Here is a 67577-nt window from a genome sequence, read left to right on the forward strand (position 1 = left end):
TTTATTTTAATTAAATTTGTATTATGTCTTTGTTGTGCCCTGCACACGACCCTTGTGGGTTTATAAGACACCATCACATAATACATTACGTTCAAAATACAGATTATACAGCTCGATCCTCTCAAAAATATTCCTTCTTCTTTACCAAGAAAATTTGCTACAATAAAGGTTCCCTTTTTAAAGCACAACTCCAGTTTTTCATATTCGTCTAACCACAAGAAATTAGCAGTGATGGAAGACATTTTAATAAAAAAAATACATTCCTCAAATCCTCAAACTGTGTACATATGGATGGATTTCTACGTGTCGAAGCACTATGCTATTGGTTATTATTATTATAACTGTTCCATCCTCTCAAGGACAAAGTGATATTTCAGTGTGGCATTTATAATAATATTAATATTAACAATAATAACTTGTTGTAGAGCGCTTTTCATACAGGAAATGTAGCTCAAAGTAGCCTGGAGACAGTAGATGTAATGGAGGTGGTAGCATCATGTTATTCAAATCTGCAACAGACTATGGCCCTGTAGCCCGGTTTTAGCCTTTGGTCACCTTTTCACCTGCTTATCTGTAAACATGCCTTTTGTCTGATTTATTCTTTTAATAAGTCTAAACTACCTCTCCTTTTTGCCCTGTCAGGACCGTCTGACCCGATGCACGATGCACTGCAACGATAAGGCGAAGGATCTTTTCGACTCCGGCGCTAAGGAGCCAGCTGTGCGAGCTCTGATGGACAGCTGTGTGGGCAGTTGTGTGGACGACCATGTGAACCTGATTCCCAGCATGACCAGAAGACTAAAAGATAATCTGGACTCTATACAGCAGTAAAGAGCGGAACGGATGACTGAGGTCATTACACATCCAGAAGCGTGGGGTCAGTCAACTCAGCCGGTTCGGCCAGTAACAGCTGAAGAAAGAGGGCTTGAACACCGTGAAAGGGCGGAGAGGGAAGTTCAAAATAGATCATATGACAAGAAAATAGTTTTGACAGGTTTCAGAGGCTGCGACTCCAGATGTTGGTGTTGTGGAGATTTAAAACTGCACACTGTGATATTTGTTATTGTATTATGTGTAATCTACAAACGGTAACCTCAGTGGAGAGACGGGGAGCTGAAAGTTTAGTTGGATCTTGGTTAATCTGCAACAAGAAAGAAATCCAGTGAAGCGTCTGGTGCCTCGTCATTGTATGTGAACGAGATGTCGACTCAAACATGCAGGAAAATCTCACTCCACATGTGCATCTATTCCCGAATTAAGGTTAAATGTCATCATGTGACTCTTCTCAGCCATATTTAACATCTGAAGTTTCTCTCCAGTTATGAGCCCTCTCATCCATTTTCTTTTGAGTGGGTCATTTTAATGTTGTGTCGTCTTTGATTGTCTGATTGTGAGATATGTTTGTCTGAATTAAAAGTTTATGGACCTGTTTTTGGACTACATTACTCCATTAAATCAGCAACAGGAGTTCTGCTCACAAGTATTGAGACAAGGCAATGATGAATGCCAGCGATGTTTTTCTCATGTATCTTATTGTCTCCTATAATGCTACAAGAAAGGTAACATTGTAAAGAGGCAGTCTAAGTAACTGCACATGAACAAATACAAAGTGCTGTAAACACTTCAGATCTGGTGTAAACCCCACAGCCCATTTAACTGGCCCAAATCTAATATTTCCTCTATATTCATTTAGAAAATGTTTGTAATATTGTCAAAGTTTCTGGTAATTTAAGGTCCCATATTGTATAAATATATTTATATATATATTTTTTTTATTATAAAAGAGGTTGAGGTGCTATAGAAATACTTTGAAAGTATTAAAACACTCAATCCACAGAGAAATGCACACAACTGCATTCAGAAACTGTGCCTTTAAAAGCCTTTAGGACGTCTGTACCATTGTGACGTCACAACTATACTGTATACAAGTAGAAAGTGCTGCTACAGTCATTCCCCGGCTGCAATGGGAGAAGATCAAGGAGTGTGGAAAGGGTCACAAAGCCATAATTGCGTCATATCATTGTGGTACAGCACACAATCAGTAAAATCTGGTCTGTAATTGCCGAAAGCTGCAGGGTGATTTATGTATTTCTGTAAGGCCAAGCGCACCTGAGCGGAAAGCATCTCCGAATAGAAGCTTTGGTAGCCTGAATTTCTTTTTCTTTATTTTACGCAAAACATTTGAGTAACATTTAGCAAGGGGTATATTTATATTTTAACTTCATTTCAGAGAAAAGAACAGACTGCAGAGGAGCCAACTGAAAACAAAAGTTGTGCCACCCTGACAGAAAACCAACTTTAGTTAATACCTTATAGAGAGCTGGCTTAATTGTCTTTATGTTGGTGACTGCAAGACATGATTTCTAAATAGTGCTGAGCCTAAAGTCTGCTAGTTTTCATCCAACATTTTTCATTTCTGATAAAAGATCTGCTGTTGCTCCTACTGAACAAAGATCAACCTGAATCTGGACCATTTGGCAGAGAATATGTGTGGGACCCATTGTCGATGTATTATAGTGATCATCTGATAAACCAAAAATGATACATGTATGCAATGAAGGATCGGCCACCACATCAAGTGATAAATAAATCTGACATGATCAGACAGCTCTGTCAAATATGTTGCTGTAAGAACGTCCCAAGGTAGGAAATCAAGCTTCAGCAAAGAGGGAAGAACTTTTGTAATAAATACAGAAGCATCAAATCATTCATTGGAGAAAAGAGATGGGATAGCACCACAGCCCATGTAAATGGGCAGATTTATTGGCTGTTGACAATTGTATTTTCTTTTGCAAAAAATAAATCCATAAAAATACAAATTAAGTAAATAAAATAAATAAAAAACAAAACACCTTAAACTTCATGAGAGTTACAGTTGCAGCTATACAGGCGAGTCGTACGGACTAGAATGAGTTATAGATTTTCAGAGCAGCATGAGGTCACAGATTACCGAAGGTGCCAAACAAATAGTGACCTAATCATGAATACAAAAGTGTAGAACAACATAACTGCACAAGGTATTTCATGTGGTGATGGGAGCTGTCTAAATAGCCTGGGACATCAGAACGCTGGTGTCAATGAACAGAGATCCAAGTGTAAACTGTGTTAATGAGGAAAACCTCATGTCTCATGAAAATATTATTGGATTAATATGGGTTTTTGACTTTACAATGCAGGCTTACATAGAGGTATGCAACATCAAAATGGTTATTTGGGCTTCATGACTTTACTTTTATCACTTGAATGTTGTTTTATAAGGTGAATATTGCAGTAGATGGTATTTACAAAGTACAAAGGATACTTGATACTGGGAGTCGCGATGTTTTCTCTTGTTTACTGAAGAGGTGGTGGAATTTCCAATTAGAAGCTGCTCTGGTGTAGAATAGCAGAGACACGTCCAACTTAAGACTGAGACCGACCTCCAGGGGTTACAGAGCGATAAAACACAGATGCAGTTAAAGCAGGGGTTTCAGTTAGTTTTTTCACAGTTCAAAATGGTTTTCCTTTGAGCGGAGTCAAATGCTGCACTCCATTTGTCCATTGAGCTTTTCAGAGGGGCGGATTAAAATAGAGTGCAGCGGACTGTGAATCTATCAGCTGGTAATCAAACAACTGCAGATGTTAGAAAAGCTGTGTTTAAATTATTCCTTTTACAGCTTTTACATGTTACAGATTGTCCGGTATCTTTTTTTCTGTTTGGATTCAGCCACAACAATTCGTGTGAAATATGTGTCTAGACTGTTGTTGTTGGTATGTGTGGTATTTTTTGCATGCTGCACTGAGACTTCTATTCAAGTCAGTCAAACAACAGGTGAGTTTTTGAGCTCACCCATTGACGGAGCAAAGGCTCCACACCTCTGTGCACAGTCATTTTCAAAGAAGCAACAGCTTGAAACGTCCCAGACAAGTCAGATGACGAGTGGCTCCGTTAATAAAAGTAACATGGGGGTTTTCCATCTTAAGAAATGGTCCAGCATCCCAGTGCACAGTTAATGGCAGAGGTCCTGTCTCTGTAACATTGTAAACCTCATGTATGCGTGGCTAACTCTCAAAACACTGAATACACAGATACAAAACATTCTCCCTAACCACCTCACTGTGTTACATAGCATGCAGATGGTATGTCCAACGTCAAAGTGATGTTAAATGTGGTGGTGGATTGTATGTACACGCTTGTGTCAGTGTCTCAGCAATCCCAGAGGAATAGCAGCAGTTGATTGCTGAAGAATAGGCATCAAGATATGGTGCGAGTAGTGCTTTCCTGTTCTGACGAATCTGAACGCTGGTCCGAGTGAGGCGAGGTATACAGAAAGTTACAGCAAACGTAGAGGGGGAATGTTAACAACCGGCTGTCCAGGTTCATCACCACATACTCCTGAGCCATTGAAAGAAGGAATATGAAGCAAGTCAAAAACAACATCTTCTACAAGGTAATGAATGACATCATGACAATTAAGACATCAACAGCTACAGGCTCCTAGTGTGCACTGACCTGATCTTTCTCAAGGGTGAGAAGCTGGTAACCTGTTGAGCGACTGCAGACAAGCTTTCCGCGGCTATCGAAGGAGGCGAGACGTAACCTGAATGAATGAAAATGGTCAAAGGTAGGTCAAAAGCTCTCCAACATCAAAGCTGCTCACACAGACACATTGTTTTAAAGAATGATTTGACTGATGGGAAAAAACGGATTTGTTTTCTTGTCCAGAGTTAAATGAGACGATCAATACCACTCGCATGTTTGTGAGGTAAATATAAAGCTACCACCAATAGCTAGCTAATGTAGATTAGCATAACAACTGCAAACAAGGGAAACAGTTAGCCTGGTTCTGTCCAGGGATAACATCTAACTCTCAGTGAATGTATTTCCCAAAATGTTTAACCAATAGCCAACACTAGAGTGTCAATACATGGCTATTATTACAATTGAACAAATGTGAATGTGGTCTAAAATGTATAGCATGCTTTCTCTCACACTTTCAGTAAATACTAGAATCAGAATACTAGAAATAATTAGAATACTGATCGCAGTCAATGATTACTGCTTAGTTGTTATAGAAGTATAACAACTACTCACAGTTTTAAATTCAGATGAAATGTGTACACAGTAAATCAGTTAAAGGTTCCTAATTCTTTTGTAGTTAAACTCAAACTTACGTCAGTTTTCCGTTTTTGGACTGCACGTCTGTGAATGTAAAGCAACTTAAACATCTGCTATTTCACTAAATATTTGTCTCGTTTAATACTTCTTCTTGCTCAGTAGTTACTATTTTCCCCTGGATTATAGATGTAGTTTTGATCTTCTTTACAATATTCTCATCATAGTTATCTTGTTTTAAAGTCCATGATACAGGCACAGCTGTAGGCATCATTTAGATAAATACTCAAAGGTTGGCTGCCCCACACACCTGAATGCCAGATGCCTCCGAGGTTGCAGACTCACAGCGCCACCGCACGGCTGACTCAGAGTATTTCTTTTGAAGACTATGAAACGGTTTGTGTAGGTCACCAGCAAATCAAAACCAAAGTTAAAGCCTGTCCACCGCCAGCAGTACTAAGGAGAGGGAGAGGAAAAAAAAGAGTTTTTACCTGTAAAAATTAAATAACACATTGAGCATGAGAAAAAGTTACTGTCGCAGTTAGATTGTCTGACTCACATCTCCATCTTTGGTTAGTTTCCTGCCGCATCTCATACTGCTCAGCTCAAACTCGTCTTTGTTAGCTTCCTGGGGACTAATGACAGACAGGTGACTTTGTCATCTCAACACCACTGAAATTACATTCTGTGCATACAGTTTTTGCGGTTGTATAAAGATGCCGCAGCAGCTGAAAAATACAGGTGACATAACAATTGTTCAGTGTCAGGTTCTCACCCATTATCATTGTCAAATTCTGTCCGGAGCATAGCGAACCACTGGTTTTTGTACACCGACGTTAACCAATCTGGAATAAGTTTGAGAAAGAAATATTACCATCAACTCAATTTAAATCAGATCCTTCAGCCTACTTGAAACAAGATAATGAGATTAAAGATGGATTTTTCCAGAGCATAGAAGAATCCCATTTATGATGGATGTCTGACAGAGCCACATATTACCGGGGGGTAAAATATTATCTCTCTCCAGGATGCGTGCAGATGCCAGATCGTTGATGATATACTGGAGTCGAACGTATTTAAACACGTAACGAAAAGGTTCACCCTCCTCTGTGTTCAAGAAGGGCTCTTTCTCACACAGGTCTGCGGAACAAAGTCCATAAAAAAACTGAGTCAAACATCTGTGTGTGACTACCAAGGAAATAGATTGCACATGGAGGTCAGTCATTTATAAGACGTGGCCTTAACTGTACCTGTCCTGCGTTTGCAAAGCCAGGCATCAGCGTCAGCCAAAAGCTGCTTGATTGGGCCATCCCATGACGGATTGAGCTGCAAAAACATCCACTGCAGAGAGAAAAAAAAATGAAAGAGAGCTCTTAGAAATAGATCGGATGAAACAGTGAGTCTATTGAGAGTTATAAAGTTTATACATTTTCATATACCTTTTTCAGAGCAGTGTATACATCCATCTCCACCTGCATGACAAACAGGTCCGAGGACTGGATGAGTAGCTCCATCATATCAGCCCTGTAAATGCATGGCACAGACAAATGCTGAATGTGATCATAGAGGATATTTTGACATGAAACATAATTACTCAACACAGTCATTTGATAATCCTCATTAAAAAAAGGCACAGTACTAAAACTATTTGAGACTATTTTAATTTAAGGTTGAATATTATGCTAATTTTCAGGTTCATACTTGTATTTTGGGATAACACTAGAACACGTTCACATGCTTTAATGTTCAATTACATTACAGTCAGTCGGGGAATGTAGTTGCATTTTCTACATATATATAGTAGAGTTGTGACATCACAACCACTCAGAAGACCTGACGGTGCGTTTAAAGTTTTTGAATACGGATTAAGCATTTTAATATTCTCACAATATCTATATATAGCACTTCGACCTGCATTATAATCAAAAAGGCTATTCACAATATGGGAACTTTAAGAAGCACATTGCCCTAAAGAAAATATTGATCCTAAAAAAGGATATCGCCTAGAAGATGATGTAAAAAGTACAAACCGTGAGCTGAGCACACTTACCCAAGTTCTTTCATCAGGTCGACATTTTGGTGAGTCATCAGATTGTTCAGAAGCCACTCAAGACACCTGCAGAAAGGGATGCACAAACGCATACGCAGTGTGGTGTGAGGGCACAGCTAAGAATATTGTTTGACCCTCTAATGACTATGATTTGAAAGAATTAAAATCTGACTTTTTCATGACCAAATCCAAGCCATAAATGCTGGCACAAGCATAGTAGCCACACACGGTCTTCGCGGTGATGTTTTCCTTCATGGTCTCTCCACACTGCTGGATCAAGCCATCCTGTAGAAAAAAAACAACCAAAGAGACTTGATTAGATTCTGTATCATATGGCAAAATAAAGTCAAGACGGTAATTTTACATTGGAGACAATAGTTGACTTATTTCAATATACTGACCAGCTGTAGCATACATGCAGCTGCAAGAATACTGACAACTCTGCTGGGCTTGATCAGAACATCATCCCGGTACAGGGATCCAAACACGACTTGTAGAGCTACACACACACACACACACACATAACAGTAAAGGTCTATCAGTAAAACAAAAAATTTGGTTAAAAGCTGCTTTCCTTGACTGACTCACCTTCAGTGTCGATGTTCTGGTCAGGGATTTCCAAGTTGATTTCCATCATGTTGGACTCTTTCCACGAGCCGCTGAACATGCTGGAGAAATATCCTGACTGAAAAATGCAAGAAGGAAGAAGGAAACCAGAATAAATAAACAGTGTTGAAGGACAGATAATTATAACCAATCTGAAAGAATGCATCACTGATTGTCCTTGTGGTGTTTTTTGTACTGATGTTTCACCTGGCACAGGTACACTTTGTGGAGGTTCCAGTCCTGTCCCAGAGCACAAATGCGAATGTCGCTGTTTTCCCCATTCAGGAACAAAGTCTGATAAATGTATCGTGATGTGCTTTTCAATTTCTTCCTGCTCAAGTTCGGAAAACACAAACAAACAACAGAGCAGGGACAAAAACAAATGTAAAACAAATTACTGATGATTTAAAGATATTTGACACTGAATTGATTTTATTTTATTATTTTTTAAACAGCCTTGCCTGCGAGGGGTATCTAATATGGCATCGTCCTCCTCCTGCTCACTGTCACAGTCGCACTGGGCATTTCGTTTCCTCTTCTTACACTCACATCCATGCTTGTGGCTGGTACTTGTGCCCTCTGCAGACTCCTCTGGTCCTTGAGAGGGGGATTGGAATCTACTGCCCAGGCTTCCCATCTCTACACTTCCAAAGAGACATAACACAAACAAAACAATCATTGAAAAAAAGACTAATCAATTGTACTGTATCTTCACATTGCAACAGAGCTGCATGGATTAAGAAACCATCAGCTTGTGTTGAAGGCTTTTGTTACTTTTCTTAAGGGGTTTCAACAAACAATGAATGTAATACTTGACTAATCTGTTAATTCATTATTTGATTCATTGATTATTTAGTCTATGAAATGTCAGAAGACAATGAAAATGAATGTCCATACAAATTCACAGACCCGAGGTGATGTCTTTAAATTTCTTTTGTCCAACCAACAGCTAAAAAATCCTGCAGATGCACACATGTGTGAAGCTGACACAAGCACATGATTTTTGCTTGATAATTAACTCAACATAATTATGAAAATTGTTGTCAATTAAGATCTGTCCTTAGATGAATTGACACTTAATTATTAGCTCATTCACTTTTACTAAAGGCTACATTACAATTCCACGATGCAACTGCATTTACTTATGAAATGAAGTCACATTTTGACAACTTTTCACAGTCATTGGTGGTATTTTTGAAAGCACCACTAATCATCTCCAACATATGATCACATAACACAGTGTATTATGTACTTTGTGAAATAAACATTGAGAAAAACAGACATAGTATCCACCTTCATCAAAATTGGCATATCTAATTAAAGGTTAAAGGATAAAGGAAATAACATTCAAAACATGTGTGTCAGGTAATGTGGGGCTGTTATCAGATTCAGAATCTGAAGTTGGATAAAGTGTTTGGTCTACAACCATTTGCAATGTCAAAAACACATCACCATTTACACGTAGTTCTACAGACAATTGAGATTCAGGAGAGGCATCCTTCCAAACTCCTTCTGCCACAAGAAAGTATCAATTTAAAAGGGTTCTGTACTATAAATCAGCGTCCATAACCTTTATTTAGTAAATACTTATCTGAATGGCTTTGTCAAAGTCAGATCAGACTACATAAACAATGATTTATGTGACAGGGACAATGTGAGGGGTTACAGTAGTCTAGTAATTATGATGAACAACATCTTTCTTAGGTATCATCTTGGGTTATCAGATTCAGAATTAGCTTTAATAGCCAAGTAAGTGTGAACACATGCAAGGAATTTGACTCTTGCTTTTTGTCTCTCTCAGTTTACATACCCAGAAATAGGCATACAGCTAGAAGAACAACATAAACAAATTATGAACATGATAATAGCGCAATGGTGCAGAGTGCAAAGGGTGCTGTAATATATATTTGAATATTTATGTAACAGGTTTAATCATAGTGACATAGGGAGTGTAAAAGAAAACCTAAGAAAATGCCGTTTGATTAGCTACACTTGTCCATAACAGAGTCAGATGCCACATAAGCAAACCAGATGTAAAACCAGATGTGACGTTACAGCAACTGAGTGACTGAGCGAACTTACCTGCTGATAAGCACCGTGCAGGCTGAGGGAGAGGTGTCAGGTTAATTTAGCTGATTATCAGGTCAGACAGTCTGTCAGACGTTGTCGAGTCAGTTGAAGTGAAGCTAACCTCAGAGCTAGCTTTAACGTTAGCTGCCGAATGCACCAACGGAAACCGGTCTGACAAACAATAACAGCGTTTCTTCCGGCAGGTTTCTCCTCCACACAAGCCTCTACACCGCGAAACTCTCGTCGGTTCCTCTTACATGTTTCTTAATCAGAGTAAATGTAAAGGGGCAGGAGATGGTGTGTTGCTGGTTCAGCCCAAAAGCTGTGGCTGCTTTGTTGTTGTTCTTCTTCGCGTACTTATTTAGAAGTCCCTCTGCTCAACAGCATCACCCAACGGCGAGACGCACGCATTACACAAACCTGGGAAATCAGTCAAATCTGCTTGTTTCTATTGTATGTCTTATTTTTTATTAATTTAATAATTCCTTCTCACTCGGCCCATGCCTTAAATACATTATTAACGGTTAGCATAACATTATAGTGTCATAATGAAAAAACTGAAAACCTGATGACCCCTTCTCTACTTTAGACCAGAACCCTGCTGCCCAGCCTAGTTTCTTTTGAGTCCAAAGGGCACTGCCAAATCATTAGTGTTTAGTCTCATATGTTTACTCTGATGCTTTTGCCTTCATACATACTATCATTAAGACTTTTTGAGAGGAATAATTATTTCTGGCCAGAAAAATCGTCCAGATTATTTGGGCTGTTAATGGGTCATTTTCTTTGTTGTTGTTGTTGTTGTTGTTGTTGTTATTGTTGTGGTGGTTGTTGTTTTTATTCATTTGATAAGCTATCTTTAGGATATGTTTGAGTCAGTACTTAAAGTAGGAAGGGTGGAGCAGCCACCATTTATTTCTGTGTGGAAAGATGAAATATAATCAAGCATGCTCAATATCATGTTAACAGTGTCAATTTAGGCCTTTTGTTGGCTGGATTAAGACGGTAAAAACATCAAAATGCAGCTTTCATTCAATTATACATCCCATAGCCTATAACTAATACAGTAAAATTTAAGGAGGGAATAGCTATGTATCTTAATTTATCACCATTTATAGGTAAAATACTATATAACCTTTATTTATCTCACTGCAGAATCTCCTGTATAATGGTTACCTGATACAAGACCTGAGTAAAGACAAAGAACAGAAACGTGCCAATAACCAATGCTTAATGTGTGGTTATTTGCAAACACAACTACTAAATCCTAACTAAACTCAGAGCTTTGTCTCTATTTTCCCTATAATTAGTGCCAAATTACACCGTCTTTTATATCTACTATTACAAACACTCTGAAATGCCTGAAACAACAAGAATCCTTGTGATGTTGAAAGGTTTTATTATGTCTGTATTGTACTGAGGTTGTCTTCGTGTTAATGCATCCGAGGAAACCAGTGCATTAAGGTCTTTCTTGTTTTGCCCATTGAGACCACATCAAAACCTCTCCCACCCTTTCCCACTCACATCTGAATAACCCACCCAGGTAGACTAAAAGACCGCACTGAATAACGAAGGCTAAGCTAATACCTGAGTTGGATAAAGTGTTTAGTCTACAGACGTTTGCAATGGCCAACACATACCACCAGTTACACGTAGTTCTACAGACAATTGAGATTCAGCAGAGGCATCCTTCCAAAATTCCTCTGCCACAAGAAAGTATTAATTTAAAGGCTTCTGCACTATAAATCAGCCTCCAAAACCTTTATTCAGTAAAGACTTATCCAAATGGCTTTGTCAAAGTCAGATCCAACTATATAAACAATGATTTATGTGACAGGGACTTTGTGAAGGGTTATAGTATTCCAGTAATGACAATGCACAACATTTTCCTTGGGCATTACTCTGGGAAAAAATCAAGTAAATAATTATTTCTTCTGCGACGATAGACACACCTTGTTTTACAAATTGGTATAAAATCTATGTAAAATAGGAAATAAGGCATTAAACAGTTGTGCCTTTACTTCATTCTCTGTTTTAACTGCAGAGTAAATAGCATTTAACATCAACAACTCTGACATTGGCACCTGTCTTTAATGATGTGACCGGTCGCTTCCTAAAATCCTAAGACTAAATCCCTCACAGCACTATCTTTACTCCAAAACCCTGAGCCTGCCCTTGCTGCCATACTCTGGCAAAATTCTGGCAAAAGTATATGTATATACTACACATGACTGCCCTCCAGTGGTATCCTGAGGCAGGTATAGAGTTTTAGGGTTGCTTAGCACACAAAACAAAAAATCATTCTCACTACTTTTCTTCCTGCTCTTGCACTCTCCTCCTCCATCCTTCTCTGGGGGCGACTGTGCTCAGTTGGTCGTCTTCCAATTGAGAGATTGGCGGTTCGATCCCCATCTACCCCGGTCCACATATCAAAGTGTCCTTAAGTAAGACACTGAACCCCGAAATGCCCCCCGTGCTGCGCATGGGTGTGTGAAGGGTTAGAGTAGATGTCCACTGTCATCAGTGTGAATGTCTGTGTGAATGGGTGAATGTGACAAACACTGTGAAAGCGCCTTGAGTAGTCAGAAGACTAGAAAGGCGCTATATAAGTCCATTTACCATTCTCTCTTTTGCACTGACAACTTGGTTTTGTTTGAATATTGGGGTTGACACTCAATTGTGATGTTAATTGAGTAAGGGTCTGGGGGTCTTACTGAGAAAATTCTGAGCATCAAACACTTCATTTCCTGCATTCTGGTGAATTTTTATGCAACAATTTGTGCCTTCCCTGCATCAATTTATGGTGCAAATGTCTACGTAAATTATTTATTTCATTATTATTGTTATGATTATTATTGTTATTATTTTCCTCTGTTATTAAAAACTTTCTGCATATTGAAAACACCACACGTGTTTGGGGATGTTTTTTTAAGGAATCATGCACTTCTCAACAACAAATCTTGACCTTGACCCCAAAAAATGATGCTGTGACTTGATGATGCTTGAGATCCCCTTAAAAATGGGCTTGACACGCCACAGTCCTGAGGATGATGTCATGACTAAAATATAGTCATGACAATAGCTTGAAATACTCCAGTAAAGAGAGTCACAAGATGTAAATTATAATCGTGAAAACACAGTGTAGCAAACAGCATATGTTTACCAACGTTACTTGCTGAATTTTAATTGCCATTTGAATACCAATTATTATTATTATAATGTTTTCTAGTGTAAGCCTACAAATTAACTTTATTATACTTTTTTTTTCAAAGCAGGATCAAAAGGGAGGGAAAATGTGGCACAACGTACCTGACTCCTGCATAAATTATACATTCATGCAAAATCTATATATTAATCTAAAAAAAACTTTTCAGCTTTGAACATAGTAAACGTAAATATTTGTTAATGAAATTATTTTGTTGTGTATTTTTTTATGTAGGCTATAGCTCATTTTTTTACGTTTCATATTTTTAGGATCTTATTTCCATTGTTCATATTTATTTGTTTGACTACTGTTGCTTTGAATGCTCCTCCATATAACTTCCACACGCAGATGCATAAACATTTAGTGGTTGTTATAAACTGTGTAAAAGGTGTTTGTTGATGAAAGGAAAAATAGTTATGATAGCCGGATATGACGTATGTGGTATTATCTCGGTGGGCGTGACCGTTGGAAGAATCAACCAATAAACGACGAGCATCTGTTTCACAACATTCCAATCCCTCCCAAACATCCACCTCCTCTCTCTGCCCTGACTAGCCCGTGTGTGTGTGTGTGTGGGACCGTGACACGTAACGCTTGTCCCTTTCATAGACGTGACCAGCTCCACCTGGGGCAGGGAGAGCAGAGACGAGACTTTTCTGACCCCCTGTCCCCAACAGAAACCCATTTTATCCCTGATATTTTCTAGCATGGAGGCGCGAGACGCAACAGCAGGTGAGCTTGTTGTTAGCATTGACAGCCAGTGTTGCTGTTTAGCCAATGTGACAACCAGGTAGAGCAGCATTTAACCAAGGATACGCCGTATTCCTAACCATAGTCATGTTTGTTGTAAAGTTAAAAGCTGAATGCTTTGTAATATAAGACGTAGTGTTTAATATCTTGTTCTAAGTCATAAAATAAGATTACAATCAATCCCATTGATGGTGCTGTTAAACCTCTAGGTGCTCTTGTGAGCAGTGATGGAGAGGAACCAACTGCAAAGAAGAATGCAGCTCCTAAAAAAGATACACCGCAGACTCAAAGCAAGATGGAGAAGATCTTTGGGTTCAGGAAGGAGGATCTGACCTCCTGGCCAAGCCTGGTGACCCTCCTGAACCGACCCACTGACCCTGCATCTCTGGGCATCTTCCGCTGCTTGTTTGGTAAGCTAGGTGCCATTTGCTCTAGTGATAAACTGATACATCAGCCAGTCGATATTATCAGCCGATGCGGGCTGCTGTGTTCGCCGATAGTTTTTTCCCAGCATTATTTACAGACAGGAGTCCACAGGCAGCTCTGTGTTGCTGGAGACGCTTTTTTAAAGTTCAATAATTGTTCCTTTTTAAAAGAAATTGAGACTAGTAACATTTGTTGTCATCATTGTGTAATTTTTATGATGTTAATTGAGGGAGCAAAAATCCTAATATCGGCTCAAGAAAATCGGCAGTCCGTATCGGCCATTGGCTAAGGCTGATGAAAAAAAACCCGGTAACGGCCCCAAAAAAAATCCATATCCGCCAATCCCTAGTTTGCTGCGTTTTAAGTGATTTCGATATCGATCCTAGGAGCTAATCAAAACACTTGTTCACATCCAACTTCATCCTGTGTCTTTCGTGCAGGTCTGCTGATGGTTATCGACATCACACAGGAACGTGGCCTCAGTCACCTGGACTATAAGTACCTGGATGGTGCCCCTGTGTGCCGCTTTCCCCTCTTTAATTTCTTACAGCCACTGCCGCTGGATTGGATGTATCTGGTGTACGTTGTGATGTTCTTCGGTGGGTCACACTCCTTTTTTATTTTGAAAAGCTCATGTCTAAAAGTTTAAAGGCTCACACCTTCGTGCTGACTGTGGCTTGGTGAGGGAAGGGGTCCCCTTCTTTTTGAATCTAAGCAGATGCAAGTGTTTTATAGGAGACTTTATAGGTCTCTGTGGGGTTGCTGTCTACGGTGAAGATGGAAGCACAAATACCAGACAGGCAATTTTCCACTTTATTTTTCCCGCCAAGCCTCATGCAAGATTTAGTTTGAGTTCTTCCAAGATTTTGACACCTAATGCAAATCACTGTAGCAAGAATGCAAACATAAATCCGAACACAATGACAGTCAAAGTAAATAAAACTGATTAATAAATCATAGGACAACAAACCTAGTACTTTTCTGAGTGAGTTACCATCTTCTACTCATTCCAAACATTTCCAGTACTGTGTAACCCCCCCAATTACTAACAAGTGGAAAAATTGTTCTCATTTTCAATTATTGTATTTTGGGTTTTCTACTAGAACCTGTTTATATGCTTTAATGTTTAAAAAAAACATTATTTTTTGTCTTTCTGAATGTACCTGCATTCGCCCTCTGCCTGAAACGCACCATTTTAGCATCTATCTCTTTAAGCCCCCCCCCCCCCCCCCCATCTCTTTCTTCTTCCGCATCTGCACTCCCAGCATCTCTGTTCCATCGTTGCACTCAGGGAATGACTGTAACGGCAAATGTTGCCAACTCTTTTCCAATAAAAGTAGCTAGCACTAGCTCCAAAAGTGTTGCCAGATGATGTTTTACGCTCATTTGCATGTTGGCGGTGTCATTACATAAACATTTATATAAAGCTTAGTTGTTGTGTCCGATGCAGCGAGGGACAGATCTAGAGATCAAGGTAGATAGAGATATAGAAATATTTTGTGAATACAGGATTTAAAGTGGTGCTTTTGCTCAGTTTTACAGATCTGTCAATTAAATCAACGAATCATTAGTCGACTAAAATGCCTTTAATTGAAGACAAACCTAATACTTTCACAGTATTTATAAAGCAACTCAACCTCCTTTTTATAATAAGAATACATTTTTTAAAATCATTAACTGAAGTTGTGTGTTTCTGTTTCTCAATGAAGGCGCCTTGGGAATCATGCTTGGTTGTTTCTACCGTCTCTCGTGCCTCATGTTCATCTCGACGTACTGGTACATCTTTTTTCTGGACAAAACGGCCTGGAACAATCACTCGTACCTCTACGGCCTCATTGGGTTTCAGCTCACACTCATGGACGGCAACAGATACTGGTGAGGGGATGTTTATACGTTCGTCTGTGCATTTCTGTGTGAGAACAGCAGAGGAAGACCTTAATGCCCGGGTCTCTTTTGAAGGTCAATCGATGGATTGCGGCGGCCATCTATAAGAAATGCTCACGTACCTTTATGGAATTACACCTTGTTGAGGACACAGGTTTGTGCACTAGTGACTTTTAACAGCTGGTACTGCATGTTTTCCTTGAATTATTCACGAACATGGCTCGAGTTCAGGTCTTCCAATGGTCAATGTTTCTTCTTGCTCAAAGATATTTATTGTATACTTCATCGCTGGAATCAAAAAGTTGGATGCTGATTGGGTGGAGGGATACTCAATGTCATACCTGGCTCACCATTGGCTGTTTGACCCTTTCAAGTAGGTTTTATTAAGCATCTAGGCCCAAATATATTAATTCACTGACTGCTGTGTCTCAGTACTCCCGCTCTGATCTTTCTGTACATTACATTATGTTTCAGAGTGATTCTCCCGGTGGAGTTAGTAAATCTGCTGGTGGTGCACGGTGGCGGCCTTGCTCTTGATCTGACCGCAGGCTACCTGCTGTTTTTTGATGTCACACGACCTTATGGAATTTTCTTCGTCAGCTACTTCCACTGTATGAACTCTCAGCTCTTCAGCATTGGTGAGTCTTCATTAGCATTTTTTTGTTGTTGCCATGGACATTTTCTTTTATCCTGCCTTTAATATGTTGAGTGTCATTTTACCTCCATCTCTCACAGGGATGTTTTCCTACACAATGCTGGCCACCAGTCCCATTTTCTGCTACGCCGACTGGCCGAGGAGATTCTTTGCCCGTTTCCCAGCCTTCCTCAGAAGAGTCCTGCCGCTCACCTCGGCTGACCCTCAGCCCAGTACTTCCTGTGTTTACAATGAGATCCAAAGCACCAGCAGTGAACCCCAGGAGACCCCACCTGTTGCCAAAGCTTCCAAACTGAGACTAAAGCACAAACTAACAGCCATTTTTACTCTTCTCTACATAACTGAGCAGTTCTTCTTGCCTTACTCCCACTTCATCACGCAGGTCCGTCTGTCTATCCTTTCTTTTTCAACATTGAATATCTTAAAAGACTTTTACAGCTGAAATTATAAAAAATACCCCAATAATTCAGTTGTTGCATAATGTTGTTCCGGCACTTTATCTACACAGAGACATTTGCTTTAGTAAGATTGTACTTTGTAAGATTGTACTCAACAAAAGCCTGTTAAATCCTACTTGGGTCAACAGACTGATAGTTGCTCAATCACAGTCAACAGTCATTGATCCACAGCAAACAACAGCTCAGACTAAGCAGATAGGTGAAAACCTCAAAGAAGTAGATACTCATCATCCAGTCTCTGGCATGGACACTTTTTTTCTCTTGGTTCTTTATAAATTTAAAGGTCCCATATTACGCTCATGTTCAGGTTCCATATTGGGTTTCTACTAGAACATGTTTACTTGCTTTAGGCCTAGTCCATACGAACATGGATTTTTTTAAAACCAAACTTTTATGGCCCCCATCCCGCCGTTGGTGTGATTAAAAAAATCTCCATCCACATGAAACCGCAAAATCCGCCTCCGTCAGCTGGTCACGTCTAGAGTGCTCCACAAGTCTACATGGATACAACTTACTATTTACCGTCAAACAGTGCGACATCAAACAATGAAATTGCGGTTTTCCTGTCCACACATGAACATAAACTGGACTTTTGGATGAAAGGCCAAACTGTTCAGAGAACCACACGGTTTCCAAAATAACCGCGTTTATGTGGGCGGCCCCTTAATGTTAAAAGAAACCCATTTATTTTATCTCATTCGATCTGTTTGAATAAACCTGTATTTACCCTCTGCCTGAACGGCATTGAATTAGCGCCTGTCTCTTTAAGACCCCCTCCTGCCCGTGCACTAGACATCTCAGCACAGTCATTGCAGCCGGGGAATGACTGTAACGGTACTGAAGCAACACTTTCTACCTGTATATTGTATAGTAATGACATCACAACTGTGCAGAAGTCCTGACGGCTCGTTTAAAGGCACAACTCCTGAAAACTTTTTTTCTCTGTGGGTTGGGCGTTGTAGGATTTTCACAGTATTTCTATAGCACCATGGCTTTCTTTATAATCAAAAAGATGTGGAAATGTTTGGTGTACATAAAGTTTTGGTAAAACTGGTGAAAGGATGAGACATCTTTTATAGTATGAACTTTATTGGCATGGAATTATCCTAATATTCTGTTTTATTTCTGTAGGGTTACAACAACTGGACCAATGGATTGTACGGCTACTCATGGGACATGATGGTTCACTCCCGCAGCCATCAGCATGTTAAGATCACCTACAAAAATGGAGAAAATGGGGAAATTGGATATCTGAACCCAGGGGTGAGTTCCAAGGGAAACACTGTCAGACATTATGTGAGCAGTACAGTTTGTCTTCACGATATATCAGTGCCGTATAGAAAATTCATCATGTAGGTTTTTTTTGTTTCCCTACTTTTTTTAAATCACAAACCACCAAGACCCAAGACATAATAAGCGTGACCTGAAAATTATGAGAAGAGCGGATTTGTGCATAAATGTGTGCATTCCTGAACATTTTGTACCGCCTCTTCCTTATATTATCTTGGAAGAGTCATACATTTGATAAATCACAGCTTTGTTTCATATATACCGTACATGTTAAACACTATAAATGACAATGCATTTAGGCGGAGTTAATAACCTCATTTTTATGAAACAATATAGCGACACATAAATGAGACAAAATAAGTGCATTTTCCTCTCATCAGTTGAATAATAATATCAGGGATGTGACAATAAACATTTTTATTGCAGATGGTGATTTTAAAAAAACCACTAACAATAATTTAATCATGGTGAATTGCCATTATTATTCAGTGACTTGAGCCGTGAATTGACTGCAGTTTACTTCAGTTTTACCTCTAAGCTGTAACATTAATTTGGCCACAGCCCATAAATTGAAGTTCAAATCAAGTAGTGAAAGAGTTTATTGCATGTACAATTACCATCGCTGCATATTTCAACATCTGAAATTGAATTTCTACGAACTAATTTGGCAACCCAAATAAAATCTCCTGCGACTCACGTATGGGTCTCTGAGAATGACTCATGTAAAGGAGTCACATTGCAAAGCATGTAAGGTAGATTGGGCCCGTCAGTCATGTCCTGTTAAAAACACCTTTAAGGTTAGCTAGCAAATGAAGTTCTAATTTTTCCAAATTTCAGTTTAGCCCACTACTAATAAAGTATGAATGACACAGTATTAATGTCTGTGTACTGAAGGTTTTCACACAAAGCCGTCGCTGGAAAGATCACGGAGACATGCTGAAGCAGTACGCCACGTGCCTCAATCACTTCCTGCCACGCTATAATATCTCTGATCCTGAAATCTACTTTGACATCTGGGTTTCCATCAATGAACGCTTCCAGCAAAGGTAGGAGAGCCTTTCGCTTGAGAAGAAAAACATGCTATTAATGTCATTACTTCAGTTGTGTCAAATTAATGATCTTGTAAAAATAATTACGAACTTACAGTGTGTGTTTTTAAATTTGCTCTGGACTTTTGTCTAAGGATCTTTGATCCCCGTGTGGACATCGTGAAGGCTGATTGGTCACCTTTCCAACCAAACTCATGGCTGATGCCTTTACTGGTTGACCTCTCGCCATGGAGGAGCAAGTTCCAGGAGATTGAGGGCAGTTTGGACAATCAGACTGAAATCGTCTTTATCGCCGACTTCCCAGGTTACACATCTCTCATCATTTAGATGAAAAGATATAGTGATGTTTGTTAGTCTGTTGTTTTGTTTCCTTTTATTAATTCTTGGTGCTACACAGGCTGCCTTTGTTTTAATTGACAGTATGTAACCTTTTAGGTCTCCACTTAGAAAACTTTGTAAGTGAAGATCTGGGCAACACCAGCATCAATGTACTGCAGGGCAAAGTGAATGTTGAGATAGTGGAGGAGAAGAAGAACTACACTCTTCAGCCTGGTGATCAGTTAAAGGTACAGCCACACACTGTCTTCACTATTAACACTTGGACACACTCAAGCATTTACAATAATGTGTATGTTTGTACTGTAGGTACCTGCTGGGGCTTACCATAAGGTGTACACCGTGTCTGAAGTCCCGTCTTGCTACATGTACATCTACGTTAACACCACAGAGGCGGCACTACAGGAGAACTTCACCAAGCTGTATGAGCTTCAGGAACGTGTTCGTAATGGGACAGGTAAATAACAGCCAGTCAATACAGTCGTCTCTTGCCGTTATTAGAAATTTTCTGATGATTTTGAAATCTGAATCTTATCGTCTCTGCAGTTAGATATTTTCTTTGCCATCTTTGTGTAACTCACCCTTCATCCGGACAGTGACCTGCTCTGTTGACACATGGGCTCAATCAAAGATTACACGGCCTTTGCACTATAGAGGTGGCGGGGTAAAAATACATATAGATACAGCTCCTCCAGGTAATAGCTAGATAATTTCAGGTTTGCAGTGGCTCTGTAAAAGGAGCTTGGATTTTGCTCAAAAGCTCAACAAATAAATCAGAAGCCGAATGGACGATCTTTTCCCACAGAAACCGAGCCCCTGCCTCCTGAGCTGCAGCCCCTTATCGCTGCAGACGATGACGGGTCGGAGGTGAACGCCACTGACCCGATAGTGCAGCTGTTCCTGAAGAGGCAACGGCGTATGAAGGAGGTGAAGAAGCGCAGGGAGGCCGGTGCACTGGAGCGATTGGAGCGCTTCGCAGTGAAGAAGTACTATACGATTAGAAGGGGGTGAGTGGTGTCCTCTAACAGCACAACATTTGTACAAACAAAAACTAAATTAATCCGTGAAATGTATCTCACTTGCTAGATTCTTGATGACCGCCATCGCTATGAGAAACCTGGCAGTGGGTCTCCCTCCTCTCGAACAGCTGACAAGAGAAGTTGCCTTCGCCAACATGAAAGGACCGGAGGCAGAAGCCAACCAGGACGAACGACTGAAGGATGAAGTTGGTCACGGAGAACTTTAAAGCCGTCGCTGGGAGCAAAGATACAGTGTCGACTTGCTGGATCACACATTCCAAACAGATGTGTGCGTGTTGTTACTACTGGGGTGATACTGGGACATTGCTGCCCAGAAATCAAGAGATTTTTAATTTTTATATGCTTCTGAAATATTTTGCATTTCAGATTATTTACAAATGTAAAGCCAGTATTTTGTTATAGCATTTTTTTTTTTTACAAACCTGAATTTATGCAGTGGACATGTTTCAGTTATAGCTGCAGCCAAAGCAGCACGCTGAATACAGATACACACGGCTTTGCTGTGCAAGATTACATTTCCTGTTTGGTCAATTTTGCTTACGAATTTTATACTTCCAATTATGGCTGGATGAGATGAACAAAAATAATGAATTCATTAAAAATACTCTGACAGATGCGTTACATGATCTGCTGTAGGAAAATATTTTCAATACGGTAAACTATTAAACTTTAATGCTACTTTGCTTTGAATTAAAAGCATGTCACGGGACGGTTTTAAGGGGACATTAGGGTTGATAACTCCTCCTTTTGGTTTATTGCCCAGCTTTAATTTCAGTTATTCTGGTTGATTCCTAATGAGCACATTAGGTTTACTCTTGTTTTGAGGGAATTTACTTCTACTTTTATGCGAACCCTATAATGTGATGAAAAATGACTGAAATACAAAACTGTTGGCTTGTCAACAGCCTTTTCTAGCCACTTTTCTAATAAAGTGGTTTTGTCAAGACATTTGCTTCTTTTCTAATTAAAAATCAAATACACTATGAAGAACAAGGTTTGAGGAAATAATACATTTTATTGGTGTCAGTATTTTACATATTGCCCGTCTTAAAGTGCTACAGTAGAATTCCAGTGTTCACTGTAGGTTGACATTATGGCACATAAATGACACTTTTTACATAGAGCACAAACAGTACAATGTCACGCAATATAAATACATATAAATCTACAAGATGGACCTAGGAGATCATTCACTTTGTTAAAACATAAAATCATCAGTTTAGTTGAGGTGAATTGTTCTGGATTCATTCAGTCACTGTGCTGTAGTGGAGGTCCAGCCACATAAAGTGTCATTAATTACTGCCCAAAAAAGTGACAAGTGTTCACAACAGGTGATGCTTTGTACTTCACAAGGAACCATATAAAAACGATCTGTTTTTTATTTCATATTGCACAGTGTTTTACATGTTGCAAGTCTTTTAAAATGCCATCTCTCAGTTTAGAAATGCTCTGTAAAACAAAACACTTTGCATCCCTTTATATGACGGGTGACGTTACCTCTAATCACCACACGTGAAAAACTGTCCTTCTATATTATGTGTGAATTCAACGTTAAACTTAACAGTACTGGTATTAGTGTTAGATACTGGCCTTTCAATCAAATCAAAAAATCTACCGTGCAGAGTCTGTAGCTATGTTTTGTTTTTAGTACAATGTAACAGGACTATTTCATCATATATTTTTTTGCGTTAACATTATTTTGCACAAATTGCAATTATTTTCAAACACCGTACTTAGATTCTACATGTGCTGTGGGACTTAAACAGTTCAGTTACCCTGTTATTTGTTCACGCAGGCTCATTCTGCTATCAGCTCGTCATTTGCAACTTTCGTTAAACATCTTTCAAAATGCAAGTGAAGGAAGTAAGGAGGCATAAATAAGAATGCTCTAATCTTCTTATACGGGAACTCTTTACACTAAAGCCAGATCACAGGTCTTAGGGAGTACTCGCCTGTAAACCAAACGATCTGCAAAACTTAGGGTTCGTTTGTTCTGGTAGATAGGTCAGAAGCATTATTCTCTGCATTATTGATTAAAAAAGGTAATATTTCTGGTTCTGCTACATCAACTTTTTTAGTCCAACAATGCAAAAGGAGTGGAGTACTCTTTTAATTGCTCTGTCAATACCTGTTTTCTACAACTCTGAAGACGCCCACCTCAAGCTTAATGTACCATTCCCCACCCACAGGTTACGCCACATATTTCTATCTGTTGTGGTTACATTTAAAGACTTAGTGCCCAAAACCTCAAGCTCATCACGTCACCAAACTGAGTTCAGTAGCACCACTTTAAATACCACAGTACTCCTTCACAAACATCTGATGCTCTGTAAAAGAGGTCCACATCACAACTCGAATCCTTTTCTGCCCTAACATGTGGCACGTAGCTGTCATCTCCACCAGAATACACACACACACACACACACAAACACACACCACCAAAGGAGGGGGCACCTCCCTTTGCAGGCTGTGATCCAGCTCCACACTCCAGCCCAGTGTGTTGTCCTTACAGGCCTCCTCTTTGTCTGGTGAACTAACCTTCAGTCCAGCTGGCATCAGCATTTTCTTTCCATTTACTTACTAAAAGCTCTCAAAAAACACTTCAGTTCTCTACTTTGATCTGCTTCTCATCTCTGCTTCCAGTTCCAGAGCCTGTATGTTAAATCACTCATTATTTTCTTAAAATAGAAGGAAATCATAAGTTAATTAATTTGCTATAATCTGAAATTAATTGTTTTAGTATTCACTTCAACATTTTGATTATAATCCCTCAAAACATCCACGTTAACCCGCCAAGCAGTTTCACATATAGTTGCATTTTATAGCTCTCAAAAGTTGTTTGTTTAAATTATTTTCTTGGAATTCAAATCCATTGAAAATATTGGCCAATATTGCTTGTTTTAAAAACAACTGATGGTGGCAATAATTAATCAAGAAGAAAATAAATGTATAGATTTTTGTTTTTTTATGCTTTGTAAAATGTAAATGAGGCTCAGTGTTTTTAACATATCACGTCCGTCCTGATGCACACCTAAAATGGTGTGAAAAACACACAGCATGTATTTGTGGTGACGTGCCCTCAGGTTCGGCTCTGCGGCTCTACCTTGGTTGAAGATCGGGGTAGAAAACTCCATGCACCACACCATCAATCACAACATTTGAAAATGCATCTGAAAGGAAAATAGAAAAATTTAAAGAATGAATAAATATGAGGTTCATGTCTGTTTTTTTACTGAAAACGGTGTGTACAATTGTTAATTTACACTGTTACACTCATTAAGCACTGGAGATAACGGTATACGGTTTACGGTGTAAGTATCCTGAACTCACCTTGACCAGATGGCAGCAGGTAGGGGTCTCTCAGAAACAGCAAGACTGGCTGATGGGAAAGTTTACTGAAACAAGTCCAAAAAGGAGAAGTAAGAAGGTTTGTGGGCGGCTACAGGCTGCATTTAAATTAACAGGATGAAGAGACGTAGGTGGTGTCACTGACCGACATGCTGGGTAAAGTTCAAGTGCAGAGTAAATAGTGCTTCAAGTTTTAACCCGGTTATAATGACACAAACAAGAGTCTGACCTGCTGTTTCATACAATCGTTATTAAAGTATTCACTGAAACCAAACGGCTCACCTTGATTCCTCAGATTCTGTATCAAATGACCTTGGAGAAGAGAAATAAAAGTTAAGCCACATAGTCTTCCAGTAGTCGAGCAACAAACTCTCACACAGATATATTAAAAAAAATGCCACAGAATGTTTTTTTTATTTCAAAGACTTTGAACTCACCCACAGCTCTCTGTTTTTGGCACTGAAGGAAAATGGCGGATATTCAGGAAATCCAGAAATATCTTTGGAAGAACTCCATTTTCCATAATTATAGTCTGACAAAACAGACAAAACAAAAGCAAATTGCAATGTGCCCATGAAGCAGCTGAAGTGAACTGCAGGACCTTTGTGAATGCTTTGTTTAAAGGTATAATATTTAGTATTATCATAAAAAACAGTGTATAATCAAATACAAAAGTAACTCAATCATCACTTATCACCCACTAGAATTTTGTGCTGGCGTCTGTATCTGAGACCCTGCCCTCTGAATGGATGTCTTATTAATTTGGTGCGGACGTGACGTTTCTCGGATTTTACAGGTGGGTGTTCAACGCCCAGCCAATAACAGCGTTCATGTTCTCTGTTCTCATTCCCCACTGCTGTCTGTCCCCCCCTTACCCTCAGCGTCACATACTGACACACAGCTCACAAGGCAGTGTCACACACACACACACACACACACACACACACACACACACACACACACACACACACACACACACACACACACACACACACACACACACACACACACACACACACACACACACACACACACACACACACACACACACACACACACACACACACACACACACACACACACACACACAAACACACAAACACACAAACACACTAACACACTAACACATCTAGTTGTTGCAGCTCGGTTGCGCTGTTATTCCGCTATTTTTCGATCTACACTCAACGGCTTCCGGCATGAACGCACTTTCACCCTCAAAAAAGCCAGTTTGTGTGCTGCCAAAAAGTAATCTCCCTACATCTGTACTGTAGCTGTGTGTATTTACTTTGAATTAGACAACATCTGTATTTGGTAATGAAAGAAAGGCTGTGCTCATGACACTGACTTCATATACAAAAATTTGTAAACATTTGTTTCTTCATTTCCAGGAGGTTGCGTGGAGTTGTGTCGTACCTGCAGGTAGAGCTCCAGGCCTTGCCTCCTCTGTTCCAGGACTTTAGGAACCCAGTTTCTTACATGTTTGGAAGGGATCTCAGGTGGCTTTATGCTCTTCTTTAGCTGGAAGAGTTTAAAAACATCCTTAAAAAATAAACAGGACAAAAGTCTACATCATGTTAGCATCTCTGTGAAGCTGTACTTACGCTGCCTTCACATGTTTATAAGTAGATAAACTATATAAATCCTCTTGTATTGACAACCTTGAGTTCAGCAGTTGTGACGTGTTTCCTGATGTATTAAAAAAATGCTGCAGCCTATATAGTTAATTTTGCAGTGGATGGTAAGTTAATATATTATCATTTTAGTTGTATGTTCGAGGCAAATGTTAATATTCACAACAACCTTATCTTGTTCCTCTGTCAGTATACCTGTGCCTTTCCTGCATTACATCATCCACTCACGTACTAAACTGTGGCTTCTATGTTGCCTAGCAACAGGGTTCTGTATTGCTACATAAATAAAGTCTTATTTAATAACTGAATAATTCTTGACCACCCAATTAACTGTTCACTCTCTAAAGTCTCAAACATTGAAGATGAAAGCCTGCAGGGCCCAAAGTGTCATCTTACAATTACGTTCTTTGACAAAGCATCAGACAAAAAAATAATTGTATTCAGTTAATAACGGCATGAGAAAAGCTCACACTGAAGAAAATGGCAACCTACAAATGACTGGAAATGTTCATTTGTTAAATTACTTAAAATGAAAATCGATTCTTATAATGGTTACCAATACATATTCAGAAGTTTGACCGATTGATGAACTGACTGATGACGGATTTTCGGCACATTATGCAATACAGCACAGGGATTAATGTGGTATTGCAACTCAAATATCAGTGAAAACAATCCTGATATGTGATGAGATTTTCACTAAATAAAGGCTAAGAGTTTCACTTAATAAATGCTAAGATTAAAGGCAAAATGAGTAGGATTTTTCCTTTAACAAAGAAACAAAAACCCAATGTATTTACTAATAACAAAACTACTCCCTCTTAATCATCACTTATGACCAACTGCAAGTGTGTGGCAGTGTCTTTGTCTGCACAGACCCTGCCCTCTGCCTGTATTTTCTCGTTTGATTTTTCCGTGTTTGGGACATTTTTGGGAATAATAAACAGAAGAACAGTAAATGATCTGAAACTTTGGGGATGCACTGGCGCTCACCATTTTATGCAAAGCGTGGAATTCGCTGTAGCGTTTCTCGACAGCATGTTGTCTGCCGTTCATCAGCACGTCAATTCTAAAGACCTGAAAGAAAGGATAAAAAGTTAGTACTACTCTTGGTAAAAAAAGAAGAAGGTTGAATTCTGTTGTTGAGTCAGTTGAGAGAATCATGATTTATCAGCAGAACCATTCAGCCAAAAACGGCCCCTCCCAGTGCGTGGTGTGTGACGAACTGACTGCAGAGCTGTCAGTTAGCTGTCTATGTCAGCGAGTTACCAAGAGGAAACATCTGGCTGCTGTAAAAATGTGATCTGTCAGAATTAACATCCCTAAGCACACTTCCACTTCCCTCCCTCAGTCGGATTCTTCCGTAAAACTTTGCTCTTCATACCAGCATTAGTGAGGGAAATCCACCCGTAAATGATGGCTGTGTTGTTACTGCAGCTCTGTACTGCAACATCAACACACACTGCACCCCCAAAGACGGAGAGCCAACAAGAAATAATTAATATCAACAACTTGGAGACTTTTAAATGAGACAACAGCGCGGCAATAAAATGCCATCGTCACTGTGGAAAAACTAAAAACTGCCCAATGCACCTTACAGTCACACAGCACTTCATATTTTTAAATATATATTATATTACCATATATACAGTATATATATAGCTTTAGAGAGAAGAGTGTGTTTTTAATAGTTTTTCATATTTTGTCTTGACTGTTTTATTGGATCATTTTATTTTAATATTAAGGTACATGGTTGGCTCTGGGAGTAACGCAAGGAAAAGTCCAATGTCCCTGCACTACCTTGTACCGTACAAATGTCAATAAAGTTCATTCATTAAGTTCATTCATTAATATGTGAATACTATGTAACCTTTTTGAAAATATGGTAATTCTTGCCATGAGTTAGATTTGAGGATAATAACACAGAAACAGACAAGCAGCTAAAAACAAGGACAACAGAATGATGTGCAAATATAAGATACAAAAATACAAAACATGATAATAGTGCAATTTCTCTATGGTAAATAAAATGTGAAGCCGGTTTGCTTAGATTAGCATAAAGCACAGAAACAGGAAAAATATGGAGCCTGACTACAAAAAAGCAAATGTATGTTTTTCCCCAAATGACAAACTATTCTTTTGAATTATGGGAAAAGGGCTCAGCTAACTAACCTTAAGTCACTAATTTATGACAGAACTGCCCTGAAATCTAAAAAAGTTTGAAAGACATGGGGCTCAGAATAAAGTCTATTTAATGCATTATGGGAAATGCAGGCTGCAATGTCTCTGGAGGCTGAAGAGGGTCTTTATTTGTGTCAAACAGCCGGGGCGAGTTTACCCCTGCCGTGAAATGCAGCCCCTCGCATTATAGGTGATATTCTGGATCAGAAGGCTGTTGTTTCCACCTATAGGAGTAGCTTACATACAGGTAACCACATTAAAAACACACACTTTTGAACCTATGTATTGCAAGAAAAGCTGGGATTATATTTAGGAAACACGAAGTTAAATACATTGAACTTGCTCAAAAGATCCATTTCATTCATTTTGTAATTATGGCTGCAGTAGATTTCCACAGAACATACAAAAAGGTGTTGTTTTGTGTTCGTTATCATCCAAGTTTGTGATTTTAAACTCTTTAAAATAGTTTAAAGACTGTAAGCAACCAATGGTCTGACCGGTGGGTTACCTGTATACATATATATAGCTGTATATATAAAAACTACTCCTATAGGTGGGAACAACAGCCTTCTGATCCAGAATAGCACCTATAATGCGAGGGGGTGCATTTCACGGCAGGGGAGCTGAATACGGCCCAACACCGGTGCTGACATGTTTATGTATGAATCCAAGGTGAAATTAGCGGCTTTTTGTAACCAAGCAAACAACAGCCGTGCATTCATGTGGACGGGTTATTCTCTCAAAGGTACAGAAATAGCATGTGAGTAACAAATGTGATGACAGCAGCGGAGCAGAGGACACACACACACACACACACACACACACAAACACACGCACACACACAGATTATTGTTGTTATTATGCAGCAGCTCACCGTGAATCCTTTCTCGATGGGGTTGTTTTCTGCGCGGAACGACGGGATCGACACACTCACTGGATGCATGTTCACGTGAAACACGAGCGAGTTTGTAGGAGATATTTAACACACGCATACACTCACACACACTCACACATACACTGCTGGTGGTTGAGTCCAGTTTGTCCAAACAGCTCGGATAAAAATCACTGGATTCAAACAACGTGGACAAAGTCTCAGTGGCGCCCCCCGCTGCACCGGAGGACCAGAGGTGACCGCACACACCAGCTGATTGGTTTTTTTTTTTTTTCACTGTGTGATTCTTGTTGTCATTTCTTTATTTTTGTTGTTGTATTTTTATTTTATAATTCTAACTGTTTATTACTTTTTTTTTCTTAGTTTTCTTTTTGGTTTAATCTTTTTCCTTTTAAGTTATTGTTTGTGATTATTATTTTCATTGATTTGTTTTATGTTATTTATTATTATTATTATTGTTGTTGTTGTTGTTATTATTATTTAAATATTTATTCCGTATTTTGCTATTAATTATTTATTTTCTTAGTTTTCTTTTTGGTTTCATCTTTTTCCTTTTAAGTTATTGTTTGTGATTATTATTTTAATTTATTTGTTTTATTATTATTATTATTATTATTATTATTGTTGTTGTTGTTGTTATTATTATTTAAATATTTATTCCGTATTTTGCTATTAATTATTTATTTTCTTAGTTTTCTTTTTGGTTTCATCTTTTTCCTTTTAAGTTATTGTTTGTGATTATTATTTTCATTGATTTGTTTTATGTTATTTATTATTATTATTATTGTTGTTGTTGTTGTTGTTATTATTATTTAAATATTTATTCCGTATTTTGCTATTAATTATTTCTTTTCTTAGTTTTCTTTTTGGTTTCATCTTTTTCCTTTTAAGTTATTGTTTGTGATTATTATTTTCATTGATTTGTTTTATTATTATTATTATTATTATTATTGTTGTTGTTGTTGTTGTTGTTTTTGTTATTACTTTAATATTTATTCCGTATTTTGCTATTGTTTATTTTTTTCTTAGTTTAATTATTTTCCTTTTAAGTTACTGTTACTTTGTCTCCTGAAATTGAGGATTCGATTGCCGTCTACTGATTTTTTTTCTTGTTTCAGTTGTTTGTTGTATTATCTATTTTACTATCGGTACATATTTTTACTATGTATTTTGTTATTTATTTTTAGTTTCATCTTTTTTCTTTTCAGTTGTTGTTTGTTTTTCTCTTAAGTTAAGGGCTAGATTGTTGTAAATGTTGTTGTTTTTCTGCTAATTTTGTGTGATTCTTATTCTCATTAATTTATTTGTTGTATGTTGTTATTATTATTATTATTTTTAAAATATTTTTTCAGTATTTTCTATAATTCATTTTTTCTTAGTTGTCTTTTGAGTTTATTTGTTTCTTTTTAAGTTATTGTTTGTTTTTCTTCAGGGTTAAAACGTTTTTTTCTGAGTTGAGTTGTGGTTTCTGTCTACTGATTGCTTTCTCTGCTAATTTTGTGATTCTTGTTGTAATTTATTTACACATTTTGTTGTATTTTTATTTCATTATTAGTAGTATTAACATTATTTGGTTTCAGTATAATCTTATAATTTATTTTTCTTAGATTTCTCTTTAGTTTCATCTTTTTCCTTTTGAGTTATTGGTTTTCTCCTCAAGTTGATGGCAGTTCCCTTGTATTCACCTGTGCCACATTTATTTATTTATCAATATCTGGGATTTTATGCAGACTTATGTGCGTGCAAACAAAATAAGATCTTTCACCCAAGCATATGACCTCTATCTCTGTTAAAGTAGCTATTATCAATATATATATATATATATATATATATATGTCATTTTGACGCTTACGTATGTTTGTTTGTGTGTTTATGTAAATGAGATATTAAATCCTGGAGTATTTCTTTATGCAAAAAGCTAAACCTGTTGTGGTTTCAGCTTCTCTGATGTGCGTCTTTGCTCATTTTTCTTTATATTTATTTGGAGATGTTTTCTTGGACAATGGGAACTTGTGACGGGCATTTAAAAACTATCTCCTGACATTTTACCAACTTAACGCTAATTGGATTTAGAAACAAAATAATAATTATATTGTGTAAAGAAAAAGACCAGTAGTCTGCAGCCCTACATTTAACATTTTGTACTGATCCTTTATATCTGGTGTGTGTGTGTGTGTGTGTGTGTGTGTGTGTGTGTGTGTGTGTGTGTGTGTGTGTGTGTGTGTGTGTGTGTGTGTGTGTGTGTGTGTGTGTGTGTGTGTGTGTGTGTGTGTGTGTGTGTGTGTGTGTGACAATAAGCCAGAAAAAGGCGAGAAACAAAAGCAAGACAGGGAAGTCACTTAAGTCCGGTCAGTCTAAAAAAGTGATACAATATCACAAAGTTTTATTCAACTCAATTTCACCAAAAGCTTCGGAGTAGAGAGAGTTTCTTCCATTGCATATAAATATAACAAATACATTTTCCTTTACAGCTGATTCATTTAAAAATTGTGATATAATTGATATCGATTTAACAATGAGGGTATAGCTGGTTTACATTTGTAACTCGCTGAAATGCTAAATTTCATTGACTTTTATCTTTAACTATCTTATCTTACAAGTGGTATAAAACGCAAGCATACAGTACAATGCAATAAAAGTAAGAAATGAAAAATCTTCTAAAGAAAATATAAGAATAGTATCAGAATTTGATTATCAGGATGGAGAAAAACTACTTTCCCACACAAGCAGAAGAAGAAGAATTCAACTATAATGACGTCAGACGACTTGTTCTGTCTAAAGTTGGAGCATTTTAAATTATAAAATGTATGTCCAAATATTTAACATTTAATTCATGATGCTTTATTGGTTCTCATATGCAGTCCTCTGCATTGACATTTACAGAACTTCTTTGCTGAGTTGCTGTGAATATCTCTTAATATCTGGAAAAAAACAAAAAAACAACCATGATGATTAATGGAGAACGCAAGAAATATCAAAGATATAGTTGTCACTTGATACTCACGATGACATGTGACACCCTGACACGTAGGCGTAGTTGCCAGTGTAGCGGACGTCGCAGCGCACAACGTTGTTGCTGTAGTCTGATTCTGGGACATGATAGTTTGGATTTACACTGATCTGTGGAGAACAACGACAACAACAACACACACACACACACACGCACGCGCACACACACACACACACACACACACACATATATATATATATATATATTAATAACAGTAATAATACAGCAACAACAGAGATGAATATACAGCAGACTCTAATCGAGGCTACAACACAAAAAAGGGGGTTTGGTGCCTCACAAGGACGATAAATGTCATCTGGTATTTCCAACAAACCTTGAGGATATAGTTTCCAGGTTTCACATCTGTGATGTCAATCCACTGGCAGTCGATGTCTGCGTTGTAGGTATCATAACATCCGGGGCTCAGGCCCTGCACAGACATAAAAGCAAATCCAAATAAATAACAATGAAGAGCAATGCAAGACAGCATATATATATATTCTGATAAAAAACAACAATAATAACAAGAAAGAGAGGGAAGAAATCCACTAGTCAAAATTAAAGAAAGAAAAGAGGATGGAAAAAGAAATCATGGGCCAAACTGATCACAGACGTTCAGCAGGTGGAATCTTCTGACAGGAGAAACAGGAAATCCTTAAATCATTGCTGGCGCGTGCAGAAAGGAAATACTAACGTTCTTATTTTCTAAAGGACAGCTGCCTCAGTAAAAGAGCACTTTTTTTCTTAGTTCCACTCTCCTTTATAGAAATCTAGGAACCAAATTCCTACAACCAGATCATTTACTGAGAAGCACATTCAGCAAAGTTTACATTATCCTCCCCCCACTGCATTTAACTGTGTAACCAGTATAATTCAATAGCTCTTTTTCACTGAAGCCACTTTGACATGTCCCAGTATTAAGTCTCAATAAATAAATTAATAAATAAATAAATGCATAAATAAATGTATAAATTAATACAGGAATAAATGTAAAATAAATGCATAAATAAATGTAAGTATTAAATGTATAAATACACGAATGAAGGTATAAATTAATGGATAAATTAATAAAGTAAATTTATGTTTAAAGTAATGTTTTACATCTTTTTTGTTGACCTACATTTATTTATTTATTTATTTCTGTGTCCATATTTTAATGGTAGGAGGTCCCATTTATTCATGCATTTATTTATTTATTCATTTATTTCAGCTCTTTTTTTATATTCATTTATTTCTGCGTCTTATTTATTTATTCCTGTATTTATCAATACATTTATTCATGATTTTCTTTTATTGAGACTTAAGCCATGTTTAGTCATGCAGTAAAAAAGCTGCAGGTGTACAGGTGCAAATAATAAAATTAACGATGGCCACATTCCATTTAGCAGCTTCAGTTTCAGCTGAGAGTGACAACAAAAATTTTAGTTGTTTTTTCTGGACAAATCAGAAATGATTGTGCATTATTATTCTCAAATGAGCTTTTCACCTGAGCTTCTACCTGATCAGACAACTATATCACACAGACGAAATATAAGGTATGCAGAGGACATTTGACAAAACATCATGCTGCGGCTGAGGATGCACCTGATAACCACAAAATCGGTGATCTTTGTGTTACTTTGCATGACATTAACAACATCACGGCGGACGGGTCGGGTGAGGATTTAACTTGGAGATAATTGCAGGTGCAGGTTTACAAAACTGGACCCATGCAGGACTGACAAACACAGGATGCTACTATATGTTCAACTGTCATTGACAATTTTCTAGAAATTTAAATTTTGGCTTACCTTCTCGACGAAAAGCCTGTTTTTTTGGTTAGTTAGATGTTACTGTGTCTGTGTTTACCACATCAGAGTGCTGGTTGAGCCAGGATTACCTTGACCTTGTATTAACAGTAGCTAATTGACTACATGTGGTAGCTTGTGAGCTTAAACCTACTTTAAAATGTTTGGCCACTTTGGGGCAGCAGAAACAAGTTGTAAACTGATCACTGACATGTAACTTTATAAAGTTGATGTGACATATTTGCAAAAAGCTGCTTATTTACACTCCCAGCAAACACAGAGCAGCATTAACAATTATCTGGAGCTGTGTTTGTGATGAAAGTAAGTCTAATACTAACTCTCCTTTAAGCTCTGTTTTTGGTGTTTTTGGACCAACTCCTGAAGGAAACATCTGGCTCTTTCTCTGCTAAATGTTTCACTATGTTCACAAGCTAGTAACGATGTGTGGATTTCGGTGCTGAGCAGGTGATGTACAGTGGATTTATGGGAGGTTTATATGCCTTCTGTGGCAGGAAACAAGCAGGTGGGAGTGGTGAGAGTGAATCAGAACATCAAAGTTATGAGCAGTAAAACCAAAACAATGAGCTTAAAGGTTCTAAATGCAGAAGAGAGGACCGCAACCCCTTTCACATACAAGTAGTCATATGTTACTATACAAACATTGATAAGAGCAGCTTTAAAGTCAGTAATAGCAACAGTTATCTTTGAGACCTGGGTATGTGAGGTGCAGGCAAATCGCCTGTAGTAGCCGTAGTCACAGGAGGTGTCCTCCAGGCAGAAGCTGGCCTTGTGGCCCTCAGCCACCGAGTGGTGAGTGGAGGCATCTAGCAGGTCGTAGTGGCTGAACTCATCCATGCTGTGGAAGTGCCTGTGGATCAGCAGCAGCAGCAGGGTTCAACATCTCCAGGCTTTTTAAAAAAATCAGATTTAAGACACATTTCGACATGTGGAGACCCACCAGAGATTGTTTTGTTCCGGAGCCACATTTAAGGAATTACTGATAAACATTTAAATACATCTTGTTTCCTGGTATTTATTCAAATGGCTGCAACTTACTGCGGTTGCCAATATCATAGGTATTTTATCATGTACATGCAGAACTACAGTGACAGTTTGTGTATCCAGAACAGTCTGGATTTTAACACAAGTTGACTCTCAAAACAGTGACGTGAAACCTATACAGTCTACATCAACAGTTGATTGGATCTCTGCCAAATTCTCTCCCTTTTGGGGGATTAGCACAGTGGACTGGTTGTTTCACAACATAACTATGGACTGAGGTAGTTTCTGTGGAATCAAGGAAAAACTGGGCACCTCTCCATGAGCTCAATAAAGGGATGTAGTCTCCCTGTTAGGCTCATTATCCTCATCACACAACTTTATTTTACAATGTCTGGCTTTGCAGCTGTAAATCAAAGGTCATGTGAAGTTCAGTCACAACATCTTTTGAATGCCCCAAGTGGGTTTTCCTGACTTTATGCTGAGATTATAACGATAAATATAACTTGTGTCATGTCGGTCCCAAAATCTCAGCAAAAATAATAAAACAGCCAAAAGTAACACAACTGTGGTTCAACAGGGGGTGCCATACCGCAACTACAGACTGGAAAAGACAAATAGTGTAGTGACAAATAGTATCTATTGGAAAACCATTTGTTTCTTACATTTGTAAGTGATGAACAAAACAAATACACTGAGTAACTAGGTGTCAAGAAGACGTTATATCTCCAATTAACACTCTTAAAACCTAAGTAATACAATCGTTCAATGTTCTATCTGCTTCAGACACATCTCTCCAAAACAAAACAGATCTGGTTCATGTTTGCACGCATTAATCTTCATTTAAAAGCCTTTAATTGACATCACAACTCGTGGGCCAGTGAGAACAAAGGGATGCGAGAGAGCAGCCACATATGACAGTGACTTTCTCTTTCTGTGTGTGATGGTGAGGTGGACCGCACTGACATAACATCATACTCACTGGTGACAGCTGTGCCACTCCCAGGAGTAACGTGGCCTGCTGGGGAGGAAGTCTGCCGTCCCCTGGTTCTTGACCCGCTGGGGAAACCTCAGCAGCATGCGGGTATCATAGTCTCTAATGTTGGCTGTGTAGGCTGAGCTGAAGTCACCAAGCAAAGGAAGAGCATAAGTTTGCAGGGGAAAAAACAAAACACAGGTCATATGTGGACACAATTACATCACTTAGATTGTTTTTCCTACTGCACCCCCCTCCTCTGAGTGGAGCAGATTCTCAGTGTCTGGATGAAGGCAGTCTATGTGTAAATGGTGGTTGGAAAAACAATTTGGAGGCACATGGTTGTTTGGGTTAGTTTTCGATAATGTGTTTACCATTTGGGCTTTCTCTCCCCGGGGTGAACTATGATTAGACTTTACAGAAATCCACCGCCCCACCCGACTCCACCATCAATGGCAGGTTTTGGTTAATTTGACCTCATCTCATGGTTCCACTGGTCAGCCCTCACCCACAAACACTTTAGGTGGTTGTTATGGCTCAAAGCTCACTGAATTGCACTCAGACTTGGATGCAGACAGTTTTTTTCCCTCTCCCTGTGGATAAGTCCTGACAGCAAGCTACCTTGACAAACAGTTCTCCTCAGCTGCACATCTCAGGTTATACATTGGGACTCTCTGGGCATAAGCAGAGGCTTGAATGTAGTACGGGTCAGGTACAAGATCAGGCAGACCTAAACAACAAAAGAGTTATAAAAGCATTTATTACAGTAAGTGAAAGTAGTTGCACATAAAACATAAACTGATTGAACTAATACATGGATATGTTTCATATATGCAGGCTTTAACAGATGGCACACAGATGCAGAGACAAGACAAACAAACTGATTGAACTCCACTTTGTGGGTCATACTTCTCTTCATCTCATTTAAGTTGTTCTTACCGTACTGATGATACCTTGTGCCATATCCGGGTCTCGATCTCGACCTCGGCCTCTCGTACACGTCATAATGGTTGTAATAGGGATTATCACTGTCGATGGACTTGTAGGGGTCATAGGGATCATCACCGACCATCATGTCTTCTCTTCGGGGCAGAGGCGGACTGACAGTGACCTTTTCCTGGGTATCATTGCTGCTCTTCTGCGTCCCCGTGCGCTCAGGGTGATGCTTTCGGTGTTCGTGCCCTCTCACGAGCCTCTGGAGTGTAGGCGGGAGCTCGCGGGGGCCGTTCGGGTTGGACGCCGGCCGGGGAGGCTGCTGCTGCTGCTGCTGCTGGGCCACCGGCTGGCTCGGGGTGTCCGGATTTCTCACGTCCGCATCACGAATGATGGTGACAGGTCGCGCCTGCACTTGCTCCTGAGGTGCGCCCCTGCGCCTCGGTGGTTGATACTCCGAGCCCTGGCTTAAGATGCTAAAGACCTTGCCGTTGTGTGACCACTGTAGCGTCTGGCGGAGAGCTGCTCTTTGCTTATCTCCTTGTTGGGTCCCCGGATTCGTCTGAGACTGGGCAGTTTGCAGGATGAAGGCAAAAAAATATACGGACGCATATGCATAAAGTGGCGCGCCAAATATGCGTAATCCCATTTTGAACTCAGATTTTATGTGACAAAGCGACTATTTCAAATGAGCCGGGGGACTGCCACTTGCCTTTAACTTAAATCCTCCTCATCTCTTTTTAAAGGAGATTCAATGACCAGAGAGGAAACGCTTAAATGTATCCGTGTAAACTCATATCGGTCTGCTCCTGCAGCCTGCAGATGCGCCCAGTGAGATGATGATGATGATGGTGAGGAGGAGGAGTTCAGCATTTGTAGTTTCTGAAAGTTATACAAGTCTAGTGCTGCTGCTCATATAACCAGTGGATGATGTGTGATCATGCCCAGCCAAGTGAGTTTGATAACATCTCAGTCTGGCATTTCAAGGTGGTTGATGTGAGACCTATTTCCTTCCTCACAAAGGAAAGATGCATCTTTTGAATCAGAACACTTTGATATAAAACACAAAAAGACACAAAAAGAGATTTCGTCGTTCTTAGTCAAAATGGGTCAGATATGAATAATTATATGGTCTTTATTTTTTCTTTCTCTGCCAGATCAACAACATGTCAGGATAAATAGCTTTTTCCCCTGACTGTTGGATGAACTCCCAACCAAATTGCAACATAGTCAGAAGTCTCTGCACTCCTCTTTCTCAAAGGAGGTTCTCAGAAACCTAAACATGACTCTTTGATGAAACATTTTCATTTTTTTTTATCTCCAACAATCGCCCACCAGCCAGTCCTGTCTGTGTTTGAGCTTTGCTGCCAACGTGAAAGACTCATCACATGAATCTCACAGTCATTTTCTATAAGGTCATAATTAGTCTGTTCTGAGCAACAAACAAAATGAGGCTGGGGTGATACCTGATATCTGCATTACTGGGTCTGATGGCAGACTGGTGAACCCACGCTCCTCTCCTGATAAGTCATCCGCTGCAGCCCAGTCAAATCACCGCCCTGCTGTTAACACAAGAGGTATAATGCATAGGTTGGGTAACTTAATCCAAGGTTTTCATTTTCCCTCTGCCAAGCAAACCAGAAAGTACTTTCCAGCAACCACACAACTGACCGCAGGATGGTTGCTGCTAAACCACAGCAAGTGGCCTCAAGGATTTCACTCAAATCACAAAATTATATGAGAGCGATTGAATTCAAAGCAAAACTGATTATATGGCACGTTTTTTCAATACTAGAGATTCATTATAAGATGTTATGTATCTTTAAGAAGTCCACAGGTAACAAATAGCCAAATTAACCACAGATCTGCTGGGATCTAATAAAAGATCAATCACAGTGTCCCATATCCTGACACTAGGGGGCAGATGACTGCAAATAATATGCTGCATGCCATTTTCTTATCTGTACCTGAGGCAGTTGTTAAGTGGTGGATTATGGTCTTTTCTTAGACAAACTTGTCATTCTTATCTTGTTTCTTCAGGGGTTAGGAAAAAAACTAAAAGTAGTTGCTTGTAGCACCTATAGAGACATTGTGAGTCATGTGGCTCTGTCAATGACTTAACATGGGGAAAAGTATGCAGATGTATTTAATGAATCTTTATCTATCCAGAGTAGTAAGTTGCAAGCAATATACTTTCTTTTTCAGGAACGTCTTGTGTACACTCACACCGTTACCCACATTTACACTTGTAATGGTCTGATCTGTTTTTAACTGAGTAGCAACGATGGAGCAGCTGGGAGTTAAAGGCCTTGCTCAAGGGCACCTCTGAGTTGTAATGAGGGAAGGGGGAAGCTCTGTTTTTTCACTTTCACTGCTCAAGTTGATGTTGTTAGTCCTACGCTTGAACTAGCGACGTCCGCAAACCTGCTTCTCTAAAGTTTGAAGCAATACTGTAGTTTAACATTGTTGGGAAACATGCCCCTTTTCTTTTTTTCTGGCGGGAGATTCAGGTAAGAAGATTTACACCACTCTCATGTATATTAGCTTTGCTTAGTACAAAGACTGGAAAATGTGGAAACAGCTAGGCTGGCTATGTCCACCGGTAATAAAACCACCGGTTGCAATTTTTTACTACTTTAGATTATATCATAAAGGATTTCAATCAGGAGAGGCTTAATGATTCCAGTTTTACATGAGAAAGTAAGAATTTAACAGAAATGCATGACAAAAAATATGAATGAATGAGAGTCTTTGGCGATTAGACCCAAGTGAGACATCATGTTAAAGGCGTAGTGAAGCCAAGGGAAGAACCCTTTTGCTTTTTACTGGTTGTGCTGCTGGTTTCATCCTACTGGTTTGGAGAGGGCAGGGCTAAACTGTAAAAAAGTGATGTCACATACTTCTGTGCACCAGTCGGAGTTTAGCAATACTGAATCAAAATCAAACGACAGGTGTTTGAAGTAAATCAGATGAGTTTTAAACTCTTGACAAATAGTATCTCTCAATGTTCCTTCAAAAATTTAAAGATGCCATGTGGAGTTGTAAACAAAGTCTTGTTTACATTCAATGTTGCTCACTTCAATGTGTATATCCTCGCGTTCAAATAAACAGGTACAAACTGTAACCTGTATTGATTCAATGTATTCTCATGAACAGCTTCGTAGGATATCGTATAAAAACTTTGAGCGGAAGTTGACCGCAGGATGGCGATGGACTGGAAGTTGACCACAGCGGTTACTTTTGGTGTCAGGGATAGGCACCAAAACGGCCGTTACGTGACTGGTTTTAGCCAACAAGGGTGATGGATACGATTAGGCATGAAAGCGACTTGGTAAGGATTAGTAAAATAGGTTGTGAGTCGGCTCAGTACGCCTGGGACATGAACAGGAACTGGAAATGAACCCTGCTCACCTGTGTGATTTGTTTGGGACCCATCCACTACCAGCCTCCGGACCTAAGATTCATGTCTTATACTACGTCTGGTGCTTTCAATACGTGTGAACAAAAAATGCAGGAGGACAGCCTGATTGTTTACATTTAGTTGACTTGCTAGCAGTCTTCTTCCTCCCTGCTTATATGAAGCTACACTTACCGCCACCTGAAGCTCACCTGTATCACATGTATCACATCACGTGCTTAATTGTGTTCAAACCAAACATGGGCCCACTGGTAAAAACGTTGCTCCAAAACACTAGCTGCCAACAACTCCACAGGGAACCTTTAATTTTGATTTTTACATATTTAGCTATGAATATTTAACATTATAGACGGTACTACATTTTCGGGAGCTGTAAAAACACAATGTGATCTTAATTTATGAATCAATGTGAACATTTAGGATTACAGCTACAGTCTATTTTGCCCAAACAGTAGCTGAGAAATAGATCAAGAACCAAAGTTACTTTTTTAGTCTGACAATGGGTTCTATTTATTGGTGGAGTAAAGCAGTGAAATCATGCCGTAAATTACAGTTAAAGCAGTTCTGTATTGTTCTTGGCTCACGAGGACGCCCGTCATGTCACAGTCACGTGACGTTACATTTCAGCTTGTGTAAGCTGTGAGTGGCCAATCAGAGCCAAGTGGAGTTGAGCTCCAGAAAATGTATCCTCCCTGCAGACTTGTGTGAGCTGTTTTTGAGATTTAAAGATAAGTGGAAAATGTTTGATGGAGAAACGAGAATCCAGTGTCTCAATTAGAAGATGCATCAGTGATACCGAAACGTTCTGAGGCTTAAAAAGTGAAAAGAGTCATAGAAAAATCTTTCCAGTGTGAATCCCAGACACATCAGAAATTAATCTGGCTGCTCTTTTGTAAATGTTTCCTGTTTAGTCTACAGCGATGCCCTCTAGCAGTTTCATTTCCATTCGACCATGTACGTTTTGTTTTCAGCATAAAAGACCCACTTTCTAACCCACACGTGATTGTGTTTTTGCTTAGAGGACTAACATAAACCGTGCTGAATCTGCATACAGAGAGTGAAAACTATGTGCATGTGTTCTTGGGGTTCCTCCTTTCTCCTCCCTGAAACACCAGACAGTCAGAACCAGCTGTACTGGGTCACTGATGGTTTTTTTTTTCGCTCGTAATTCATTGAGCTTTCTTTGTGCAGAGTCCTTTTTCTCTCAAGCGAGGGCAGCACAGTGTTCCCCCGTACAGCTCAAGAGACACATCTGCAAGGAATTAGCCGAGTTCTTTTGTCCACGTTGCTGGAATTCACCCCCATTCCTGATTTTTTTGAGCACCCGCTTAAGCTAAAAGAATTTGAATAAATCCACGTCTGGGTTGCAGAATAAGGAGGGAAAAATAGTGACAAGGCCTCCTGCACAAGACACGTCATTGGGCAAAGAGGAGGAAAAAAACGATCTCCGTCCTTGCATGATGCTAAATTTACCATAAAACCAACACCAATTGTCACTGAGTCAACATCTGGCAGACATTTGCAACTTCCCATGAGACGTGAAGCCGTCATTTAAGCATTCACAGCAGCCAGCTGCCTAGATTTCAGGCACATAGTATAGATATTTTAACAAATATGCTTTGCAGAAGCAAATATACAGCTGCAGGAGTATCAGTATTATTGTTTCCATTTGCATGTAATTGTGCATTTTCATGTCATCATTATGACCTGATCGCAATGTAACAGGACCACACACATCTCTGAAAGCATGAATGTCAATCTTCTATCGCACCTATCTTCAATCCCCTCCACTCAAACACCACAACTTCTGTCCCATAACATCCCTGCTTCTGTTCATTTCCTTTACAGCTTTTCACACTCGTACATTTCCTTCCAGTAGATTTTTCCCTCATCCCATTTGCAGAACTCAGGTTCAGCTAAGCTCAAAACTCTACGATAGAAACAGACAATTTGAATATTTTCTCCTCCTTCATAAATACTGGGTTTCCATTTCTCTTGGAGCACCAAGTCAGGGTTTGCACCACACACACACACACACACACACACACACACACACACACACACACACACACACACACACACACACACACACACACACACACACACACACACACACACACACACACACACACACACACACACACACACACACACACAGTCTGGTGGACTACGTGGCACTCTGCACATACACAGTTAGACAACCAGGAGGAGGAGCGCTTTATCAAGACACAGCCCAGAAAACTTTACATTGTGCCATGATTCATGCAGATGTAATCTCTCTCTTTTTTTCTTTTCTTTTTTCAACTCCCAGTACGTTCACCGATCCCACAAGAGAGGAAGGGAAAACCTCCAGTTAATCCAATGATAAAGACATTGATTTGCTGTTCTTTGACCGTGGAATTGTCTTAGTCATGTTCAGCAGTGATCTATGGGTCTCTCTATTTGCCGAGGCTATAACAGATTAAACCATGGGATAATTTAAGATATATCAGTGTTGTTTGGTGGAAGCTGTTGGCTGAATTAGGGTGATACTAATGTATATTTGGCAGTAGTTAAAATATCCAAGTTACATTTCTTAGTTAAGAAATGATGTGATTTTCAGTCAAATTCAAACCTGCAATATCTGATTTTTTGGCCACCTGGCGGCAGCAGAAACGAGCTGTGAGCACACTGACAATGTATCAGCATTTAAAGGAATAGTTTTATATTTTTGGAAACTATGCTTATTGGCTTTCTGACAGAGATAGATTAGCAGATAAAAAAACAATCTCACATTCAAATCTGTCTGTTAAAATATGAATCTATAGCCAACAGCACGATAGCTTAGTTTAGCACAAAGACTGGCAGCAGGGGGAAACAGCTAGACTGTCAGAAGGGCAAAAGGTTAAAAAGAGAGATTAACATGTTGCATCTCTTTACTCAGACAGTTTCTTGAACGGGCACAGTTACTTCCTGGAGTCTCAGAACCAATAAATAGTCTGGCACATAACACTCACAGTTCACTGGTGAGGCTTTTGCTCAGCAGTGTGCGCTAAAGCTGCTCGTAGGTAGATTATGTCACTGTGAAGAAAGGCTGTTTCTAGTCTTTGTGCTAAGCTAAGCTAACCAGGTGCCAGCTGTAGCATCATATTTAACAGACGAGTTATATTATTAATCCTTTCATCTAACTCTACACCAGAAATTGAATCAGCATATCTCCCAAAATGTTGAATATTTGCTTTAAGACACAAGCTCAGCAGTTTCCTTTAACAGTGTGAACACCTGCAGCCCAGATGGACTGAAGAATATACAGTAAGCTACCCACAGGTGTACATATTAGTGTGTTAATGTGCCTGTCCTTCGTCCAAATCCAGTTCATGGGTTCTGGCCTCTAGTGACCCTTGATGACTTTAACATGGTTAAAATGGGGGAGACAATAAATAGCAATTAAACTGGGGGTGCTTTTTCCCATATATTCACAGCTGCGAAGATTAATCAATTAGTTATTACATTGATTTCAATAATCGATTAATCGGTTTGAGTCATTTTATTAGAATCCCCCCCCAAAATTCTCGTATTTCAGCTTCTGAAATGTGAATATTAATATAATAGTTTATAATGTCACTGCATAATTTATACATTTATTTAGTTAAAAGTAAAAAGAACGATGGCTCCATCTACAGGGGGAATTAAGTGAGGCTGTTAAGTTCAATATTACTTCATGAAGGAAAACAAATACTGTGGTGGAAAGTATCTGAGCTTGATAAGACAAAATATAAAAGTTCTTTATTTCCTCTTTTTGCATTTTGCAATTTAACCGCACGCAGTCGTCTGTCCTTTTGAGATTCACATAAGACGTCCATTAAATAATTCCTACTGTCTAAGAAATTTGAACACATGCACACATTTGTTGCTGCTCAGTTTCTTCAGTTTATTTAAAGAGTGGAAAATAAAAAAGTTTCAGTAGAGCCTCGCAGACAAAGCACAACACAACATTTTCAACAACATGTTTAAATTTCATCAGTGCATAAAATATTCATAATAATACTTGGAAATCCCACCATTGTTTTCAGTCAAATAGACTGCATGCTGTAACAGAGATGAACAGATCTGCTTCAATAAATCTCACGTTCATGAGGCCGCTTGCTAAATCTATTGATTATTTTTCAGAGAAAAATAAAACATATACAGTTGTGTGATGTGCCCTAGTCTGGTCCAGCAGCTCAAAATAGAAAATATATTAATAATAGATATTTGATAAGATTAATAGAAGTGGAGATCAGTGCAAAGAGGCTGCAAATTAAAAGCAGATGTGAAGAGGTGAAGCACGGACCACTGGTGGGTGAGTGTGGTGGTTCAGTCTGGAGAGTGTTTGTGTCACACGGCATAGAGCAGGTGCCCCGAGAAGTAGCTTTTGATGCTCATGCCAGTGGTCCCATCACTGGCCTCCAACCACACTTTGTCTCCCGCCTCCAGCTGGAGCAAAGTGTCCCCTGATGACAAGTGTTGACCTGCCTCATAAACCTTGAAACTGCTCAGCACCAGCTTATTGTTACACCGCAGGTCCACATTTCCTGTACTCACAAAGCTAATGCAGAGAAAGCTGAACTGATAGACACCAGGTGTGACACATGTAAACAAGCCTGTCTTTGTGCTGTAGAGGTTCTGTTCGTTGTAGATGACCTCACGGAAAAGAAGGATTCTGTGTGAGGATGGGTTGTACTCGCCGAGGCGGACAGAGAAGGCAGAGTGTGTCTGTGAAGCGTTAATGTTGAGTGCTGGCGGTCCAGGGGGGCCTCTCGGGCCTGGGGGTCCTGGGGGTCCTAGGGGACCTGCAGAGAGACAAAAGTATAGATACCTTCAAAAAGATGCACACTGTAGGCTTCTAATTGCTCACATTTTTAACTTTGAATCTACTAAAAATACTCCAATCTGCTGCTAATGTAATGGATTCTCATATAAAAACATAAAAAAAAACAATTTATGACACCTGGGACATGATAACAAAGGCCCTGACTGTACTGTTCAATCATTGTTCAATTGGGAGCACTTGATTGACATGAACCCTTTTATACCCCTTATATATGACATATGTTTATATTTCATGTTTTCGTCTTAATAAATATGAAAATTAAACAGTCTGTGACATTTAGCATTATACACAATGTACAACAGGCTGAACAAGAGGGGCATACGATAACTGAATAGACTACCTCGTTGTCCTCGAGGCCCTCGGGGTCCAGCTGGTCCTGCTGGTCCTTCTGGTTCGTCTGGTTCACAGTCTGTATGTCAAGAAGACACAAAGGTTAAGCATATTTTACCTCTATGGTTCAATTAATTTTGCAAAATTGTGCTATTATCAGTAAATGCTTTTTGTTTATTTTTTAGTGAGAAGGACCTTCACCAAGATGACAAAAAAGTTAAGAAGGTGTTGAATGATCTACATGTGATCTTTTAAAGGTTTTATAGCTTCATTGTGCTCTTAAAATGTGACTACCAGTTGTTAGTATTTAAACCGACCTCTTCATCACTGACTTCTTTACAGTTTTGACCCGGGCCTGCAAGATCAAACACCACACATAAAGGAGGATTTTCACACACGTGGTTAGAGAAGAGATAAACACACCAGGTTAAATGAAAAATACAGTTTACAAAAATGATTGTGACTCAAGAGCTGAGAGTTTCCCCCCTGCAGTCAAAACGTTTGGTCCGGTGCTGTTTCACCTGTGCAGGATCTCTCCCTCCAGGCTGACAAGTTCAGGCTTCGGATGTTGGAGCAGCGGACGAGCCGGTTCCTGTTTGAAAGGATGCTGAAGGGGTCGGTGGGGACAGCTGTGATACCAGTGTTGTCACAGATGATCTTTGATAAGGAGGCAGTGGACAGGGCGTTTCTCTGAGCCCGGGTGAAGACGCCCGTGTTCTCGTACCACAGCCTGATTATTCAAAAACAAGAGATCAGTGTCAACAGAGACTGTGTTAGAAATTCATTCACTGTTTGTAGCACTACTGTTTGTATTCACACACACATACTGACCGGTCACCCTGGCGGATCCTCTGGAACTGTGATGCAATGAGGCAGGCGAACAGAGGCCCCACGCGGCCGCCACGGACGAACGGCTCGGCCACGCCTCCCATCCAGACGTCAATGTTGTCGGGCGTACGGTAGAGCTGCAGTAGCCTGCGGGCCAAGTCGTTATTGTTCAGGACCCGAGCGAGCTCCGCCTGGTTCCTGGGACGAGACAGGCCACAGAACCCGCGAAAGGCGTTGTAGCCTGGACGAGTAAACAGTGATTAATATCAGATAAGGACAATTAAGAAAGCAATGAAACTTTAAAAAAAAAAAGACTGAAAATCAGAGTGAGAGATGTACCAGGCAAGCCATGGTCACGACCCCTCTCCATGTTGAGAGAGCCCAGGTCCAAAGCCAGATGCATCACAAACTGGAACAACCTCTCCCTCAGAGCGTCCACCATCATGTTATCCTGAGTGTTCAACTTAGCAGGACGTCCGACCAAACCACGGAGCAAAGAGTCGATGCCACCTGGAGAGACAACAAAATAAATAAATTAGGTATGACAGTTTGAGGTAGAGTAATTGATAAGTTACGACCATTGTCTCTGTCAAACTCACCTTCGAAGACGATCCTCCAGGGGGTGAAGAAGGCCTTGAACAAGGGGACACTGGGGAACCGAGAGTCCTCCCTGTAGTTTGCATCCAGACGGGATAAGACTGGCTGGATGGCCAAGTGGGCGAAGCGGTAAGCTGCTGTTGCAAAGACATTGGAGATGCTGGGGTCAACGTTAGGGTTGTAGCCGGGGTAACGGCCGAGCTGTCTACGCATTGCGTCGTCGCCCACGATGTGAGGTAGGTAGTCCCTGAACACAAACACCTAAGAGAGACAGAGAGACACCTTTAAGCAAAACACAGCAGGGTGTACCACACCTGCTTTGGAGATGTAAATATCTAAACGTAAGTGCAGACTGACTCTCAGGTTCACCTACCTGTGTGTAAGCGCCCTGAATCTTGCGGGCCTCTTGGTAGAGTGTCTCACTGTCCCATTGGGGGTTTAGTCTCTTCAGGGCACGAGCCAGGCGGTTATGCTCCCGCATAAACAGTGTGTGAATGGACGTCAGAGCGATGTTCTCGTCCACGCGGACATCACCTTAAAACAGGAATGTCATATACAGTAATCTTTCTATTAAGAGTTTGAATTGTAAACAATGTCTCTATTAAGTGTTAATTATTTTTTAATGCTTTATAAATCTTAAAGTGTAATTCCGGCGCAGCATGATAAGAGTCCCTACACATAAAACAAAGCACCAGTGGGCTCCTTCCTTTTGGATTGCATTTGGTGATCGACTTGAATGGACTTGGTAAGTCTTTTAAAACACTCATTTAATAAACTCTGGGTTCGCAAACTACGTTGTTGGTGCTTCGTTTTATATGTAGGGGCTCTTGTATTATTATAATGCTACTGCAGATGTGGTGTTATTTTAAGCAGAATTTGCGGTTAAAAAAGCAGTTTTAACGCCTTCACCGCACTGCCCCGCGCTAATCAGTGTTAGCTGCGGCCGGCTGTTTGGCGACTCTCCCGGATTTCGCCATTAATAGTTGTTACATTAAAAAAAATGGCTCAATGGCTTATTTGATGTATCTAAGTGCCGAAAAAGACCATGGGATGATTTTGCGCCGGAATCACACTTTAATATTGTCCTCAAGAAAGAAAAACCCCCCAAAAACCGCACCTTGGATTTTAAAAAAAAGTAATGGGGTGAGGGTTAACCAAAATTTCTTAATCTTATGGCTTATTTATGATTTTTAATAAATGATGAACCATTTTTAAAGCTATTACAGTGAGCTTGCACGATGACTAACCTGCGATGAAACAGGGCACCTCTCTGGCGTTTGAGTCGTTGGTGACTCTCTTGCGAGTGGCGCACATGTTCACCTGGAGAGGGTGGAAGGGCAGAAGCTCGCGCCTGTTGTCTCTGAACTCTGTGTTCACGCGCAGCAGCCCGCTATCGCTGTCAGGGTCGCGAAGATACAGGGCAAGCTTCTCCTCAGAGCCGTAGACCTGGCCGAGATCCAAGAAAGCTGTCAGGGCATTGATCTGCTCTCTCTTGTTGGGTTCTCCGCCGAAGTTGTAAGCTGAGAAGCCTGTTCCACAAACAGGGGCGGATCTAAATGCAGGGATGCAGCTTTCAGGGCCGGAGGGCAAGCGGGGGTCGCCGGGAGGGATCTGTTTGTAGTAAAAGAGAGACCAAAGTTTATGGAGAGAATCTTTAAGCAACAACCACATCTCAATGTTTGGATCTGAGCTTTCAAACGGACTCGGATAGGGATGCATGGCTCAGTTCTTTCGCAGCTCTCGTCACAGTTAATCCCATTGCTGAAGGAGCGGATGCTGGGGGAGAAGGGCGTAAAGGTGAGATCGTGGTCGTTCCACTGCCCAAACAAGGTCACCATATGAGTGAATTCCGTGTCGTTGACCACGCCTGCGTCCGTTGTGCTCAGGATGTTGTTTGACACCTGTCGAACCTGAGAGCAAAGGAGATTTTTTTTTAGTTTTAAGTTAAAATCACCATTTATGTATCGGTCAAAATGTCTGGGATTTCAAGGTCGTACTAGTGGAAGCAAGACGTTGTTGACTGTTTTGTTCAGGGTAAAGCCTTTCGGTATGGAGATGCCATCTTCATATTCTGCAGGTAGCCAGCGGGCGAAGGGGGTGTTAGAGGCTCCTCTGCGAGGGTTTTGTCTGAAAGCAAACAGGAGATGTCCACGTTAGGAAATGCTGATTGAGAAACCCAAAGGAAGTGTACACAGCTCTTGCGGTGTATGGCCTAAGATTTCGGTTTATTTCATAAGCAATTCCTCTGAATGCAAAATGTGAGCAGCAATCAATCTCAGAGAGTCCTCAGTGTTTCTCAAATCCTGTCTTCACTAAGCTGCATGCATACAGGAGAGACGCCGCAAACAACACAGTCGAAAATGTCCTCTCCCTTTCTCCAGATAGCTTCATAGCATATATACGTTCACGTCAAACCACCTTACAAACACAAAAACATCAAAGTAACAATAGCAACAAACACACCATCCAATGTTCATGGCCCCAGTAGATGTTATCAATGTTTCACGACCACCAAATGTCCCCTCTCCACAATCCCCCCCAGCACATATTTTCTGCTTGACTGTTATGTTAATCGACATACAGAAACCAAGGATTTAAGTTATACACCCTTCTCAACAATCCCCCCAGCACTTTTTCACAGCTTGAGTGTTATGTTAAACACCATACAGAAACCAAGGATTTACACACCTTAAACTCAGAAAAAACAATTATATAAAACTGATTTCTCACACCCGACAAAGCCATGCTTTTTTACTCTTAACAGATATAAAGATGATAAAGATAATTTAAGTGAAAAAATACCGAAAAAAATGCGTATCTAATTTTAAAAGATGACACTTACATGTTGTTGCAGACGCTGGTGGCTGTGCGATACTTGTTTATGTTGGGTGTAGTGCGGCAAGATGGTAGGTTGACTCGAGCTGAACATCCAGTTATTTCAGAAAGCTTCATCAGATCTTCTTCAGAGAGCAAATCTGAAAAATGTGAAAAACATTTATCAGCGATTAACAATGTGTGTTTGCATGTCAACTTTATTTTTCTAGTTCTTAAATATGGCTTTTAAGTGTTCCACACAGTAAACCTTAGACCACCAAGATCAGGAAAAAGTTGTCAGAAAAGTGAGCTCTGTGTGTTTGTTTTGGTGTCTAACCTGTCGCGTTGAGCGAGCGTTTGTGCACATGATGCGTCCTCTCTTGCAGCAGACGGATGGTTTGTGCCATGTAGTCTGCAGACCTCACAGCTAAACGTGTGTTACCACGAGGCTGCTTCAGGAGACGAAGAGTGTCGTGAGGACGCACCACTTCCTTGCGGACTCGTCTCAGACTCCTGGAGGAGAAAAATGTACGCAGTTGAACAATAATGCCCAAACACGGATGGATTACTGTAGAACCACGACAAAAGATGCAAAACGACTTAAATTATGTGCAAAACAATTAAAAAGACATACATACTAAACTAAAAATAGATGTAAAATGACCACAAAGAGAAACAAATGACCACATAGAAACCGTATAAAAATAAGCGCACAATGAACACTAGGAGTCCCAAAATTACTAAAAAACGACTCAAAGTAGACTCTTTGGATTTTGTGTCATGTTCCTACGAATATAGAGTGGGGGGCCTCTTGCATCTCTGTGCCCAGGGGCCCTTTTTTCTCGTAATCCGTCCATGCGTCCAAATGGTGGTGTTTCTCTGAGCTTATGTAACTTTTTCTTACACACCAAGCCACAGAGTTACTGTAATAAATGTCTAACGTACCAAAGGTCTTGCATTTGGTCGTACATTTAAATGCTAAATGAATTTACAACATTGTCACAGAGCAAAATTAACTCACTCTTCTCTTGAGTACTTGTACGCGTCATCCACAAGCTTCTTTGCATCCTCAAAACAGCGTTGAAGGAGGGGACTGCCTAAATGTTCTCCTGCAAAGAAACAACGCAATCTATCAAACTGTCCATCAATTGTGACAAAATGACTTGAATGGTAGTGAAGAATGTAACCTATACCTGCTGGTTTGGAGTGAGCAGGAACCAGGCAGATGCCCAGCATAAGAAGGGCAGAGAAAAGCATCTCTAAAATAAAGAAACAATTGTCAGTATCAAACCTACATTTAATTTATTTCTCAAAAGGCATGCATTCAAAATGATTTCTTTAGCACCATGTAACTAATTATCAAAGCGTTCAAAGTAAAAAACAAACAAACAAATACACATTTCATTACCTGGGTTTGTGAAGCTATCTGAAGATTTCAAGTGCTCTTGGTGATGTGGAGTTGACAGTGTTGTCAGCTTCTTTTTTATTCAGTTTGAGGCCCCGAGGCCTCGCCTCCGAGGTCCCGCCCCTGGAGTTGTTCAGGTGAAGCTGCAGGCGGTAAAGGGCACTTCCTTCTTCCTTCTCTCAGTGCTCAAGGGAATTCTTCATCTTATCAATTATTGTTTCTGGCTAACTGATAGGACTGATGATGTGTGAAGTACCAGTAAAAGTGGTTGTCATGGCAACAGCAACAGTCATTATATCATGCTAGCATTATCAGTATTTGTAATATGCTTTTTAGTAATTTGGTATGAAGCTATTTGAATAAATACATTTCTAATTAAGTATTATAATGTAGATATAGACGTGTTAAAGGAGCATTTCAGACACATTTTAGAAAAAAAATGTGAAAACCTTTTGACAGTGTGTGAGATTTCTTGGGACACTTAAATCTTTACTATTGATAATTGACAGTAGTGAGATGTCAGGATTGGGGCAGCTTTTCTTTTTTTTCACTTGTTTACTGATGTTGTCATATTGTTACCACACAGAAACGGATTAACTTGAGAAAGTTTTTGAAAAGCGGAAGGACTTCATGTTAAATGGTAAACGGACTTGTACTTATGTAGCGCCTTTCTAGTCTTCTGACTAGTCAAGGCGCTTTCACACTACATGTCACATTAATCCATCCACACAGACATGTACACTGGTGACAGTGGATATCTACATACAATCTAATCTAATCTAACAATTCACACCACATTAACACACCCATGCGCAGCACGGGGAGCAATTCGCGGTTCAGTGTCTTGCCCAAGGACACTTTGACATGCGGACCGGAGTAGCCGGAGATCGAACCGCCAATCTCTCGAATGGAAGACGACCCACTCTACTTCTGAGCCACAGGCGCCCACTTCACACTTGTTTGTAATGATAAAGTATCAAAACACTACTGCGCACTACAATCGAAAATAATCATCCATCTTTGACCTCTGAATGAAACAAAAAAAGTTTTTTCTTTTTCTTTTTCTTTCCACTTTTTTGGCAGGATGAGGTCTGGAGGTCACACCAGTGCTGTATTAACTTAATGTGCTAACATCGCAGGTAAATAAGTAATAGGTCGTTTGTGTGAGACTTGGTTGTGCAATGAGGAAAAGGAAAGACAGATATATACGGTCAAATGTAAGTTTACCTTGATGAGTGTGTGTGTGTGTGTGTGTGTGTGTGTGTGTGTGTGTGTGTGTGTGTGTGTGTGTGTGTGTGTGTGTGTGTGTGTGTGTGTGTATGTGTGTTTGGGTGGGGAGACTCTAAACACAAAGGCTTTCTCATAGTTGTCATGCAAAATTGTCACTGATAACAAAACAAAGAAGAAGAATTTGAGAAAAGTTCATCTGCCATGAAAAGCCCATCTGTTGAAAGACTACAGGACCTTGATGGATGTTGCATTTGTTTATGCCTCCGACTGCATGTTTTGTATCAGGAGGGGAGAGATTTGAATAATTAACCTCTCCTGCTGTTGTATCCAACTACAGAACTGGATGTACACTCTACACCCCTTCACTGCTTTGGTTTAAAGACACATTTTAACCTATATGTCTTAATTTCCAATAGTAGATATCATTGAAAAGCTGAAGAATAGCTTGAGCATGTCACTTTGGCTTGACAAGGAAATGTTCTTGCATATCATGAGTGAGCATCAGTGATTGGCAGTGTACAGGATTTGGTTTTATTACTTCAATACATGAAGGAAACAAACAAACCAACAAGAAGTTTTCCTGCTGAAGAAAGAGTTTGTCCGCTCATTTACAAAGCTCAGGGTCTCTTTTCTGTCAGCACGTCATTGTTTTTGCAACATCCACAGGAGAGTATTGCTCTAATCATGTCCTTCTCTCCGAGGTCAAAAAAGCAGAAATTAACAGCAATGGCTGAAACGTTGTAAGACGACCTCAGGGTTACCCAAGAAAGAATTTTCCAGTGCGTAAGTCAGTGAGCAGTGTCTTGTGAATTTGACAGGTGAGTGTCGTTTGGAAACTTTGCCTATATAATCACGCAATGATTTTGCATACCCAGAGGAACAAGAAATACCTAACTAATATTAGAAACACAAAGGTGATTATCGATCACTGAGAGAGCAGGAGCTTTAACAATGCCTCGCAGTCACTGTAAGAGTAATTCCCCATGGTCCGGGAAACTCAGCTGTTGAACAATGCATGAGTCATATTTGCCATCTGACAATAATTTGCTTAGTATACAAAGTTGTATAACACAGACCGCACCTTTACTATGATCATAATAAGGAAGCAGTGTTCTGAGTACTGGAGACAATAAATTGAAGGCGTCTTACCCCAGACTGATTACGCTAAAAGGAGTTTCCAATGTGCAGGAAACCTTATCCTATTACTGATTAAACTGAAATCAGTTTCACGTACGTTTTTAAATCACCTCTTTCATTGAAACCCATTTTATGATTACTTAAGTTCATGTAAAAAAGTGCAAAATAGTACTAAACAACATCATTTTTGCAGCAACATCCATGAACAAAAGACACACTTTCTGGTTTTACAGACATCTTGTCTGAGTTTGTCTCAGACAGAGACAGACACAATCATTGAGGTTGGCAAATATGAGCATCAGTTTGCACGAACAGCCGAGACGCGTTTCTGTTTCCCTAGAAGAGTACATACTTGTTTTTACAATTGGCAACTCTTTTGACCAAAACAGGTTTATCTTCCTGTATGCATGTGTCAGTACACGCCAAAGCATTTAGTCTTTTAAGACCATTAAAGAAACAGCAGTCAATTCATTTTTACTTGACCTGAGTGTAAGGTGAGCAACTGTGTAACTTTAGTCTTCTAGTGTCTTGCTAAACTTAAAGCCAGTTTGAGAAACACAAGGTCACATGTTGATTTTTTTTTCATATAGATGTTTTTTTTCCACACAAAGACCAGTTCAGTTAAGAGAGGCATACGCCTGATCTGGAGACAGGCTCCATAAGGTACTGCATTACAATAGATAAGAACATATCGCAACCTAAATTTCCCCAAGACTCACGTCTCCGCTCGGCATCTTTAGCTCATGGTCTTGACTGTTGTTGTTGGGCGCAAATACAAATATTTTCTTGCCGTCGTTACATTTGTCCCTAGGTTCTCTTTTCGATCTGAATGAAAGTTTTGGGAAGATGTCCAGAAGAGCTACACATCAATCATTTTAATGAGCGACTGTCAAACATAAAGGGTTGTTCAGAACGTTACATTTAAAAAATCTACACACACAATCTGCAGAAATGTCCACTGGGTTTATCGTTCAGGCGGCCCTTTTATCAGAACTGAACTTTAACTTCAGTACAGAGGTAAAATGTGCTAATGACAATACAGCTTTAATATTATACATATTCATCTAAGCTCTCTAGTTTATGCAGTGTCTAATGATCTTTGTGGAGACATTGGATTGTTGCAACAATAACTGTAGTTCCTGTACATGAATTTAATTGGATATAAAACACACATTTAAAGCTCAATGAGAGAGTTTGTATGTACAGCTTCACTTATAATACACAGTCACTTTCACATGTATACCTCATTAACAGGCCGTAAAACCAGATTCTGTTTGGGTTGGTTGTGTTTCGTTTGTTCCTTATTTTTGTGTTTATGTAATTTCTCCATGCTATGATATTATTAATACAGGTGTCTTTCATCATTATAAATAATAAGGGCGATTTCTACTTAATCCTTGAGACAAGTACCTTAAGTTATTGGAAATAATTTATTACTCATGGCCTCTGCCCATTACTTAAAGACAAAGCAACTGAAATTGAACTTTGTTTACTAATGGTTGTGGTTGGTCCACACAACACACCTGCTTTACTCAGATGTAATGGACACATCTCAGAAATATGTGTTATGATAATAACCAAATGTATAAGATTAGATATAGACAGTAGTAATTTGAAGCTCTATTTTTAATGCTTGGTTTATATTTTGTGGTAGTCTCAGACTCAGATCAGTCTGAAACAGTATAGACAAAAAGACTTCTGCAGCTTCTTGTAATAGGTACATTACATTTGACAGCAAAGCCCATAAATCCTCTGGAGCAAGCAACTTTCAGATCATATTACAAATTCGGAGCCTGCAGGAAGCAGCGATGTGCTTAATGTCAGAGTGATCTTCACAAGATAAGGTGACATAAAGAAAAAGCCCCGACTCGAAAAGTGACAAGGAAGAAACTACAATAGGAAGAAAATGGTGCAACGCTTGTCATGGAATCCTCCCTGCTATTCTTCCCAGACAATGGGCTTGCCAGTGACATGGATCACTTAACAGCATCAGAATCTTTCTATTGACAGTCTCTATCAGCAACTGTTCTTTTTACTTCCCCTTACAAGTGTGCTCTAGCCGCAGACCTCACGGCATGCTCAACAGGAAGTACGATTCTATGTTGTAAATGTGCACAAATAACTAACATAGTAGCAATACAGATAGCTTTTCCCACCTTAAGATGGTTTATGTTACTCTATAGTATACAATTACAGATAACAGAAACTTTCCTGAGACCTGCTGCAGAGCTTTGAATTACTGGGATGACACACTTGCGCTACCAGTAACAAGTGGTCATAAAGATAAGTATACAGGCATGTTTAGGACAATCCTTTCAATAAAGATAAATGGCTTTTACACAGTTAATAGAGGGCACTAGGTCCAATAATCTTTTTGAACAAGTGACGGATTACAGCAACACATAAATATACTGACTGATTCCTGAAACCATGTTTCAAACTGTCTGGTTGACACAGTAGACAGCACTGTAATAGAAAGCATTCAGTCTTTTTCAGCGAGTGTTGTGTTTTTAAACAGATAAAGTGTATGTGCTGTACGTATAATCAGGAAAACAAAAGAGCCGCACAACATGCAGAGCCTCATTGTAGCAGCAAACAAGTAACCCGCCCTCTGCTTTAATCTTATGAGAGTCATGTGGAAGGCATTCCCAAACCACTTTTTTCTCTATTATTTCAGCTCCTTTAAAGTATTAGAAGTAAAAGTACTCAATGCAGAGAAATGTCCCCTATGACTCTTACACTAAGATAACTTGTACTCGTGCAATCATACATAAGCATGATTTTACATTATTAATGTTTGTACAGTTTTTGCATTAAAAATGACTTACAGTTATCAAAATAATCTTCTACTCTTCTGTCAATCAGTGGGCCCTCATAGGACCTCTCAAACTCTACTTCTCTACTTTGTGCAGTTTTTAACAATGCAAACTCAACTATATGCTTCAGGCGAATATGCTCAACTTAGCATCTCAACATGCAACATTTAACATGTTGGGATGCTCAAAAGATGGTAAAACTAAGCTTTAGTCTTTCATTAAGGAGATGGGTGGATTAGGGCATACAGTTTATCTTGGTGTTCAAACAGACTTTTTAACAACATGGTTCAATGAACATGGCTTTAAGATACAGGACATTTGTGGACTTTGCTCTGTAATTGTCATGATTCTTGTAAGTAGACAGGATTGAGTCAGAACACATTTACCAAACAACGGGCAAAGATGAGACAAAACAGAAATCTTTCGTGGACATTGTTGGGCCAACGACACTGAGAAGGCTCTGCAATGCCTACCAACATCACAGAACTGCCTCCCTTTTGACCTGCACACACACACACACTGAACATTGAAGCAGTTTGGCTAACATCTGTCACTGAAAAATCAGCTATCAGCTGCCAGTAAAAGGCCTCTCATGGCATCAAAGCACCCTTCGAGTTGGCAGCTATAGGTTGAGACCCAATGTATAGGAATCTCACTGATCTGTATGACGGCAGAGATCTTGAAGCAAAAAAGGGCATATAAAACAAGTACCTCAAGTCAATTTGAATGATCATTTATATTTGATATAACATACATAAATAGGCCAGGGAGAACAGATTTTAGATTTAGATCATGAAGGTAGTCATTGCTCTCTGACACAATGCTTTATTTGAACCACTAGGTGTCACCACGGTAATGTGTCCATGTCCAAAAAGATGGAAGGGTGGTCAGTGATTGTGTCTTCAAATCAGTGGTGGAAGAAGTACTAAGTGCTTTTACTTAAGCAAAAGTAGTAATAACACACAATAGAAATACTCTGTTACAATTAAAATACCTGCATTCAAAGTGTAAGTTAAGTAAAAGCACAAGAGTATTAGCATTAAATGAAAGTATACAAAGTGAAAGTAGTCATTATGCAGAATGGCCCATTTCAGAATATTAGATTACAATTAGTGATAGATTCATGTACATATCTTTGTAATGTTGCAGCTGATAAAGGTGGGTTTAATTTGAATTACTTTGTATACCACTGTATAGCTTGATCTATAAATATATATGTTATTTCATTTTGTTTATAATATTTTGTATTAATAATCTGAGTCTGTAAAGTAACTAGTAGCTGAGATTACCAAATAAATGTAGTGAAGTAGTAATAAGGTATCATAAAATGGGATTACTCAAAAAAAGTACCTCAAAATTGAACTGAAGAACAGTACTTGAGTGAATGAGCTTAGTTACTTCCCACCACTGCTTAAGATGCACTCAATAAAAAATCACTACTTCTGAAAAATTGGAAAATATGTCAGTAATCAGACAGCTAGAATGGACAAAACTATAGGTGACACAATGCAGACACTGTATATTTTAGACATAACTAAAGTACATCCGCAAACACATCTGAGTCTTTAAAATAAACAATGTGAAGTTGGTGTGAGGAACTGAAACTTGACTAATGTTAGCTTATTGAGGGACAACAGAAAAAACGGTTCCGCTATGCCCCCCCCTCCATATATCTGGTTATCGATGTCAAGTGCTCCCTGTCGAATATAAGCTGCACTCACAGTTTTCCCCATACAGACCTCAGGAGGGACGACATTCAGCCCAAAGCCTGAAAATAACAGACGATGGCCTTGCTCAAGATTGCTTTGCTTCTCTTCGTTGGTCTTGAAGGCTGTGGTGAGACTGTAATTAATTGTACTAAGATGATGAATTATGAAGTGAATAGTAAAAAGACGTATTACACTGAGGACTAATGATGAATATTTCCCCCCGCAGCTCTGACTTCAGCTTTTAATGTCGATGGTTTGCAAAATGTTCCAGATTCCTTGAGAGCAGTAAGTTTATAATAACTGTTCTCGTAAAATGTAACGTATAAAGGTAAAACTACATGTTTTTGCCACTGTGACTGATATTTTATTGTAGAAAACATGATGAGACTGTTATTACTGATGCAACAATACATAATTAGCATTTTACTGTTGTGTCTGCGGGAGGTTGAGCTGTTTTTGAGCTATTTTAAATATGGCAGTATAACCATCTCAGATGTTTAGAGTGGAATTCACTTTGTGTTGGCACATCTGAAACATCTCGAGACACCCCAACTAGACAAACAATGTATTTCATTTTATAAACTATTTGTATTTTTTAATGTAAAATCTTAATCTGTAAAGTAACTAGTATTTATCCATCAGATAAATGTCGTGGTGTAGAAAAAAAGTACTTCTTGGAACTGTACTGGAGTAGAAGCGTAAAGTAGCATACAATGGAAATACAAGAGGAGACACGTGCCTCAAACGTAGACTTAAAAGGATACTTTTCCCACTTTAAACCAGCTCTGTATCATGGCAGTATGGGCAATGTGTGCAGATGAACAGTGATAATCTCCCCAGATTTCTGAAGACCTCAGATGCTATGAGCTCCGTGCGCTGTGGCCATGGAAAGAAGCCAAACACTGATTATCTGCACACACTGCCAACGCTGCCATGACACAGAGCAGTGCAGTCAATCTTCCTCTATAATCATATTCAAATTCCTTATTATTTCCAGTATTCGAATATTGTTACACCAGTATGTGACGTGCCATAAACTACCATCTATAGCTTTTACCGATCTCCAGTGAGAGCTGTTATTTCTGACAGTGAGTTTATGATTCAAAAACCTTCTTTTATTCATCAGATCTGATGCTACAAAAGCATTTGAGGGGAACGTGATGAGTAGTGTAACGTCAGCCAACACGTTTATACAAATGCACATTGGAATATTACTATTTGATTCATACGCAACTTGCAGCTCTCGTTCCAACAGTCTTAACACAGAGCTGGCTTAGATCAGAAAAATATCTCTTTAAGAATTGTACTTTAAACGTAGCCTATAGTTATTTTCTAATGACAGCACTATAAGACAATATGACACTTTAAAACCAACATCCCATTCTTTTAGAGAAACCCTGCATTTATAAGCCCCTTTCACAGAGCCTGTTCGGTGCGAGGCTGTTGCGCCTTTATTACGACTTGCCATCTGTGTTAAAAGGTACAAAGACAAAGTGGGGAGGCAGATCAGTTGCTCCTTTGAGCTGGCAGCGCCGAACCAACATCTGTGCTAAAGGGAAAGTCAGCATAGTGGAACAACACGCACCAGTGATGCGCCAGCTGGTTCATAGGAGGGTCAAAAAGTGACAAAGCAGCTTTAATAACTAGTTATTAATAACTTTCAGAAACACTGCATGCAATAGTCCCCCTACTCTTTTCTCTTCCTCTCTAAAACATGAACACAAACACAAACACACACACACACACACACCGACAACGACTCCGACACACACACACACAAACATAAGCGGGTGTCGCGGTGCTGGAGTCTCTGTCGTCCTTTCTACTGACAATTGTTCTTCCGTGGTGTATAAAGTTGGCGGTTTGTGGGTTCAAGTGGTTGATTAATATTACAGATCGGCTCTCACACGCTGACCCCTCTTTTGTTTCCGGAACAAACCCGCTGCAATGTGAAATCACACACTGAGGCGGCATAATACCACCTTTATTTGGTTCTGTGTGAATAAACAAAGCTGGTGTTATGCTTGACCTGTGTGAACGGGTCTTTTGAACTTGTAGCATACACAGTGAAATGAAAAACAATGCAACAAATGTATAGAAATAGTTGACTTCTTTCAGAGAGAAGGGAGATTTTGCATTTCTTCAAAACTCAGGAAGTCTCTTCACTCCTGGTGCACTTTCACTCCTCGAAGATTCAAAGTGTAAAACTGTCACATGGTTTTCAACCGTTTCACTTCTAGCAGAAATGATACATCTACACACACGTGTCTTCCTCATGAAATATCACCAACATTAAATATAATAAGATACTGTTCACAGATATATCGTATCATATTGTCTGTGTGTGTCTGTGTGTGTGTGTATGACTAAATTAGTTAAAGGTGGATGTATTTTCATTTTGTGACTTTCTACTCAGAATGGGGACGTCTGCCAGGACTGTACCCAAATATTTGAACTCCTTGTTGACCTGTTTTCCAATGCAGACCTCCAGGTGAGTACAATATTCGACTAAGCAGCAAAAAAAACACATTATTTGCTCAGTGATATTTTTATTTATACTGTGTCTGTATCCATATTCATAGGTCAAGATTGAAATACACATTGTGTTATCTCAAGTGCTTGCTTACATCTGGGGTTGAATAGTTTTCCTTATTTTTAAAAACACCTTAAATTCCACCTGTTTTTTATCAGGTGAAGCACATTTGCACATTCAGATATGCAAATAATTTGTAACCAGTCATGCGTTCACACAGTGAAGTTCAAGCACATACAATAAAGTAAAGGTCCCCTTCTCTTTTTGGTGCCAAGCCACTTCCACTTCCTATTTTCTATGGCTATGAAAAGTTGAAATGATATTTCACAGGCAGTTTCATTTTCTCACTTGACCTCAAAGATCCTCTTTCCTCTGAGTTTAGCGTGGTCTGTCGGGACTTCCATCGAAGTCCAAAGAGAGAAAACTTGGACTGGTAACTTTCTATTGGTTACTATAAGATGTATACATGATTTTGAGTCACACATTATTCTAGAAAGACATTTCACCACCTTAATCTCTATTTTGGTGAAAACTGTGGGTTGGGATCGAGTAGCTGTAAATAATATATAATATATATATATAATTACTTCAGTTCTGTGATTATACCAAGTAATATCTTATTCACAAGACACATTTTAAAAACAAACAAAAAATGTAAGCAACGTAAGACCAGGTAACATAGAAAAATAAAATCTCAAGCCGTTAACTAAGTCTTCCCAGAGAGGTCTAGTTTGTAAAGCATCTGCATAGTGGTAGCAGATTAAAAAAATATATAAATTATGGACAACGAACAAATAACTTACTTTAAGGAACCAATAAATGATGAAATGATCAAATTGTGATGTTAGCAGGGCGATTTTTATGCAGCCTCACGCTAATTTCAGATATTTCCATTTCAAATTGCCCTTTAACAAACATTTGTTTTTACTTCACAATGTCACAACTTCAACACTTGAGCTAGCAAGCTCCTGTAAACTGCAGAAATGCTAAATTAATAATAAAAGAACCAATCAGCTCCTATAAATGAGTCCACAGGCATGCTATCTAACCTAGCTTGACAAAGCTATAGAGATCCAATAAAATAAACTATTTTGCTGTAGTTCGAAGGTAAAAGCCAACTCCTCCTGTAAAGGGCGATTTTGCAAGAGGCTTTGCATTGCACCTGCTCAAATCTGATGTGCAAAGTACATTGTTTGTCCACTCTTGTTTCATCTTTTGCAACCTCTGCATGTCTTATAGGCTTACAATTAAACATCCAGATCATGGAGTTTAGGAAAAAGAGAGGAAATGACTCAGTGAAGAACAATTTATGGACAGATTTAGATTCACAGTATTGTCCTGAGAACCACACACCTAATTTAGGGCTTTATTTCAGAAAAAGGTGATGGGTGGCCTTGAACAAATGTGTGACCAACTGCCTGGGCCGGCTAGTAAACTCTGCAAAGATGAAGTGGAGAAGATGCTTCCGATGGTCATCACCTTCATTACTGGTGTTGTGGTAAGTTTCGTGCTGGATGAATCATCCGGGTGGAGTCTCCCAGAATAATATCAAGAGTAAAATACTAACGTGTTTTCTGCAGTCTTTGCTGTTGGTGCGACTCTGATGAGAGGTCTGATCTCAACACAACTCTTGCTCTCTAGAAACCAGCAGAGGTCTGCAAAGTCCTTGGGCTCTGTGACTCCTGTGACAAGCAGGAGAAGATGCTCCGCTATTTTGCCAAGGAGGCCCTTCAGGTCGCTATGACAAGTGAAAATGTAAGTGGATTCAGTTAGTTAGAAGGGCACGTTTGAAAAGAACAATATCACACGTGGAAAGGCTCTTTGTGCTTTACTCCCTCTGCTGTTTGTACCAACCAGGCGCAGGCACAGACCACAACAGAATGCACCTTCTGTATGTTTCTCATCAAGACTTTGGAGGACTTGCTGCCTAAGGAAAGGACTGAGGTGAGTCACACTCATGAAGTGAAAGAATGCATATGCACATAAACAAATACAATACCTCTTTGTCCTGCACAGCCACACATGGAAGTAGACGCCTGTGCCTCCAGGCAGACAGCATTGCAAGAATCAATACTAAAAAATGTGTCAAACAGGCAAAACGGCTTCATGTTCTCCATTTACCGCCCCCTTTTTCTAATACTTTTGCAGGATGCTGTGATCAAGCTGCTGGAGGAGATCTGTCATATTTTGCCCTCTTCTTACCGAGATCAGTGCGACGCTATCATTGGCAAGTACAGCAAGACCGTGATGGAGGCGATCCTGAGCTACGCCACCCCTAAGACCATCTGTGCTCTCATCCACATGTGTAAAGCGCAGGAGGCTCCTCTTGTAGGTCAGTCGGCCTTTCCTTCAGCAACGTGTGCAGCGCTACATCTTTACATTATACTTGTTTTGTCAGCCCACCAGTTCAAACCCAACAAAGACTCCACAGCAGATTTAGACTCATAGCATATGACTAATAACATTGATGATTGCTCTGTTATCCCAGTAGTAACATCGTGGCAGTGGGCAATCAGCAAGGTCCTTGAAATGATACAATGATCATTTCCACCTATATAAATAACAGTTGGCTCGTTTAAAGGCAGAGTTTCTGAAAACACGCTGTGTATATTTATATAGCACCTCCGCCTGCTTTATAATAAAAAAAGACTCCTGTTTGACAATTTAAAATGGCCACTGTAAGAATGATCTTACCCAGATACAATTATATTATACAAAACCCATCTGGTCACAATTTATAAAAGCTGGAACCAACAAATGTTGATAACGGACGATCCATCAATGATCAGAATGAGTTGATTTCCTGCCCATCCACAAGTCAGTTCTAATTACATATATACAATTATTATCATTATAAAAATATGTTGTTTTTTTTTCACTTTCAGACCCATGCACTTTGGCAACGTACAGGTGCAAAGACTTAAAGACTGCCCTCAAGTGTGGAGTAAGTCAAAGACTGTTCAGCTGTACACTTGTTAAGCTTCTGCACGCTCAGATGTGATCACATTTACACTTTGTTTACTCTGTGCAGACTGCGTTCTACTGTCAGAAATTTGCCTGGAAGCCTCTCAACGCACTTTAAAATGTTACGGTAGGTGGAATTTTATGACAATTTTGTGATAACTTAATCAGTGTTATTAAAAATAGAACACACAATGCCACGTAAAATATCTCAACAATGTCTCTTTTCAGGCTGGGACTAAAAATCAGAGTCAAACTCGGTGCCCCCACGGACGACCCTGATCTCTACATGGAATTGCAAATATTTCTCTTACTGCTTGATACCTGTGGCATTCTGTCTGATAGCATTTCTCTGCGATACTGATTTGATATCTTACGACATTTTTATTTTTGCATTGTATATACTGTCGGCACTGAGTGAAGAAAACCAGAACAAAAAGTGATATCCGATAGGATTATTTGAACTTCAGGCGTAAAAGTAATGTTGAACAGATATTAAAGTTAAATGTGTGAAAGGGAATTATAACAAAACTATTCCTTACACTTAATAAGAGTGTGCTATTTTAACATTTTTGCACTTACCTCTATTCTATATATAAAGCTTCATTTGCTTTTAAACTTCTTGTAATCTTTCCAAGTCAGATAATGCCGGAGGATTATCAGAATAAATGTTATTAAATAAACATTACAAACATCTGACCTCTTCTGATGTTAAATAGCATTTAGAAAAATTCTGCTTTCACTACTTAATATGAATTTGTCATAGCCACTTTGTCAAGTCATTGGTGTGTCAAGTCTCTCATGGCTGTAATGAGCTGTCTATCACCTGCTGGATTATCCAGTTTTACCATATCTACGATACGATACGATATCTCAGGTAAAATAAGGGAAAAATCATGTACTTTATCAACATCACTCCTTTATGTACTAGCATACGGTATCAGCATTGATTAGTTGTTTGGTGATGATCACTTAAAGGGACACTGTGTAGCGTTATGAGTAATTTATTAGGCTTCTTTAAATCAATCTTCATTCATAAATAAGTCCTCATTGATGTACCCGAGGAGAAAATACTAATACATGCTCACACTCATGATTCAATGCAGTTTGAAGTTTGTTTGAAACAACGTTCATCACCCGAAAGAAAACTCGACGAGGTAGAATTGGATGACATGTCATAGCTTCTTGGCACAAAGCGCCTGTCGCACGTTTGAAAAAGCGAGGCACGAGCACTATTCAGTTGAACGCAATATACAATTTTGTGTGTATGGGTGTATGAAGACAAGAGACACATCCCAGCAATTATAGTAAAAGTTCAGCTGTGAATCCTTAGATCTGTGCAGTGCTCCTCCAGGCCTGCAGGAGGACCCGGCAGGAGCAATCTCGAAGCACCATCAGGGTGAAGAAATTCTACCTCTGAAATATTCAAAGCCAAGTGATTATTGTAGATTATTTTCTGCAGCGCTCCTGTTGTTTATTAAAAGAGTGTTTTGAAAGACTTACCTACTGGCCCCGGTACCAGCTCCTCTCATAGTAAAGGCCATTCAAGCCAATTACAAATGCAGTCCAAATGTAAGGAGCCCATTGTGCTGCATTTTTAATTGAACTCTACTACGTTGTCGGTGCTTCGTTTTATGTTTAGGGACTGCTATAATGCTACTGCAGAGGTTTGGTGTTTTTTTGAGCAGTATTAGTGGTTAATAAAAGCCATTTTAAGGCCTTCACTATTCTGCCCGTGCTAATCAGTGTTAGCCACGTCCGGCTGTTAGCGACAATACCGGGATTTCTCCGTTAATAGTTGTTTCACAAAAAAACTCCAAGGCTTATTTGAAATATGTAAGTGCCAAAAAGGACAATGGGATGATTTTGCGCAGGAATTAATCTTTAAGCAGGCTATTGCAATGTAATATGAAAGACAAAATTAATAAGTTTTTCAGCCCAAAAAAATGGACATAGACTAACTCTAATATACTATTCATGCAATAATAACCATAAACATTATTCAATGACAGTTAACAGTGTTGTATTATTACAAGGAGTCTCCAACTAATGTTTATCATCTACTGTAACTTTACACGTCCCTGCCTCTCAAACCATGAAATGCTCACAAGTCATTTAATCCAAGTCAAGTCTCAAATCACTTTAGTCCATGACCTCATCTCTGGTATTCCTTTACCCTTCCCCAGCAGCCCTCTGGATCTAATAAGCAGCTCTTTTCACAGGTCTGAGTCCCAAACCTGGTGATGGTAAAAGTCCAACTTTAGTTGCAATGGTTTCTGAACCCTGAACTTTATTTGCTATTTCAAAGTAAAGTGAAGGTGTTTTGTTTTTATCCAACAAAAAGTCTCTTAATGAGTGTAAAGGTTTGCTTACAGTAGGTTCAGGCGTCACTGTTGTTCATCAACACAGAATGAAAGCCAGAATAAATGGTTTTATCTCAATGAACTTGAGGAAGGGATAATCACTGATACCTACTTCTACCTTCACATTTTACCATCCTTATTTTCATCTACAGCATTTTGTCATTTGCTGTTTGCAAGAATTTCAACTATTAAGGCTCATTACATAAACTAAGGTTGGATTCAATGTACAATATGATTCTTACATGAATCAGCTTTACAATTCACAATAAACAGCCAATAGCTTGAATGAAGAGTGTTTATTTTCAAAGGGTATCGAAAGAGAAACTCAACAATAAATGACAATGAATTATTGAAGAGGGACATTTCAGGGGCAGGGGATAGGGGCAGTGCAGAAAATGAGAAAAGGCACTTTTACACATTCAGCAAACACACTGACAGACTCACTTCTAATCATTAGTAAAATGATTTCACAGAGATGCTCCTTAACACGGGCAGCAAGAGACCACGTAAACAGGCTGGTTTCTCTGTACAACACCAACCAATCATTCGTCTCGTCTGTGGATGAGCTAGAGAATGCAAACATTTTGTAAAAAAAAAAAAATCTTTGGAAGATTGAATAATTTCAGTGGATGCTCACTCAGACATGGATTCATTTGAAATGCTCTCAATAGCGCTCAATGGTTCCTTTCTGAAGTTTCTCTGCAAGTAAACTCAAAGAACCAAAAGGTGAAGCCAGACGGGGCAAACTAAAGACGAGATATCAGTGTTAGCACAGTAGAAAAAAAAAGCTTTAATTTCAGAATTATGAGGACACAGTGCCATCTAGCTACACCATTAGGACAATTTTTTTTAGACACACTAACTGCACAGAGAGCTCAGACCTTGTATCAACTGCGGTGATTTTAATTTAAATGTGAATACCTCATTGACTCAGACTTAAAGTTGACTAAGCCTTAATTCTACAACTATATAGTGACGATACACGTCCAATAATAGAATATCACAGTCATGAAGCGCAAGGGGGGAAGCATTCAAAGGCGTTATACTGTGCATTCAAAAGTCTTGGGGGTCAAATCTGGCACTCATGTTTTCTCACTTTATCTTTATTTCCTCACTAATGAACAAAACAGTCTTTACAAGAACAATGAGAGGGGACACCTTGAAAAGGCTGGATTGTTTCAAGTGAACTAATCAGGAAAAATCAGACAGACCATCCATGACCCATGGGGTATGGTGTTTTAAAAACAAATAAATACATAAATAAATTTAAAAAGAAAAGCTTTGGCTGCAAGCTCAACATTCATTCTGAACTTCTGTGAAAGAGCATAGCCTTTTCCACTTTTGGTAACTTTAAGAACCAATGTGCTGTGCAATTCCAGTGGAAGATTCAAAAATCCACAAACAAAACGGTAGCGTATTCTGATCCCACGTCCTCACGTACAAAACTAACTCTGCTGAGAAGACGACAGCAGTAATACAGTGTCTTACATTCACTAAGCCGACTGTGCAGCCTCTTATCTCTTTGTCTTAGTCTGTGTAGGGCTTTACTCTTTGTGTTCTTCAATCCTACTTTCACACTGGGTGCAGGTGAGACTGAAGGTCTCAGGTCCCTAAACATGCGCAACTGAGTGTTTTTTTTTAGATACAAAAAGTGGTGGCACACATTACTCAGCTGTTCTTCCTTGCTGGTCAAATTGTTCGGTCCCACAATAGTCAAACCCAGTCTATAAATAATTTCAAGTACGATGTCACCATGGGATGAAGGCAGGCCCTGCCCTGAGGTGACTGAGCTGGGCTTCTCTGTAGCTACACCCAGAGTCAGTCTCAGGAAGGGTGAGTAGTGTTTATCTAGTCAGTTTTGACACATTTTACTTAATTCACATGACATTTAAACCAATGAAATAAAATACAAAAAT

The 67577-nt window shown here is 39.4% G+C and overlaps 7 protein-coding genes across 7 annotated transcripts in view; 3 read left to right on the top strand and 4 right to left on the bottom strand.

The window, feature by feature from the left end:
• fam136a (family with sequence similarity 136 member A) overlaps positions 1 to 1331 on the top strand; it is a 2004-nt gene extending 673 nt beyond the window's left edge. Inside the window, exon 3 of the mRNA XM_083930232.1 lies at positions 643 to 1331. Coding sequence (XP_083786358.1) covers positions 643 to 831 — 189 coding nt within the window. The 3' untranslated portion in view covers positions 832 to 1331. The remainder of the gene's footprint in view (positions 1 to 642) is intronic.
• A 1441-nt stretch (positions 1332 to 2772) lies between these two features.
• On the bottom strand, positions 2773 to 10123 carry gmcl1 (germ cell-less, spermatogenesis associated). The gene is made up of 15 exons (XM_083929662.1): positions 9834 to 10123; positions 8213 to 8395; positions 7959 to 8082; positions 7734 to 7830; positions 7547 to 7644; positions 7318 to 7430; positions 7146 to 7211; positions 6535 to 6619; positions 6346 to 6436; positions 6095 to 6235; positions 5871 to 5940; positions 5655 to 5730; positions 5406 to 5551; positions 4493 to 4580; positions 2773 to 4375 (listed from the first exon to the last, which is right to left on the bottom strand). Exons 2-15 carry the CDS (start codon positions 8386 to 8388, stop codon positions 4235 to 4237), a joined length of 1512 nt encoding a protein of 503 aa, XP_083785788.1. The 5' UTR covers positions 8389 to 8395; positions 9834 to 10123; the 3' UTR covers positions 2773 to 4234.
• Positions 10124 to 13585: 3462 nt separating this feature from the next.
• ggcx (gamma-glutamyl carboxylase) lies at positions 13586 to 21850 on the top strand. Its single transcript, XM_083930192.1, has 15 exons — positions 13586 to 13755; positions 13983 to 14183; positions 14640 to 14798; positions 15909 to 16074; positions 16159 to 16237; positions 16350 to 16456; positions 16558 to 16721; positions 16819 to 17120; positions 18328 to 18459; positions 19381 to 19532; positions 19670 to 19839; positions 19971 to 20101; positions 20181 to 20328; positions 20677 to 20878; positions 20958 to 21850. Exons 1-15 carry the CDS (start codon positions 13731 to 13733, stop codon positions 21115 to 21117), a joined length of 2298 nt encoding a protein of 765 aa, XP_083786318.1. The 5' UTR covers positions 13586 to 13730; the 3' UTR covers positions 21118 to 21850.
• Positions 21851 to 21938: 88 nt separating this feature from the next.
• On the bottom strand, positions 21939 to 29091 carry snx24 (sorting nexin 24). Its single transcript, XM_083929241.1, has 7 exons — positions 28946 to 29091; positions 26884 to 26967; positions 25673 to 25777; positions 24697 to 24791; positions 24542 to 24571; positions 24242 to 24306; positions 21939 to 24081 (listed from the first exon to the last, which is right to left on the bottom strand). The coding sequence occupies exons 1-7, from the start codon at positions 29012 to 29014 to the stop codon at positions 24011 to 24013; spliced, it is 519 nt and encodes a 172-aa protein (XP_083785367.1). The 5' UTR covers positions 29015 to 29091; the 3' UTR covers positions 21939 to 24010.
• A 2226-nt stretch (positions 29092 to 31317) lies between these two features.
• loxa (lysyl oxidase a) lies at positions 31318 to 37485 on the bottom strand. The gene is made up of 7 exons (XM_083930442.1): positions 36675 to 37485; positions 36357 to 36465; positions 35742 to 35879; positions 34472 to 34628; positions 32308 to 32403; positions 31968 to 32083; positions 31318 to 31884 (listed from the first exon to the last, which is right to left on the bottom strand). The coding sequence occupies exons 1-7, from the start codon at positions 37315 to 37317 to the stop codon at positions 31878 to 31880; spliced, it is 1266 nt and encodes a 421-aa protein (XP_083786568.1). The 5' UTR covers positions 37318 to 37485; the 3' UTR covers positions 31318 to 31877.
• A 7286-nt stretch (positions 37486 to 44771) lies between these two features.
• mpx (myeloid-specific peroxidase) lies at positions 44772 to 50764 on the bottom strand (the record flags this gene model as incomplete). Its single annotated transcript, XM_083930176.1, has 15 exons — positions 44772 to 44897; positions 45279 to 45347; positions 45586 to 45623; positions 45790 to 45998; positions 46100 to 46337; positions 46436 to 46606; positions 46696 to 46954; positions 47067 to 47227; positions 47941 to 48304; positions 48397 to 48603; positions 48691 to 48820; positions 49536 to 49668; positions 49845 to 50020; positions 50529 to 50616; positions 50701 to 50764. The coding sequence occupies 15 exons, from the start codon at positions 50762 to 50764 to the stop codon at positions 44889 to 44891; spliced, it is 2316 nt and encodes a 771-aa protein (XP_083786302.1). The 3' UTR covers positions 44772 to 44888.
• A 7030-nt stretch (positions 50765 to 57794) lies between these two features.
• sftpba (surfactant protein Ba) lies at positions 57795 to 65791 on the top strand. Its single transcript, XM_083930290.1, has 10 exons — positions 57795 to 57931; positions 58031 to 58089; positions 60221 to 60295; positions 61713 to 61835; positions 61979 to 62092; positions 62195 to 62281; positions 62486 to 62669; positions 63223 to 63281; positions 63369 to 63428; positions 63530 to 65791. Exons 1-9 carry the CDS (start codon positions 57880 to 57882, stop codon positions 63417 to 63419), a joined length of 804 nt encoding a protein of 267 aa, XP_083786416.1. The 5' UTR covers positions 57795 to 57879; the 3' UTR covers positions 63420 to 63428; positions 63530 to 65791.
• Positions 65792 to 67577: the final 1786 nt, after the last annotated feature.

This window comes from Echiichthys vipera (assembly GCF_963691815.1).
Source record: "Echiichthys vipera genome assembly, chromosome: 16".
Classification (NCBI taxonomy): Eukaryota; Metazoa; Chordata; class Actinopteri; order Perciformes; family Trachinidae; genus Echiichthys; species Echiichthys vipera.

Bases quoted from the DNA above. Each gene is read 5' to 3' on its own strand.
- gmcl1 (XM_083929662.1), bottom strand. From the start codon at position 8,388: ATGGGAAGCCTGGGCAGTAGATTCCAATCCCCCTCTCAAGGACCAGAG. The intron at 7,431-7,546 runs GTCAGTATATTG...TTTTTTCTACAG, and splicing joins CTGCATGTATGCTACAGCTG to GATGGCTTGATCCAGCAGTG. The intron at 5,731-5,870 runs GTGAGAACCTGA...GTCTGTCATTAG, and splicing joins GAATTTGACAATGATAATGG to TCCCCAGGAAGCTAACAAAG.
- ggcx (XM_083930192.1), top strand. From the start codon at position 13,731: ATGGAGGCGCGAGACGCAACAGCAG. The intron at 14,184-14,639 runs GTAAGCTAGGTG...TCTTTCGTGCAG, and splicing joins CATCTTCCGCTGCTTGTTTG to GTCTGCTGATGGTTATCGAC. The intron at 16,075-16,158 runs GTGAGGGGATGT...TCTCTTTTGAAG, and splicing joins ATGGACGGCAACAGATACTG to GTCAATCGATGGATTGCGGC.
- snx24 (XM_083929241.1), bottom strand. From the start codon at position 29,014: ATGCATCCAGTGAGTGTGTCGATCCCGTCGTTCCGCGCAGAAAACAAC. The intron at 26,968-28,945 runs GTGAGCTGCTGC...CCTTTCTTTCAG, and splicing joins CCATCGAGAAAGGATTCACG to GTCTTTAGAATTGACGTGCT. The intron at 24,572-24,696 runs GTGAGTTCAAAG...CTCTTCTCCAAG, and splicing joins CCAAAAACAGAGAGCTGTGG to GTCATTTGATACAGAATCTG.
- loxa (XM_083930442.1), bottom strand. From the start codon at position 37,317: ATGGGATTACGCATATTTGGCGCGCCACTTTATGCATATGCGTCCGTA. The intron at 35,880-36,356 runs GTAGCTTGCTGT...TGGTGACTTCAG, and splicing joins GAGGAGAACTGTTTGTCAAG to CTCAGCCTACACAGCCAACA. The intron at 32,404-34,471 runs GTCTCAAAGATA...ATGTCTGTGCAG, and splicing joins CCTGCACCTCACATACCCAG to GGCCTGAGCCCCGGATGTTA.
- sftpba (XM_083930290.1), top strand. From the start codon at position 57,880: ATGGCCTTGCTCAAGATTGCTTTGCTTCTCTTCGTTGGTCTTGAAGGC. The intron at 61,836-61,978 runs GTAAGTTTCGTG...CTTGCTCTCTAG, and splicing joins CCTTCATTACTGGTGTTGTG to AAACCAGCAGAGGTCTGCAA. The intron at 62,282-62,485 runs GTGAGTCACACT...ATACTTTTGCAG, and splicing joins TGCCTAAGGAAAGGACTGAG to GATGCTGTGATCAAGCTGCT.